Genomic DNA, 68,948 nt, shown 5'->3' with positions numbered 1-68,948 from the left:
TAGAACGTGGCACCTGCTTGAACACCTGTAACATTTACTTCTATCATCTAGCCATTCCTTTGTTGTTGTTGATGGATTAAAAAAGCACTCAAATGGTGTATTTTCCAATATGTATTACATTTTTTAAAAGGTTAATGTATATTAATAAAGGCAAATGGCATCTTAGAAGAAGCATTCCGTATTCTTTCCCATACAGGAAATAATACCTGTTCTGTACTGTCCATAATACATATTGGGATCATCCAACACTGAAGAGTGAACACTTTTTCTTTGGAATTATTTTATTCTTATGCAAATATATGCTGAAGAAATTAATCACTTATATTTTAATACATAACTGATTTAAATGTGATACAGCCTGACTTCTTAGCATGTATAATGTCTTACAATTCTCAGCAGAAGAATAAGATTTGGATCCAGTAGCACCTTAAAGACCAACTAGATTTCCAGGATTAACTTTAATGAATTTACAGTGAAATCCCGAGTTACTCCAGTCTAAACCCATTGATTTCAATGGGCTTAGACTGGCATAACACTGCTTAGAATTTCACTGTTAGAAGGGTATAACTCAGTTTAGGATTGCATGTTCAGTGTCTCTGAGGCCTGATCCCCCAACTTTCCATGCAGTAAAGTCTTTTCCAGCCTTCCCGGTGTGTGCATATACAAAAGTGGGTCCCAAAGAATGGGGTTGCATCAATTTACTGTGCTCATTTACAGACATTTCAACAGTCGAAGCTCAATTTGAAAGACAGCAGAGGATTTCAGTATTCCTACTTTTAAAATAATGTGGACAGATTAAAATGGATGAAGTTTGTTTTGCATTTTACAAAGCAAGTTCGAGGAAAATAAGCTTCATTCCACACACCAAGTATTAGAACATCTGTTCATAGTGCAACTTGTAACTTTTGGTCTCTCTTTCATGTACTATTTGGGACTGGTTCTTAAGTTCAAGTGATTTTTCTGTCTTGCATGGTTCCCTTGTTTGTTTTTAAAGATGAACCATGACAATTCTAAAGTTGACTACAATCGTAATGCCCACTTCAATCAAGGGCACTTGCCTCACACACAAAAAGGAGTAGGATCGTGCTTGCTTGGCAACATCTAATACCCAGATGTTTCAATTACATACATATGATTAGTTTAGCCACAATCTCTTTTGGGATCACCTCCTGTGCTGCCCCTCCTGCCTTAATTAAAAACTGCTTCACCTCCGGTAGCGTTTAGGATTGGCTGCTACAGAGAGATGTTTATAGCATCCATAAATTTGCAGTCGCTTACAGAGGTTGCATTTCGTCCGTCGATAAGAAATCAATAGGAATCACCTCTTCCTAGTACTTGGCTCTGGTGCAGACACTGCAATCTCTTCCAGCGCTTAGAAGCTCTCAAACATAAATCACTTGAGAATTTTATCATTTGGCTTCCCTGTTGAGAAATGAACAGTACGATCCTATGCAAAGTTACACCCTTCCAAGCCGATTGACTTCATTTGATTTAGAAGAGTGTGGCTGTGTTAGGATTTCACTGCCAGCCATCCTAATGCTGTTGAATATCGTTCGTTGATGCCTTGCATGAGACAGTTTGTCGATCACACTGTTTCTTAGTTCCAAAATCCTAGTTTTACTGCATCATTCACTGATTGTCTTATGGTGTCTGATAGCACTGTTTTATATTCTGTAAACTGCCTTGAGTCTCTGCAAGAAAGATGGGCTATAAGTACCAAGAACACGATTCAAGAAGCAAGATGCTAGGGGAAACTGACAAGGGAACTTGGGTCTGGTCCACACATGCACATTCATCTCTTACTAAGTGCCAGTGTGATAAAAACCCTACATTCAGTATGGCTGAAGAGTGCCACCTAGAGCATCTGAGATCAAGGCCCCTGGGGTTTATGAGAATAACTCTTAACCATTCCACATTTGGCCATCCTGCCCCAACTTAATCCCTTTTGAACAAAGGATGAACCAGTTTGGACGAGACTCCATTTTTATTATGGAAGTTCAGAAACATTAATAGGGTGGGATGATCATTTTGGGAATCCTCTAATTGGTAAAGGTAGCCTCTAGTATCAGCGATGGAAGCTTTTTGGGGGGATTGGTTAAATCTGCTACTCCATTTTACTGAGGAGGCTGGCTTAGGTGAAAACCTAAAGCCCATTAAGCATCTGGGATCTCTGGACCTTTCCTTGTCTCCATTTTGGAACAGTGTGAAATTGGGAGACCCTAAGAACCATGGGAAGGGGTTAAAGACTCCACCATGGTCTTGGTACTGCAAAGAATTCTGTACATGCTATGAGGAACCTGCAGCAACCTAGGTAAAGTAAATTTGAGTTAGATCAACTTTACTTTTAAAGACTGCGTGCCCTTCCCTGTATTTGTGTTTTGTCCCAGGCAATGGCAAACCACCTCTTGTTAGTCTTTTGCCTTGAAAACCACAGCGGGAGGTGTCACCATAAATCAACTTTGACTTGATGGCACTTTCCGCCACCACAAAAGTGCCACAACAGTTGCCACTGCTTTTGTTGCAACAGTCTAACAAATTCCAGAAGGGGAGCCATGTTAAGTCTCTTGCAGCCAAAACAATGAAACATTTTGAGGAGCCTTAAAGCTTAATCCATTTATTGTGACACAAACTTTCAGAATCTACTTTGTGAGATGAACATGGGACTATTCCTTTGGAATCTGAAACCATGGATGTACAACATGGTTTTTGCTAGTGGGTGACAGTCTCTAGTGGTACCATTTCAGTACAGAACAAGGTTTACCAAGGGAGGCAGCACACAGGAGCAGAGATAGAGACCTGAGATCCTCTTTACCTGTCCAGGTACTTGAGGGGGGGGGAAGGATGAATACTCAACATCCACACCATAGCAAGGAGTGAAGGAAGACCCACCAGACACCAAGCCTTGGTTTCCACATGCCTGCGGCTGCATTGTATATATTCAGCTGAAATGGTGAAGCCCTGACACGGCAATCATTTTTCCTTCTGAATAGTGAGTTTATAAACAGGCCTTGATAGCTCTCTGCTAAATGGGTGAAATTGCAGTTCCTGTCCCTCTTGGTATTGTTTTGAAATGGGGCAAGTGAGCAATGCTGCTTCCAAAGGTTTGAGCTGCGATATGACTTTATCACCTCAACAGTTTGCCCAAATCCATTCACTCTTGCATCTGTTTGGAGATCAGAACTAAATTGCAGCAAACACAAAAGGGCAACATAAATGAGATTGTATTTAAAAAACAAACCAAGATGCCACCACTGGTCAGTCAGCCAAGAGTGGGAGAATGGGTTATGGTAGGCAAAGGCATTTTGGGCCTAAGATTCAATATGGCTTTTTCTATAATAAACTTTCTATAAAGGCATTTTTGGCTTCCTTAGTACAATACATTTCTTTGGGACATTTCTCTGACTCGCTTTCATATGTGCCAGACCGTTCGGGTGCTACCGCATTTGCTATAAGATAGTTTTTCAGGGTGTCCACACTGTTACTTTGTTATTTTGCTAGGACTGAGCTGGAAGGGCAGCTTCTCAGCGGATCCGTCTAGATGTTCTCAGGAGTTACCTGAGTGGTGGCGATTACCACGGTGCTTTCCAGGGAAACCTTGGTCTAAGGTTGTTCCTAGTAAGGAAAACCACTTCCCTTCTTTTCCTAACCATAACAATTTGGCTGGCAGCTGTGTGGGATTCGAATTTGAAGATCTTTCTCCTGTTGCTTTTTTGTGGAGAAATTCCAAGTGAGAAACATGAAGCCAATTTTGAAAGTTTTTGGGGAAGCAGAGCAAACAAGCACACACAGAGAAAATTTTCCTTTGTTTTGTTGGCTTTAGTTAGGAAATAGGAAATGTTGGCAGGACAGGACCTAGACCTCTCACCATTCCAAAGGGGAGATCCAAATCTCCTGGCCACTTCTGCTACGCTGAATGATTCGACAGTGGTCCAAATGGGGAGCGTGCATCTTACTTCCAGTTGAGAAGAAATACTCTGCTTACAAATGTTGAGAGAGGAAAAAACACGAGACGCTGCGACTCCCATTGGAATTTGCTCAGGCAAACGCAGCCTTGCCAAACACGGGAGGGGACCCATCAACAGAACCCGGCATTTCCCCAAGTATATAAAGGACAGTGGGAAAGAGGCCTTCTTTCCTTCCTTTGAACATGCCTGTCGGGACTTTAATATTCTTAAGGAAGGACACGAGGTACACACGCTCTCAGATTACAGGAGGATTGGAAGAAGTCTATAGAGACATGGTCAAGGTGGAATATGGGGATTATGACCTTTTTTCAAGAGTGAGGATGTGCTTTGCGTTTGACTGCTGAACAGAGCTGGAAAAACTTCAGGGCTTTAAAGGGCACTTCAGAGACACTCCCAGATGGGAGGCTTTTAACTCGCTGGTGGCAAGGAGAGGGAATTATGTTTTAGCCAGAAACTGTTTGAGCTTATAGGAGTAGAAGAATTCCTTTACTCCTGCCCTCTAGACCTGTATGAAGAAGTGGCCAAACAAAAACCCAAGACTGTTGCCCAAACAGCAGACTTTGCAGATCAGGTGATGTATTTGCAAGAGACCCACAGGAGAAAGTTTATTAGAGAAGACAACCATTTTAAAGGCCATGGGGGGGGCACTCCAACAGTTTGAAAAGCTGCCCTGCCATGTGGATTACAAAGCCCGAGAGAGCTTAACCCTGCAGCTTCAGCTAGCAAGCCCCGCTCACAGACAGGTGAGATGACTTGTTTTAATTGTGGGGAGAAGGAACATTATAAACCGGACTGCCCTAAGAAGCTGAAAGGGAGTCAGCCCCAACCTTCCAGGGTGCATCTAGTGGGAAATTTCACCCGAGAGAATGTCAATCCTCTTTCTCTTGCAAAATAAACTGAAAAGAGCACACACACCCTATGCCGTCATTCTTTTGCCAAAACATCATTATTAGACAACAGCGGCCTACTTTACTCCCAAAAACATGAAAACAGTTCACAGAAGATTCAGTCCCACTTCCAACATCCTCTTGTCCCCTAAAGTTTTACTCTGAATTATAGTGCTTCAGTGTTTAAGGACCCCCGTGGCTTCTGGCTTTGGGTTTCTCCAGTCTAGGAAATAAGAGCCCAGTGTCAGGTCCAAGCTTCCTCCCTTCAAAGGGACATTCTTCGTCATGATAGCGAGAAAGAAATGTCAAGTTCTTTAAAGATCTCTCTGCGGGACCAACCCCTAGCCTGGAGAGCAGTTTATCAGCAGTGGCGGGGATCACCGGTTGCAGGAGGAGCCCGTAAACCCGAAGACACTCCAAGGCGATATGGAGGATGGTGTCCTGCCACTGCCGCTGTGCGGGGTCCTCACGACTCAGTTTCCAGGGCTTATGCCTCTGGATAAAGCCGTTGGTCTGCCTCGCGCAGTCAACAATGGATTCCAAAGCCTTGTAGATCTGAAAGCGTTCAAAGTAGCGGCTCACTTGCAAAGGAAGCTCTTTCACAGAAGACACTAGTCTGTAGTCCTCTGCGGAAGCCTTCCTGAGCCCGCTGACATTTTGAGTGCCTGCATCTCTAGGGAAACATGCCTCTGAGAAAGGTGGGTAGGTCCCACTGGGATTCAGGCTGGGGGCTGTGCAGCGATTGAGGAGCCCGCCCAAGACACCTGCCAGCTCTGAGTTGAGCAGCTTGATGACCTTCTCATCATAGTAGTCACAGTCATGCTCGGGGACACCCTGTTTCAGCAGGAAATACCGAAAGCCATCTACCGTGTATCGTTGGAAACAGGCTTTGGGGTCTATTACATTGCCCAGGCTCTTTGACATCTTCTGTCCTTGTACTGTCCAATGGGAATGGACAAAGATCTGCTCTGGAGGGTCCAACCCTGCTGCTATCAAAAGGGCAGGCCAGTAGATGGCGTGGAACTTGAGGATGTCTTTGCCCACAATGTGGCAGGCCGCAGGCCACCAGTTACGGTGGTCGTCAGGATAACCCACAACAGTGAGGTAGTTGACCAGGGCATCCACCCAGACATAGATGGTTTGTATCGAGTCTCCGGGGACAGGGATGCCCCACTGCAGCCGGTTTCTGTCTCGCGAGACGGAAAGGTCTGGCAGGTCCTGTTTTAGCCACTGGACCACCAACTGGTAGAATGGCTCAGGGGTTATAGTAAGCCTACTTTCTTGGAGCCATCTTAGCAAAGGCTCCTGGAACTCAGACAGTCGGAACATGTAGTTTTCTTCTTTGGTCCAGTGTACCTGAAACAACAGAGAAACAGGTTACAGTCTCTCTGGCTTGGCTGTCTGTTCCTTTATTGGTTCAATTGAATTATCACACCAAGCCATGGTTAACACTAACCACGGTTTAGAATTCAAAACCAGGGTTTGAGCTTCTAAATATACAACACGCAAACTATGATTTAGTTGTGCTTTCCACCTGTTCAGCACACCTGTTTCTGCAAGGCAACATCCTCTTGGAGGTAGAACTACAGCCACAATAATGGCCTGTCAGTTTAGACTTCCCATCAAACCCTGGTTTAGGAACCTATTTCAAAGTCTGGTTCCTAATTCTGGGTTTGCTAACTTATCACAAACCATAGTTTGTTAGTTCAGACATGACATCAAACTATAAGTAAATGTCCATAGCCATGATCTGATGTGGGCTGAACTAAACCACTCTTTCACAGGGTTGCAAAGGTGTCGATTTTTTTTTGAGGGATGAACTTTTTTTTAAAATAATAATAATAATAATAATAAAGTATGCCATTATTATCCCCACAACAAAACACCCTGTGAGGTGGGTGGGGCTGAGAGAGCTCCAGAGAGCTTAGCCCACGGTCACCCAGCTGGCTTCAAGTGGAGGAGTGAGGAATCAAACCCGGTTCTCCAGATTAGAGTCCCACGCTCTTAACCACTACACCAAACTCTCCCTTAAGAAGTGGGATTCAAATGTTGAATAATTAAATGGTGGCTGCCAGAGAGAAGATTCTGCACCAAACCCAGGAAAATACTGCCTTAAACAAAGGGGTTCAAAACAGAATATTCCCAGCAGATCTTAAAAGTTGTAGAAGGAACTCGTAGGTTTTTTTCTTGATACCTGGTGGCCGCTTTCCAGTGAAACCATGTGCCTGCAGCCTTGGGAGTCTGGGCGCTCAGTGACCTGAGAAGCAGCCAAAAAACATTCCTCAGCGGTGCAGTACCACCCTTCGTAATTGGCCAAATAAAGCCAGCCCCGGTCCTGGAGGGTGGCCCAGAAATGCTCCACTGCCCGTCTGTGCCGTGGCTCTGTGGTGCGGATGAAGTCAGTATAAGAGACGCCTGACTGGGTAAAGAGCTCCTGGAATTCCACCGACACACGATCGCAGAAGTGCTGAGGCAATGTTCCTGCAGCTGCTGCCGTTGTCTGGATTTTCAGCCCATGTTCATCTGTTCCTGGGCAGAGAAACAGGAGTGTGACCAACAGAAAATTCAATCCTGCCCTCAACACATCAAGGGCCTGGGGACCGGCAGGAATTCCATCGATAGCATTAGTAAGCTTTCCTCCAGGCATCAGCAGAAAAATCTGGCTGTACCTGTAATCAGCAATATGGAAATCAAGGGTAAACACCCACAGGATACAAAAATTCAATTCATATATATTTGTATATTTCCATTCATATGATTCCAAAGTATCAAAAGTACAAGGTGCTCATAACTACTTATACAAAATGTCTATACAAGATGCCTATACAACAATTCTATACAAAAATCTTAGTATAAATATATTTAGGGTAATATCATTTCATAGCAAACAGTCTATAAACCTATTCCGGGAGACAATGGACTCCACACTATCTTAAAGTCTTAGATCCAATCTTTCATTCCTCGTTTCCATATCTTGGAGTGTGAACTTCTTAATTTTTATTTCATTCCGATACGGTGGAGGTATAGCTGCCAGAGAATATGCACTGGCGGGGCTGCTCTCCCCCCTGGGATAGCGTGATGAAACGTGCTCCCATAGAATGCTCAATCTGAGGCCGGCTGCGAGCAGATTTCGCGCCTGCTTCTTCAGGAGCTTCTATTTAATACCACCAAATGCAGGTTTTAAGAGAAATGAATCATTCATACATTCCGGTACAGGCGGCGATGTTCTTTACACGAGCCTCTGGCAGCTAAACCTCCACCGTATCGGAATGAAATAAAAATTAAGAAGTTCACACTCCAAGATATGGAAACGAGGAATGAAAGATTGGCTCTAAGACTTTAAGATAGTGTGGAGTCCATTGTCTCCCGGAATAGGTTTATAGACTGTTTGCTATGAAATGATATTATCCTAAATGTATTTATACTAAGCAAGATTTTTGTATAGAATTGTTGTATAGGCATTTTGTATAGACATTTTGTATAAGTAGTTATGAGCACCTTGCACTTTTGATACTTTGGAATCATATGAATAGAAATATCTTACAAATATATATGAATTGAATTTTTGTATCCTGTGGGAGTTTACCCTTGATTTCCATACTCCTCCAGGCATCAGCAGTGCGCATACAGCTTGCCCATCAATAAGAAACTGGGCTATGGGTAGTGGGGCAGAGAGAGATCAGCAAGGATGTTGTTTCGGCTTTTTTAAATTCACACTATTATAGATGATCTTGCCAAAAAAAAGGATTACAAACGTTCACGGAGGAAAATGCTATCAATGGCTAAGAACAATGATAGCCAACTTCATACCAACTTTATGAGGAAGGTTAGGCTAAGAGTCTATGACTGGCCCAAACTCTCCCAGACAGCTTCAGGACAGTTTGGAGATTCTGAAAAGAGGAAACATGGATGGAAAAGTTAAAGAAAGTGCCACTCTGCTCTCCCCAAATCATCTGAAATCTATTAACTGCCTTGCCTAGAAGTATGCACCATACGCTTGCTGCACATCCCCCCACAAACTCTAGAAATATTCCCTATAGGCCTGGGGGGGGGGCACCTGTTGACCAGCTCCCTGCCAGCAATCCTTTGAGCTCCACCAACTTTCCCAGTATCAGGTAAGCACACTTGGTTCTATGTTGCGAAAACTCCCGGGCCCATCATCAGTTCAGGGAGCAGCCCCATCAGTCCATTGCAACAGCAAAACCAACGAGAAGACTAGCAAACCTTATTCCAGCCTGCATTGATTTATTCCATGTACAGTGCAATCCAAAGCACGGTTACACCAGTCCAAGCCCATTGGGCTTAGAATGGAGCAACCCTGCCTTGGATTCGACTGTTAGTCGTTAAAGTGTAGCTGGATTTCGCTTTGAAAACGAGTTTGGGACGCCTTTACTTCTGGCCCTTTAGCCGCTGCTGCCACCCAAGGGTTGCCAACTCCAGGTGAGGAAATTCCTGGAGATTTTGAGAGTGAGCCTGGAGAGCCTGAGGTTTGGGGAGGGGGGATCAGCATGGTATAATGCCATGAAGTGCACCCACTCCCCAAGCAGCTGTAATTCCGGGAAATCTCCCAGGCCCACCTAGAGGATGGCAAGCCTACGCCCTCCCACCTCACTGACCGGTGGCAAAGCGCCCTCCCCGCTCCTGTAGCTCCCGGTGCCGGTGTAGCGCATCCGCCAGCAGCGCCGAGTAAAGGTGCCCGATGTGGGGAGGGCCGTTGGCGTAAAAGATGGGGGTGGAGAGAAGCTGGCGGCCGGGGAAGGAGCCGCCCCGGCTGCCCTCCGGGGCGCGAGAACTCCGCCACCGCGCCGACGGCAGGACAGAGCAGCGCCGCGCGGCGAGGCGCAAAAGCAGCCGCATGGCGCAGACGAGTCGCGCCCGCCGGGAGAAAGAGCGGCCCCGCCTAAGAGCACGGAGAGCGGGCGTCCTAGAGCGCCGCCGCGCGAGAATGCGCCCGCGCGCGGGTGACGCCTGCGCGGAGCCGGCGGACCCTCCCCCTTTCCTGTGGCGAGGGAACGGGAGCGGAGCGGGAGGCGGTCGGCGCTGGCAGCCCCTCACGGCCGTCATGTTCCGGTGCCGCGCAGCTGCTCGGCTGGTGCGGGCGCTCGGCCCAAGGTCGCGGGGTCGGGCGGGCGCAGGTGAGCGGGAGTCTCGGGAGGGGTGGCCTCGAGGGGGAGGAGGAGGGGGAGCTCCCTGGCAGGGCTGCCCTTCAGACTCATCGCTCTTCCCGGCTGCTGAAATGTGGGCAATGGGCGGTGCGTGGCGGATTGAAACAAATAAATCTCAGGTTTTTTTCTAAGTAGGCAAAAAGTGTTCCCCGTCGGCCGCTTTTGATTTTTAGTGATTGCGAAACTTTTCAATCTGTTGCAAACTGGCACAAGCATGATCTTCCGCTGGTCTGCAGCCTCGAGAGCAGAATTAGGTATTCCCCAAGGTCGAGGTTTCAAAGGATAAAGAACGCATAATGCCCTTGTTTGCCTGGAAGTATGGTGTAAGCCATTGTAAATAACATATGTAAAGATTACTTTTCACATAGTTTCAAGTAGGTAGCCGTTTGCGTCTGCAGTACAATAATAGGATTTGAGTCCAGTGGCACCTTAGAGACCAACAAGATTTTCCGGGTATAAACTTCCAAGAATCACAGATCCCTTCTTCAGATACAGCAGCACCTTAAAGACCAACTGGATTTCCAAGTACCCGGATCTTGCTGTTCTATTGCAGACCAACACGGCTCCCCACCTGAAACTATCTTCAGATAATTGTACAAATACAGAGTAAATAACTTGCTCAACATTCTCCCGAATCAACTGGATTGGAAGCAAGTCCAATTTCATTTCAGCTTACTATATCAATATCAAGTGCCCTTACATTCATAAGAATTCTTTATAGTGCCTTGCCTTCTTGAAAAGGGGAGGCAGTGTTGTTTAGTGATTAAAATCTCAGACTAGGGAGACCTGGCTTCAAATCCACAAAGCTCACAGGGTGACCTTGGGCCAGTTGCTCTTTCTCAGCCTAACCTGCATAACACAATAAAATATGACAAAGGTTAAAGATGCTGTGAGGATAAAATAGGAAGAACCGTGTACATTCGCCTGAGTTCCTTGGAGGAAGAGTAGGAGAAAAATCTGATGGATAGAAGTGAAGGAAGTTTGAACATTCCAGCCACAAAGTAAAGCTGTTCTTTCTGACAGTGCCAGAATAGCTATTTTTAAAAAGCCAGTTTGCCCATGCCATATAAAAACTCATCTCTGGTCTTGTCAATAGCATTTTTTAAAAAGACAATTTGGATTGACACTGTTATTAGGATAACAGTAGCAGGACATTAACCTCAGATTAAAAAGACTAGTGAGAAACAAGTTCAGCATTATTGGACTGGGAGAGGTCAAAGCACAGTATAAAAAAATCAGCAACCCCCAAAATATTAGCCTACTGAATCAGCAAATGGAGACCAACATTTGGGATGTTCATACATTAAACTAATTGGGCAGCGCAGAAACAGGGCTGTAGAATTTGTAAAATGATCTGATTTCTAAATTAAAATGCAATATGGTTGCTTTTTCTTAGTAATGATTAAGAAGTATGCCGAGACTGTCAGTTTTATTAAATTAAGGCTTCCCTGATTTTACTTGGAAGTGTCCTAGTGATTTTAATGCAACTACTTGGTGTCCTTAGGACTGGAGGGTTAGTTCCAACTTGTGCCCTTCTCTTTGGTTTTCCACGTCAAGGTTGGAAAATGCAGTTGTAGCCACAAAGGAACAAGTGATGGAAATGCTGGGATATGTCTGGTTTGGCTCTCTGCATCGTTCTCTGTTAGTCACCCAGTCTTAAGCTGAGTTGTGAATTCAAATCCACTGATTTCTATGGGTGTAGTAGATGTGCCTAACTCTGCATAGGACAGAACTGCAAGAATGTTGTGGAGAAACTGCAGGTTACATTTGGGCCGAGGGATTTGCTTATCTGTCACTATGCCATTGAGGATGTTGAAGCATAGCTAAAGAACAAGTTAACCGAACTACATGGCTGATGGATGGTGGTGAACAAAATTTTTTCCATTGATGGAAATGTACCATTTGTAGACATGAATGGGATGTCATATTACAAGGTGTCTAGATCAAACACCAGCAACATCAGCAGAACTAAAGCTCAAGCTTTTTGCTCTGATTTTAAACAGTTAACATTGTCGGCCCGTGCATTGCCAAAGAAGCACATTTCTCTTGTGGCAAAGTTATCAGCTGACTCTGGGCAGCTGAGGCTGACTGCTATGCGTGTTGTCCTGTGAACCTTAAAGCTCCATTTAAATCTGCTTTCATACTTCAGATTTTTATTGGCGTGGAGACACCTAAGTGAGTCAAAAATATATGAAAATGTAACGTGTGAACTAGAGTTTATTCATCTGTTTCTGAGAAGAAGCATGAATTCCAGGTCTGTGCACTTGAAGTTCAGTCCTAAGTGTCAGCTTTTCTCAAGGATACTTTAGTTTTTGCGTGACATTTTCAAATACTTTTCTCCAAGTGAAAGGAGCGGTGTTGTGCTGGCCTAGTCTTTACCTAAGATCAGGAATATGGCAGTCTTGTGTTGAAACTACAAGGTGTAGAGTGTTGGATTGGGTTCAGGAATACCTGGTTCCAATTCCCCGTTCATACACAAAGCTCACTAGGTGCCCTTGGGCCAAATCTCTGTCTCTCAGCTTAATGTTCTTCTCAGCATAGTTAGCTCTGAGAGTTAAACAGGAGGAAAAAGCCCCATAAGTGCTGCTTGGAACTCCTTGGAGAGAGGGTGAGATTTTTTTAAAAAGTGCTTAAAAACTGGGCTCAGCTGTGATGGCATTTCTAATGCCAATTAGAAATGGAGAGTAAAAAAAAATTTTGCGCTGACTTTCATGCGTCTCAGTAACAGTTTTTATGCCAGTGTGTTACGGGGCTCTCAGACAAGTAGCTCGTTCCACTGTCTTGATGATACACTGGTGCCTTTTAAGATCGTTATTGACAATTTTCCCTCCCTAACAAATTGTGTTTTTAGGCAACTTGTTTCAGCGATGGAAAATTCCCTTAGAAGTGCAGCTGAGCAGACAGATGGCTAGCTCTGGTGTTCCTGGGGGCAAAAGCAATAGTGCTGTCCTTGCCCTCCTGGTGGGCTTAACAACTTTAGGAGGAGGGGCCTATGTAAGTAGAAAGGTTTGATGGGGAATGAAAGAGCAATATGTCTCCTGCTACATGGTGGCTCTTCTTTAGCCTATGCTTCTCTTGCTTTCCATCTCTGCTTTTTCTCCCTCCTCCTCTGCGGAATCTTACAGGAATTTTAATGCCCTAAGGGAGCAAACCTAAGAGTGGCTCAAAGATAACTTCTCCTCTCCTTGTTTATGGTTGCTATGTCATCAGAGGGGTGCTTGGTGCGCATACAGAAATTATCCAGCGCTTGGCCTCTTGCCTTAAGTCTGCATGCAAACTGGCTCAGAGTTGTAGCTAATGGTGGTGATTTTTCTTCTGTAGTGTGACACTTGTACATTAAACTGAACATGGATGGACACACAGATGTCATGGATGCCAAATCATGGGCTTAGCTTGAGTTGCCAGTTGATGTCCCTCCAAGATCCAGACGCTAACCCTCCTAGCAGCAGCTGAGACCATCTCTTTCTTCTCCTGTGACTCTGATACACATCTAGTTGTTCTTGGAGAACTGTCATATGCAGATTCTTTAGGTGCAAGAGTTCCCCTTCCATCTTACAGTCGTCTAAAAAGAGGGGCAGCCTACTTTAAAATCACTTCCAAACTAGCAGGACCCATCCAGAGGGTGGAGGAATAAACCTCTTGAGTTTTTACCTGACCTGGCTCTGCAGGAAGCTTTGGTTTACTTCATACCATTGAATCTTAAGTTCTAGGCTCATTTGGCTGCCTTGGTTGAAGCTGCTACATTTCAGAAAGCTTGCCGTGTGCAGAAGCAGACTTAAAAAAACAAAAACAAAAAAGCATCCTTTGCTCAGTGCCTCTTTTCCCTACCAAGCTCAGATTCTGCATTGGTTTCACCAACTGGCCAACTTTTGGAAAGCTTTATTACAATGTTTTTGTTCTACATTATGAAAAAGGAATCTTCAAGACTGCCCCCTAAATTCATAAAATCCACAACATGATTAAAGACATAGTAAAATAATGAAAATAAGTAATAAACACCTCCCCCAAGCCCCAGGAAAAAATGATTCTGAAGGTCTCAGGTTGCAGTCCTAAGGACTCTTTCCAGGGAATAAGCTCAGTTTACTAAAATGGGCATTACTTCTGATTAGATGTGCTTAAGGTTGTTCGTGGAGTAACCTTGTGTGAGTTGCATGTGTGTGGGATGACTGCCTGGGACTGTGGCACTGAAAGTAAGGAAAGTAAGAATCATACCAGTGGGTCCATCAGCCCCAAGCTGGTACTAACTCCCTTGACCAGCAACAGTTGTCTTAGATAACAACTGTGGCCTACCTGAGATTCTTTACCTAGGAAAGCTTTAACTTGAATTTGGGCTTTATACACGCGAAGCACAGTCTGCAATAAAACCAGATTTTAAAAGCGGAAATAGTGAAGATAGGCTAAATGACAGAAAATCTTGTTAAAGGACTTTCTGAACAGAAGGGGCGGGGAACCTTCAGGCATTGTTTTATTGAGATCTCAAGGGATTGAGTTGCATACTGCAGGGCTTGTCATTACTAAGATACAATCACTTACCAAATTAAGTTGGTGTGGGATTCCTAAATGAGGTAGCCACATACCGCACAGGTGGAGATTGCAGGAAAAAGTCTCAATTGTCTTGACTGGCTGAGAAGGACACTTGGAATCGTTTGTGCCTTTTGTGCAACACAAGCTGGTTTCGTCATTGTATTAAGTAAAATTATTAGAACTCCAAGCAAAATAGACAATGGAAAATAGGGGGAAAGTAGAGTTGTTGGATTGCCTACCTAACCATTGCCTATCTGACAAATTTGATGAAATATAAACAATTCCATCTCAAAAGCAAGTGTTCTCTGTCCACCTAAGGTTGCCTATTCCCTAGCTACACGGGGGGAAGCGGTCTCAGCTTCTGAGCAAGGCTTTCTTTCTGAACAGAGAACACTAAATCTGGAGTGAAGGAATAAAAGAGGCCTCCTTTGGTATAAATGAACAAAGCTTCGTCATGTGGTTGAGTCTGGTGGAAGGGCTAGAGCGTTGCACAAGATTAGGAAGACCCGGGTTCAAATACCCGCTCAGCCATGAAGCTTGCTGATCTTGAGCCAGTTGCTCGTTTCTGTGCCTAGCCTACCTCACAGGGCTGTCGCAAGGATAAATTGGAGGAGAATAATGGATGCTGCCCTGAGCTCCTTGGAGGAAGGGTGGGGTAGAAATGTGACTGATGTTGGCATCTTCTGTCCTACAGCCGTGCCAGTTTTGACAAAGAAGGTAACTGTCAAAGCTAGAAACTTTGCTCACCCCAAGACCTGTATAGTCTGGTGTCCTCATTTTAATACCTGGTGCTGTTCTTTTTTTTCTTTCTTTCTTGTGTCTTCTCTTCTCCCCTTGCCTATCTCCGTCTGCAGTTTTGCAGTGTCTGCATCTCAGACCCCCTTCTAGATGGCTAACGTCTCCAGGGGCTCCCAGCAAGGACGGCAGCAGCCTAGTGTACTACTTAATAGTGGGAGGAGCAGTCACAGGGGCAGGCACATATGTAAGAGGCTTACTGTTGTGCTTGATTGTGGGCTGGGAGGGATATGAGCATGGCATAACTGAAGCTTGCGTTTTTGTATGTGTGCTGAGTGAATTAAAATCAGAGGATCCAGTCCTGTGGCAATCTGTCCCTTAATTGATTTTGAAAGGGATGCTGTAAAATCCTGTAGTATTTTCCCCCTCTGTTGATCAGTTCCCAGATATCTTCATGCTTTGGGCTACTAATGGCCACCCCCCCCCCTGATAGCCCATGTAAATTGCAAATGGCATTTTCTTCTCTTCTGTAATACCATGCAGCATATGAAGCTGCCTTGTACTGACTCAAGCTGTCAGTCCATCTTGTCCATGGTTGACTGGCAGCAGCTTTCCAAGATCTCAAGAAGCTGTTTTCCATCCCTGCCTCCTGATGTCCTTTTTCACCATAGGTGCAAGAGACTGAACCTGTGACATGGTAAATTCAGAGTTCTCCCAATGAGAAATGCCCCCTCCTTCCCAGGAGTGTTTAATAGCCACTCCCTTGTTCACATGGGTTTATTGGGACTTTGGAGCCTAAAAGTGAAAACCATGACGAGGAAGGCAACCTTTCCCTTGCTAAGCAAACCTATTCCCTCTTTCCTTAAAGCTTTTCTAGTAACCCAGGAACAGAATTCCAGGCAGTATCCCTATCATTCTAGCTATTATAGACTCTGCAAAATCCTCATGGACAGTGTGATCTAAGCGCATGCTCCTGGTAGTGTTGGATCCTTTGCACAAGTCTTTGGCCTCTGCTTTCCTGACAATCCAGTTTTTCATGTGTGCCTGCTGGTGTTATCTAATTCTCTGTCTCTGGTATTGCTTTGTGTCATCTTAAGGTTAGATTGCTTGCACGCTTTCACTTCTAGCATTCAATACAAGTTGCTGTTCTATTTCCCCTTCCGCTACCCCAGTCCGCCCCTCCCCAGTATACTTGAGATCTTGCTTCTAGCCAAGAGGTAGGCTTTCATCCACTGTAGCATAGAGTTGGGGTTACTGTTCTGAGTTCCTCTGTGTCCCCTCTTGAGAATATCCCTGAATTTACTTTTATTTTAGGAGGAAAGAGTCCAAAACCAAACGAAGCCCACGTACAATTTTGACTTATCCATAAAGCTAGAGTTTGTAAAACCAGGATGTTTTCTCTTGGCGGCAAGTAGTTTTACTGGAAGCCATTTTGAGGATGGGATGGAGGATGCCTGGCCTGAACCCTACTACTGTACCTCAGAGTACTGGCAAATCCCAAAGCCAAATCCGTCATCTCTTCTCCCACATATATCCATCTCATCTCTCTTTTGAGATTTTATTTACCAAATGGAGGCTGTCAAGGAATCAGAAGCGAGAGGAAATAACTGGAAAATCCCCCACCCACTAAATCTTTTCCCTTCAAGATTCTTTAAACTCTCAGGAGCTTTAGTAGGCTGATTTTCTTTCTTCGGCTCTCAGCTGCTGTCAATATTACATTCGTTCTGACATATTTAGTCCTTATCAGACTGAGTTATTTATATTTTTTCTTTTGATTTACAAGACCTATTGTTTCTTGCAAAACTGGGAAGGCCCTTGAGTATGTAGGCTGGCTGTGGGTGGCCTGGTTTTGCTGTTTTTATGATTGGCCCAGAGGCCAGCTGGTTTACTATTAGAATTTAGTGATTTAAAATGTTTCTCTGCAGCTTTTTCCTGCATGCTAACTGTTGTCAGTCTATGAAATCATTCAGTAAACCAGTCTTTAAACGAAAATTAATAATGTTCTAATGAAATAGAAAAAATAAATCTAATACCCTTCAGGGAACCAGATCTGTCAGCAGTTGCTGATTGTTAGATTCGAGTATTTAGTAGTTGCCAAAAGCCTCGGTTTGTAGCAATGTTCCTTTGGAAGGACAGACACTTCCTTCTTTGACTGTCTGCCAAACAGGACCTTTGTGTTCCTCCTTTCAATTCATGCCCAGCATCCTTGCACAGATATATGACCTCATGTAGAGTCTTCCCTGCCAAGCTGGGCAAACTCTGCTTCGTTCCATGGAAATGAAGCATCTTTCCTGAAGTCAGCAAGGAAGACAAAAACCTATTAGCTCACCTCAAGCATGCGATAAACTTGGAAGCTGAGTGTGCCCAGCAAGTGGATGTCATTCATCACCTGTTTGACTCTGTAGGTCTACAGGACACTGAAAGAAGACCGAGAGCGGTACAATGAGCGGGTTGCAGGAATGGGCCTCGGCCACCAGCAGGATACGAAACCTCCAGCAGGTAGGTGTTCAACAGGAGCTGGGGTGTCCCTTGCGAACTTTAGAATGCTGGCTGTCATGTGGGGGTGGGGCCTTCAGGCTATCTGCTTAAAGAAAGATGTCAGTGGAAGGTAAACTAACAAGGGGAGCCCATGAATAAAAGGAGATTTCCCAGCATGTAAGAACAGAAGGCAGGAAGGGGTGCAGTTTTCCTGTCACAGGAAAGCTTAAATGTGCCTGTATCACTGTTTGCAGCATCTCTGTATAATTAGCACGTTGGTCTAATCTGTGTTACGTGAAATGCCTTCTGTTTACCTGCACTTGGGCATCTTGCCAAATTGCATCTTCTCTCTTTTCAAAAGCAGACGCTGCCTCCCAGAGCACAGCAGGTGAGCGAGCGCTTAAAGATGAGCAGAAGCAGGTCTCCGGAGCAGTTAAGCGTTAGTATCCTTTCGGCAAGGTGTGCTGGAAACAAGTTTGTGCATCTGCCAGAAACCAACATCGTGATGGAGGCCAATCAGTTATTCTCCATTTTTGGGTTATAAGAAAGCAAGAGGCGTGCTTGGGGTCTCCTAGGAAAACCCTGCATTTCTGCCCCCTCGGAATGGTTAGCTAGTTACCTAGGAATTGTTTTGATCTTGCTGTGAATCTTATTTCAGTTTCAAATTAGCTTTACATAAGCTGTGAAAAAGTATTCTTCTGGCTCTCTTTGCTTTATGCCAGGAAGCAAACATTTGATGGGCGGGAGGGGGACCAATAAAGCCCACTTAATATGGTTAAAATGTCATGTGTGTGGCAGATTATATAAGATAGAATTCGATAGGTATGCAGGCTTTGTAGAGATGGCCCCCTAAAAAAAGTTAATTACAATTTTAAAACTGCCTGATTTGACCGATACTATATCCATTTGTTATGCTACTTACTCATTTTATAAAGCACTGCAAACAGAAAACTTTCTGCCCCCCAAAAAGCTGAACAGTAGGAACTTCTACCCCGCACCACAGCCAGCCAGGAAATGAGTGCAGATCCAGGACAGCGACCAAAAGGCTTGAGTAGGCATCACCATTACCTTTTTACAGTGCAATCCTGTGTACAGTTACTCCTGTCTAAGTCCCTTGAAGTCAGCGAACTTAATCTGGAGTAACTCTACACAGGATTGCACTGTCCACCTGGCATTTTTAGGCTGCTGTCCTAAGAATATAGCTGACTTATGGCAACCCCTAGTGGGGTTTTCATGGCAAGAGACCAACAGAGGTGATTTGCCATTGCCTATCTCCGCAACCCTGATCTTTCAATTACTAACCGAGGCTGACCCTGCTTAGCTTCTGAGATCTGACAAGATCAGGCTTACCTGGGCTATCCAGGCTAGGGCTTTCTGAGAGTAAGCTCCACTAAATAAAATGGAACTTATCTTCAACTAGATCTGTTTAGGATTGTGGTGGGTTTTTTTTTGGACTGGCCACCATTCTTCCCTAAGGGTTCTCTGCATGCAGCGGGGAGCTTGTGTGCATCTCAGGCTTTGTTCATGGGGAATAATAATTCCTAGGAGTGGAGCAGGAGCTCTTCCCACATTGGCAAACTACTCCCTGACAGTAATGGTCGTTCTTAAGGTGCAGCATTCACAGGCAGGCTGTCCTTCTTTCCTTCCGCTGTGAAGATTTTCATGTGCTCCCCGACTGAGTAGTGGCTTAGACACAGTGGCATTGTGTGCATGAGAAGAGAAACCTTCTTAGTTGTTGTGGCAGATGGTCCTTCCCGTAGATGTATTGCTGACTCTGTAAGGTGCCATCTCCAAATGCCAGCAGGAATGGGGTGTGTGCGTGTGCAGAGGAAAGTCTTTTTTGGGGGGGGGGAATAGTGCTGCAAACAGGCAGTCTCTTCATTCAAACCTTGTGTGTGCCACCGAAGGCCTTGGGCAAGTCCTGCTGCATCTCAAGCCTCCAGCTGCAGTGTGATAATGCTGATCTCGCAGGGCTGTTGTGATCAGAGGAATGTACCTGAAGCCCTTTGGGTACTTGTGCTATATAAATACGTAGTGCTGTTCTTGCTTCCCCATACAGAGAAATTAAAACTCTGTTGTTCTTTTTCCCTGCACGTGTTTGGGAGAACTCGGGGGTGCCTTTGGGCAGGCAGCCTTTACTTTCTCTCATTTTGCCTGTCTCTTGCAGCCGCAGAAGCAGAGACCGGCACTCGCTCAGAATGTCCATCCCATGCCCCTTACCTGCTCATTGGTGGAGGCACTGCTGCCTTTGCTGCCGCCAGATCCATCCGGGCTCGGGATCCTGGTGCCAGGGTAAGTGAGCGAGCGCAGTACAGAAACTTTGCTGTAGAGCAATTCCCGTGTAAGCCCTAGCCGATGCTTGAGTTTTGATTGAGACTCTGAATTGGGTATTTACCCTGCTTGAAAGGTGCTGATTGTGTCTGAAGACCCTGAGCTTCCGTACATGCGGCCCCCGCTTTCCAAAGAGCTGTGGTTTTCTGAAGACCCGGAGGTCACGAAAACTCTGCGGTTCAAACAGTGGAACGGGAAAGAGCGGAGGTTAGTTGGTTTCCAGTTCCTCCTTTCTGCCCAAATGGGAATTGATTGGGAGGGTGTTGGGGGTTTATGAGTCAGGCAGGAGCTGCTGCCCTTCCTACAGGTGGTCGGTATTTGTATTTTAAATTAATTTTAAAACTTCTCTCCCGCTTGAAGGATCAAAATTAAAGGGTTCTGAAGGCAGCTTTACAAATCAGAAGTGAGCACAGCACAACTGAGTTCAGCTACCAACCAGCTAAAGCACAGTTAATTAAACCTAATCAGTAACAGCCACCCATCTTAAGCAGCAAGCATTTTGTCCATAGGAGAAACATTTTTACCAGCTTTCAAAAGGTCATCATGAGTAGATTCCACCAAGAAGGTGCCACCAGAAAGAAGGCCCCTATTCCTGCCAGCTATCTGCCAAGTTTCATACAGAGGAGAGGTGGGGCACTTGGAGCTCAGCAGCCTACAGTGGTAGAGAGACCTGCCTCACAGGGCTGTTTTGAGGATGAAAGGGCGGAGACCAGTGTAAACAGCATTGGGGGGGAAGGTGGGGTATAAATGAAGTAAATAAAATGTGGGAAGAAGCTGACAGTGGTGTCTTTGTTATCTCCCCCCGCACCCAGTATATACTTCCAGCCAGCTTCTTTCTACGTCCCTGCTTGTGATCTGCCTTACATAGAGAATGGTGGTGTGGCTGTCCTCTCTGGAAGGAAGGTAAGTGTGTCGGTGATTATAATAGTTGAAATACTACCCTTTAATATCAGTAGTCCAAGCCTAGGAGTCGAGGCATTGGGGTGGGGAATCACGGTTGTTGGCATTCTCTGTGGTGGCCCCCACCTTATGGAATGGGCTGCCTCAAGAGGTCAGGGAAGCTCCTCCTCTCCTGGCTTTCTGCAAACTGTACAAAACTGAATTACTCAAGGCAGGGCTTTTTTCCCTGGGAAAAGAGGTGGTGGGACTCAGTGGGTTGCCCTCAGAGAAAACGGTCACATGGCTGGTGGCCCCGCCCCCTGATCTCCAGACAGAGGGGAGTGTAGATCGCCCTCCGCGCCGCTTCAGTGCCGCTTCAGCGGTGTGGAGGGCAATCTAAACTCCCCTCTGTCTGGAGATCAGGGGATGGGGCCACCAGCCATGTGACCGTTTTCAAGCGGTTCCGGAACTCCGTTCCACCGTGTTCCTGCTGAAAAAAAGCCCTGACTCAAGGGCTTTTTACATAGGTAATAGGACCGTGCTGTAAAGGAATGGTTTAGAGATGCGCGTAACCCGCCTTGAGTCTTAGTGAGAAAGACTATAAATAATAAAAAATAAAAATAAAAAGAGATGGCGAGGATAAATGATGGAATGGCAGTAAGCTGTATTTTATAAATTAGCATTAGTCAAGGGGTTTCCTGCTTTTTGGTTCATGGCTGAGAAGGCAGAAATATTTATACTGGCACATATGGGCCAATGTGGTATAGTGGTTAGAATGTGGGACTATGATCTGGTTCAAAACCGCACTCTACCATGGATACTTGCTGGGAGACCTTGGGCTAGACATGCTTTCTCAGCCTAACCTACCCCACAGGATTGTTGTGAAGATAAAATGGAGGAGGAGAATTATGTAAGCCACCTTGGGTACGGATTGAGTAGGGCTGCCAGCCTCCAGGTGGTAGCTGAAGTTCTCCTGGAATTACAACTGATTTCCAGGTGACAGATACCAGTTCCCCTGAAAAAAATGGCTGCTTTGGAAGTTGCACTCTATGGAATTATACCCACTGCGGGTCCTTCCTCAAACTCCATCCTCTCCAGGCTCTGCCCCTGAAATCTCCAGGAATTTCCCAACCCAGACCTGGCAATCCTAGGATTGAGGGAAAAGATGAGGAATAAATGAAGTGCCCTGACCTGGGTAGCCAGGTGAGCCTGATCTCGTCAGATCTCAGAAGCTAAGCAGGGTCGGCCTTGGTCAGTCATTGGATGGGAGACCTCCAACAAAGACCAAGGCTGCAGAGGCAAGCAATGGCAAAACACCTCTGTTAGTCTCTGGCTTTGAAAATCCCAGCAGGGGGTCTCTATAAGTCAGATGTGAGTTGAGGGTACTCTCCGCCATAGATGAAGTAAATAAATATGTTCCATAGCAGAGGTGCTGGTACTCATAACGAGCTACGGGTACTCTGCAAAGTGATGCCAGTACTTCATACTGGTGCCGGCTGCCTGAAAAATAGTCATGTTCCCTAGGTACTAACTCCCAAGAAGTCTTCTATAAAATATTATATAGGTAATATTGCCCCCCAATATGATTACAGAAAATGTAAGGAAATTTTTTGATGTCTGATGAAAAAGGCAAGTATTACTTTTTCATTTTTTGTGATCTGTGTGTGCTCGTTCATTGTAAAAAATGGATATTCCTGACTTTTTGTTAATGCACAAGTCAGCCAAAAGTAGTATAAAAACAAAACCATAAAATCATTTCAATCAAAATAAAAAAATTAAAATAGTGAAATCACTGATCAAATTTAATTCCAAGAAGCAACAGCTGACTATATTAGAATCCTAAAATAGCAGTATAAAATATCAAGCAATAAAACCATCATAATATATAAAATTGTGGAAAGCCATACCACCATAAAATGTCAAACAGTAAACCATCAAAGTATAAGCAATATATAATGATAGCAGTAGAGCGTAAAAAGCAAAAGGTTGCATAAACTTTGTTCGCCTTGTGCCAGTGTTCAGTTGTATTTGAAAAATATGGTAATAGCTGCTCAGAATAATGGTGCATATGACATTGTAGTCCTGTTAGGCAATCTTTAAAAAGCAGTGTTAAAATACAACATAGTTATATGGGCAATTGCCTGGTTGCTTGTGTGTCTTTTATTAGCAAAGTTATCTGAATCAGGTAACACAACACGAAGTCTGGACGCATAAACTGTGTGATATTCTTTACAGAGTGAGGGCTGTGAGTATTTGTCTGAGGAGAGACAATAAACTATTGGGAAACTGCCCCTGTCCTCTGATCCTTGCCATCCAGGAAAGCAACGGGCTTCTGCCATCCAATTCCCTAATCCTTTTCTTTATCCCCCCCTCCCTTTTATTTATTTATTAATTTTATTTATTTATTTCAAATTTGTATTCCGCCCTCCCTGCGAGCGGGCTCAGGGCAGATAACAACATATTAAAAATACAATTAAAAATTCATGTTCATTAAAAACAACACATTTAAAACAGGATGGTGGACAGCCTTCACAGGGAGGGTTAAGATTTATATACCTCTTTTTTCCAGGACAGCGGAGACCCAGCCTCAGCCATATGCCTGGCGGAACAACTCTGTCTTGCAGGCCCGGCGAAAAGATAGTCGGTCCTTAAAGATCAACAACATTTATTCCTACAGGAACTTACATGAACCAGAGTTCACTTCTTCAGATGCATATTAGAGGGAAATAATATTGCTTATACATGTGTGCACAATGACTAATGAAAGCTCCTGCTGTAATTAACGTTGTTATTCTTTAAGGTGCCATTGGACTTCTGTTTTAGTTTCCTCTCCTGTGTAGTCACTGGTCTGGTAGCTCTTCAGATGGCAGAGAGCGCAGGAGGGCAAAGTAAAAGAAATGCAATGGTAATCAGTCAGAGGAGAAGGATTTAGAAAGAAATAGGCGTGGCTCTGCTTCAGATAATAGATTTTCGTTGGGAAGAGCAGCGGAGAAAGTGGCACACCGACTTAGCCGCAGAAGCCCTGCGCTGGCTGCCTTGGTGTCTTGAGAAATGTTACTGCTTCAAAGGGCACATGCTGATAGCTCTTTGATGCTGTTCCAAACTGGAAGCAGTAATCTGGAGTAAGGGTTGCTGTAATGATTTCAAGTAAATGTGTGCATGTGTCTTTAAATGCTTGGTGTGATATAGGTGAACAGTGGGGTTGAAAGAGGGATGAGTGAGTGATATGATTGGTTGATGACTGAGAGGGTGGGTGGAGTGAAGGCAGTTTGAGACTGAGAGTGGAGAAAGAACATTCAGTCAGGGAAAGAGAGGCCAGCTGTGTGCTGCCTGAGCAGGTTTAAGTATTATTGAGAGAAATACAACCTGTGTGGAAACCTGAACTGAGTATGTTTGTAAAAGAACATTGTCAGGGAACACCAGGCAAACTGTGTGTGAAGCCTTAGAAAAGATCTGTGTGAATGGGTTTAAGTGAAGTAACTTTAAGAATTGAGGACTACTCTTATGAAACTGATAAGCTTCTTGGAAAAATAAAAGTTTACTTTGTTTTTGTTATATCCCAGAGTATCTGTCATTGCTATATCCCATTCCTATCCTGAGGGCCACATAGAACCACGAAGGAGCCTGACGCTTGGGCACGTTACTAAAGGGAAAATTTAAATAAAAATAAAAATATAATATTCCTAGTGGCAGCAATCTACCCAGAGGGTGTAAGGGAAAGATTAAAGGCAAAATCTACCTAAGAGAAAGAAAGGGGTCGTAACAGTTGCCTTCATGCCAAGGCTGCAGAGGACATCTCTGAATAAGACCCTCCACGAGAGACATGAGCCTGTGATTTTCCTTTCAGGTGGTCCACATGGATGTCCGAGGCAATGTAGCGAAGCTGGATGATGGCACACAGATCTCCTATGACAAGTGCTTGATTGCCACAGGTGAGGGTGCAAGACTTTGTCTTTTGCCAGGAGATCGAGGAGGAAGCTGGAGTGACTTGGGGTCTTCTGAATGCGATCTTGGAATCTAAATTCTGAATTCTAGGCGGTTCTCCGAGGAATCTTCCTGTGATCGAGAGGGCAGGCAAAGAGGTGCTGCAGAGGCTCACGCTGTTCCGGAAGGTAATCCTGAACCGGGTGGGTGGGGAACCTCCTTGTGATGGTTTACCCACCAAATAAGATAATCTGTTGCTCTGGATAGCTGCACAGTCACTGAAGTAAGGCCAATTATCTCGGCTGATGAAAGCTTTTCATGAGCCTTGTATTGCAACCAATACAAAAGGAGACATGGTCCCTGGTTCCTTTTCCTACTCCCTGGCAGCTTTCTTTTAATATGAAGCACAATCAGAGTGCATGATGCTTTAGAGGTCCCTGATCCCGAAGAGCCTGCAGTCTAAAACGGGTGCTCAGAAAGAGTTGTGAGCTCAAGCTCTTCTGCAAGTGCATCACTCCTGCTACTGACCAAGACAAAGGAAACAGGACGCCTCTGCACTTCTCCTTGCAGATCGATGACTTCCGCTCACTGGAGAAAATTTCCAGAGAAGTTAAATCGATCACCATTATCGGCGGCGGCTTCCTGGGTAGCGAGCTGGCTTGTGCTTTGGGACGAAAGGGTGAGTGTGACTGTCTGGTTGATGGTGGGAGGCCTAGGCTTAAACAGCTGCTCAGCCGTAAGGGGAACGGGTAAGCCAGTTCTGCTGTTCCCCTAACCCACAGCGGAGAGTAGCCGTTACTGATGAAGAAAGCCAGAATCATAAAGTATTCTGAATGTAGAACAAGAAATAAGGTTATCTTCACTTGTATTGACGGGGACAATCATCCCGACAGTGTGTTTTTCTGCACTTTAAAAGCCTGCAATAATTTTGTGACCTGTAAATCACGTTCATGAAAGATGGATTTTCTGCTACTTTTGGTTGTGGGAAAGGGGGCGAGGCACTGCACAGACTGTTGAAAAACGTGGCTGCTTGGAAAGCTTATTCTGTTCCTTGCTTTGAAATTTCACCAGGCTTCACACAGTCGTGCCCCTCACTGCAGAAACTTGCTTTTGAAACAAGCAAAAGTGAAGATTCTCATCATGCTCAGTTCTGAACCTTGTACTAAATTCCACACTTGCGTGGCATCATTGTACAATACACAGAGCTCTGTCAACAGTCCGGCTTTGTCATTTCTGACTAGCAGCTGATCTTGGCCAATGTTCCCTCCCAGCACTGTGTGGTATAACTGAAGACTTCAGACCCATATAATACGTGCTCAGTCTCTAGAATGAAGCCCCTCCCCACTACAGATGGCAAACGCTTTCTTGCTCTTATGAGCCTTTACTCTAATGCATAGAAGACGAGCAACAACACCCCTACATCTCTTTAGCTTTTTCTGACTCAGCTTTAAGCATGGACTTATGTAAACTGGAAATGTTGCTGGCAAATTGGCAATAAGTGCAATTTTATATTATACAACTTGGTTGATCTTAACGGGGACTTGCCAGATTGATACTGTTTGGCTGGTGTCAGAAGACCTTCACTGGCTTTCACTTCATTTCTGGGCACAGCTAAAAATGGGTGCTTTGTGTGTTTTGACTCGCGTAGCCCTTTAGTGGCCTGGGGACCAAGTTATCTGAAGGATCAGCAACTCTTGATGAACCTGTCCCTGCACCAAGATGCAGCTGAGACCCTGCTCTGGGCGCATTAGGGGTGACTACTGGGGGCAGGACCTTCTCTTTCATGGCACCCTGGATATGCAACAGTCTGCCTGCTGTTGTGAAAATTGCCCTGCTGTCCTTTTAAGTACTGAATGGAAGCTGTCCTAAGTTTTAGCAGGGTATCATTATGAAGCTATTAGCAGTTTTAATGTGATATTTAATTCTTGCTGATGCTTGGTCTTTTATAATGCGTTGTGTTTTAATTGCGTACATAAGCAGTCTTGTAGACTCTTGATAAAAGGTGATGTAGACATCTTGACAATCTTTAAAACACAGCACTCATGAGCAATTGCTTGTTTTGTATAGATCAGGGAAAAGAAGCTACGGGGGAGACCTTTGGTCTCCATTTCTCCTGCCCCTGGGTCTATCATTGGAATTCCTGCTTTCCCCCCTCCTGCTTCTGAAACTTTTCCAGGTTCTGCTTATCTATTTTGTAAGCTTCTCTGTGCAGTATTAGAGTTAGAATTGTGTGGGTTAAGTCAGCCATCTCAGTCTGATGAATTCGGCACATCTAGAAAAGCCGTTTGGGAAGCCTGGACTTCACAGGCCTGGCTAAGCTCTCTTTCTTGGATACTGTTGCATACGTGTGTCCTGGGGAAACTGAGCAGAAAGTGGCAAAATGAATGGGAAGTTTGTTGAGCATGATTAAAAACTCTCTCAGGCCTATAGAGGGCCCTGCTTCCTATTATTGCATGCCTCCGTTTGCTTGGCCTTGGCTGTGGCTGGCCTAATCTCTTGCCTTGGCCTGGCCAATAGTATAAGCTCTCCGGTTTCCTTTGCAGCGCAGTCAAAAGGCCTGGAGGTGATCCAAATGTTCCCGGAGAATGGCAACATGGGAAAAGTCCTTCCTGAGTACCTGAGCAACTGGACCACAAGCAAAGTGCGCCGAGGTAAGGCCCCTTTCTGCCCTCTGCTGCTCAGACTCTCGGCTTCAGGCATCTCTTTGCACGTCAGCCTGAGATCCTGGCTGAAGCACAGCTGAGGCTGCCTCATATCCTCGACAGAATGTCTTCATCAAGGGGCATCTTAGAGGCATCTCTCTGTTTTGCGGCTGTTGTGAGATAGGAAGCATGTCTGTGATTTGGTCCCTGTGTGTGTCTGGGAAGGACCCTGCTGATCCTTGAAAATTCAGCATCTTTCTTTCTGACTTACAGCATATCGAAGGTTTATTTGAAATTGGACTGCATCATTTAGTCAGATAATCTGTCAAACTGGTCAATTTAAGAAGCTGATCCTCATGAACCGGGAAGCAGACGTCTTAAATTTTTTAAAAAAAATATGAGTACTTAAAAACCACAGGTGGAAGGCACCATCTTAGAAGAGGTATTCTTCCCTCTGCCACACAAGAAGGAATGCCTCTTCTACGACGGTGCCTGCTGGAACTTGTGCACTAACAGCATTTCAGAAGCACAGGATAAAAGCACCACCATTCATGGAAATTGTGGAACATCTAAAAACTTTTGTCTCCTTTTTCTTCAGAAATCCTCATCTTGTCCATGTACAAATTGAAGCAGATTTAATAGACTAAAAAAACTTCTTTAATTGGGCAACAGCATTTAATTTACTTCATTTATACCCCACCTTTCTCCCCAGTGGGGCCCAGAGCAGCTCACATCATTTTCCTCTCCTTCATTTTATCTTCACAACAACCCTGTGAGGTAGGTTAGGCCAACCGGCTAACTTCTCACGCTTCCTTCGGAGTAGTTCCAGCTGCTGTGTGCTCAGTCCAAAGGCACCGTCAGCATCACACCTTCCTTCACTCGCGACTGTGACTCAAGTAGCCTGTCTGTCTCTCCGTTAGTTGAGATGCTTCTCCCTGTGGCTCCGCATTGCAACCTCTCACCTAACTGGCGGATGAAGGCAGATGCAGCCAATACTTCATTTTTACAGTCCTCTCTGACTAGCCTGCCAAACTTTTTCCTGTTAACATCACTGCCAAATCTCATTCCCTGCCTCTCCAGTGGCTGTTTGGCATCCTGGTTGTAACCACATTTTTTTCCCAGGGCTACATCTGTGCACGCTGTTAGGAAGCATAGTAGACCGTCTGGTCCCTGCAAACTCCTCAGAACAGGAAGTGTGTGTGTGTGAACCGATGATGGGCAGTGCACTCACCTGCACTACAGTTCAGTAATGAGTGTGTTGCCCTGTGGCTTTGCTTGGGGAGCAAGACTGGATGTGGCCTGGCCTAATCTCTTGCATCTTGGTTTTCTCTCTGGCATCTGTTTCATGAATGGTGCTGCTTTTATCCTGTGCTTTTGAAATGCTGTCAGTAAAATGGATCTGTGATTGTGATGCCGGCTCCCACTTGGAGTGCAATCTTTGAGTCTTCTGCCTGGCTGTGCCATTTGGGAGCAAAGCAGTTCGTGACCCACTGGCCCCGTCTATGGGGAAACTTTGTGTGTTGGCCTCTTTAACGCTGTTCCTCAGGCTGCAGCTGTCATCTGTGTTTTATTTTCAGAGGGGGTGAACGTGATGCCCAATGCAGTTGTGAAGTCAGTGTCTGTCTCTGGGAACCGGCTGCTTATAAAATTGAAAGACGGAAGGAAAGTGAGTATGGTGCAGCCATAAAGATGGGTCCACTTCTCTTTTGCCCTATGTGAACCAGAAGGAAGGAAGGAGTAAATCCATTTGTGTGTGCGTGTCTTATCTCTTGCTCAGGTGGAGACAGATCACATTGTGGCAGCTGTGGGTCTGGAGCCCAGCATGGAGTTGGCAAAGTCAGCTGGCTTGGAGGTGGACTCTGACTTTGGGGGCTTCAGGGTTAATGCAGAGCTGCAGGCCCGCTCCAATATCTGGGTGGTAAGTAGTGATGGAGGAAAGGTGGGACAGATAGACATGGGTGGCATTCTTCTCTCTTTGCGTAAATGGGATAGGCAGGTGGTGAAGAAATTGAGGGCAGCAACGTTCAGATTAGAAGCCTTGGGTGTGAGATTGGGTTTGTCCTCGCGTTTGGAATCCAATGTGAGGACAAACCCAATTCTTTTAAAGGAATTTGAAAGAATCTAGGATCCCATTTGTTAGTAGGTTTCTATACTCATGATGAACCCACAGGTAGCTACTGCTAAGAAACTAGAACAAGAGTGAGACTGGATTTCTAGTTGTCATGGGTGAGGTGGGGCAGCGTTGTTCCACCCTGGTTTTGGTCCCTCTTCATGCCCGTTTCACCTCTTTGCTCCTGGGCCCATTACGTGCTGTTGCTCAAACATTCTGAGGAGATTCCACTTTGCTTTCCTCGGTTGAGGATCGAAAGTGCTGAGACTTGAAGCTGCAGTCAGCTTCCCAGAGAACTGAGCAGCCTTTCCTCTGGAGTATTTTGTTCGTTAATTTGGTTCTTGCTGTGGCTCTTTTTAAGGCGGGGGATGCTGCCTGCTTCTATGACATCAAGCTGGGAAGGCGACGTGTAGAGCACCACGATCATGCCGTTGTGAGTGGAAGGTTGGCGGGAGAAAACATGACCGGTGCGGCAAAGCCGTATTGGCACCAGTCCATGTTCTGGTAAGGTGATTTGTTTGTTCTACCTTCCCTCGGCAGCCTAACTTAGCATATGTTATATCAGCGCCCTGCAGCAGCCACCCCAAAAAGCACAAAGCACGGAGGAGCCCAGTTGTTGCTCTTCACAGCAAGCCCCATTCCAGAATACCAAGTCAGGCACCTTTCATCAGCTCCTGCCTCCGCCGTTAGAGAGTTAGCCACTGCAGTCAGGGTTGCATCTATTCCAGAGCACTGGTGTTCGACATGGGATCGGTCATCTATCCCAAATAGCTGGGCTTTTATTTCATTCGTGAGCGGGGCTTCTGGATCCTAGACTAAAGACATCCTCTGGATTGATGTAACTGACTGCATAAACTTACATATGAATGAAATAAAGGCTCTGAGCCAGCTTTCTTTGTGGGTGGTGCCAGTGTGTGCCGCAGCAGGTAACATCATAGGAGACACATCCCTTTTTCTGTGAGAATGGGGAATGGCTGTTCCAGGATGCTGCCTGCCATCCGTGGTGTTTTAAGAGTCCTTAGAAGGAAAATTTGTAGGCTTTCTTATCAAAACATAGCCTATGTTAAATTACTCCTTAAGCTGAAATTGCAGTATTAGGACACAGTGTCTTGGGACGGAGTTATCTGCCTTTGTCTGTATTAGAAAAGAAAAACAAACTCCCCTGGATTTCTGAGCTAATTCTCCCTATTCTATTTGGCTGGTTCTTAGGAGCGACCTTGGCCCTGACGTGGGCTATGAGGCGATTGGGCTCGTAGACAGCAGCTTGCCCACTGTGGGAGTATTTGCTAAAGCAACAGCAAAGGACACCCCAAAATCTGCAACGGAGCAGTCAGGTGAGGCTGCAATCCACAGTTATCAAAGGGCTGTTGGTGAACATACTTAGTGATTTTGAGGAGCCCAGGCTGCAGAAGATGCACGTCTCATTTCACGTGAACAGGTTTTGACTTCTTAGCCAGTGCTGAAGATAATCAACATATGTGCGAGGGTGAGAGATGTCCACAGGCTCCATGAGGCTCTCATGTGCGTGTGTATGTGTGTTGCAAACCAGAACATAGTTTAAGGAAGCGTATTTATAGTTGCTATAAATTGTGGACATCAGCAAATGAGAATCGGAAACCAAGGGTCAAAGAGGGTTTGGAAAGAGTGGTTTGTAGTAGTGGTGACTTGGCAAGCCATAGCCGCAGCTGGTATCTTGCTTCTGGGAAGCTGCTTTACAATGGAGAAGGAAAGAACAGTGAGAGAATGGGAAATGACGTAAGACTAGTAAGCAGCAAGAAACCATGATTTGCTGGTTGGGTTTCCCAACTTTCGAACATGCTAGTTAAGTGTTCAGGTAGTGGTAGGTGCAAACAATGTTTGTCGCAGTGTCCAAACTGAGCTTGTGTGTGCTTACCCTAGGAACTGGAATCCGGTCTGAAAGCGAAACCGAGACGGAAGCCTCAGAACTCAAGGTCTCGGCAGCTTCCCCTTCCACTTTACAGGTGCCACAACAGGGCGAGGATTACGGCAAAGGAGTTGTTTTCTACCTCAGGGATAAAGTAGTGGTGGGAATTGTGCTATGGAACATCTTCAACAGGATGCCAATTGCTCGAAAGGTCTGTGTTTGTGTGTCTGTGTTGCAGGGGGGATGGGGGTTGTTGGTAGAATGGGTCTTGATGCCGGCAGGAGCAGTAAGTTTGTAAAACAGTGCTTTGGGAAGGCAACAGCTTGGTGGGCTTATGTTCCCCGTGGCTGCTGGTGGAGATTGGAAGCTTTAGGGGAGAGACGCTCAAGGCTAAAGATGCTTGCTGTTTTTCTCTCTCTTGCAGATCATTAAAGATGGGGAAGAACATGCTGACCTCAATGAAGTTGCAAAGCTCTTTAACATCCACGAGGACTGAATAGGGGCAGCCCGTGCCCTCCGGCTAAGATGTGGCTGGAAGCAGCAGAGGGAGGGGGTGGGCAACTGTTGCAGGCACTGTGAGCACTTCCAGTTGTGTGCCCCCCTGCCCCCGAATATGTGTGAATGTTTGTAATGGCCCAGAGCTGTGTTTGCATCATGAATAAAACCCAATTAACATTCTAAGTTAAATCAAAGCCTGTGAGACCTGGTTTGGGCCTTTCTGGATGCTGGCAGTGAAACAGTTAAGGGTAGGCAGCTGGGTGTTTAAAAGAAGGATGTTCCTGCCCCACTCCTCCACTTGCTGGCTTCAAAGCAAGCCACTCCCTTTTGCCCTCCAGCATCTGTCTTTGCAGTGATGAGAACCTACCTGGGCTTTGCATCCTGCTTATAAGGATTCCTTGTTCCTTATAAGGGAAGTTGTTCTCTTATAGAAAATGTGAATCCGTTCATTAAAAGCCACAGCTGATGTTTATGGCGAATCTGCTGTCAGCTGGCGGCATGAGATTCGCAAATACAGCCGTTGTTCTCAACCTATACGTGACCTCTCTGAAAAATGGACAAAGATGGGTGCCAGGAAGCACCAGTCTTGCTGAGTATCTGCCGTAGTCTTATTTGCCCCATCAGAAGGTTCCAACAATTCAGGATGTCTAAAAACAGGGGCTTGCTCCTCTGGCAGCCATGGTTTATGCTGCCACTTCTTCTTGCTCTGTTAAAAATCTGTTTCCCACTTAAGGGGGACCTTTTTCTAGGTGGGCGTGGGTCCATCAGGACTGAAAGGAAGCTGAGAATGGTACTCCATTCTCTCCACTGGGAAGTCACCCAACACTTGAAAACCTCCAGAGTTCTTGCTGTTTGGCTGCCTTTCTGTTAGAAATGGGGGGAGCTGCCCAGCTGTGGACCAGACTAGACTGCACTTTGAGGAGGGGTTTAACTCTGTTGCTTCCTGCCTGGGCAGGAACTGACATACACAAAGATGGCAAGGCACCTCCTCAGCCGCAAACTACTTGTTAGAAAGGAACACCCCTAAAAGTTGCCGGTGCAACTGGAAGGATTCTTATAAGTTAGCTAACACCTGGACCATTTTAAGGGTCTGCAGGTTAGCTGGCTTCTGCTATGCCCCTTCTCTGTCATGAATGACTCTGAACATACATAGATGAGGATAACTCCCCCCCCTCCCCAGCCCACCCACATCAAAGAGTCGTATATACTAAGCATTTGCTGTTGAAAGGGCAGGAGGATGATTTGGTTGTCTATTCCAGGGTCAAGTGCTCTGCTTGGAAGAAGTTTGAGGGTCTAAGCTCCCACAGCCCTGTCTGGCAGTGTGTGCAAAGAATCTCTGTTCTGGTGTCTTAAGGTTCTTCCCTTCCTTCCCACAGCAGGGCTCACTGCTGCTTGTTAGAGGTAACAACCACGCAGTACCAGTCAAGGCTAAACTCCCTTATAGGATTTACCTGTTTGTGGATCCAGAGGGCAGATCAGAACGCTCTCCGAGAGACAAGGATCTGCTCTATCAGTCTTTGGAGACAGAGCAAGAATGGGGTGAGTGGGAGATTGTCCAAGGCAGCAATTGACCCCCAAGTCCTCCCGGACTAGCCAAGTAAGCTTCAGTCAGCACTGCAGCACCCATGATGGGAAGGTTGCCTTCAGAGAAGGAAAGGCATGCTGAATCTGACATGCAACTAGTGTGACACTACTGATTTTTCATCAGCACACTTCTCAGTGAGGTTCTGTTGTGCTAATATGAGAGACTCACTAGACATAACATCAGAGATCTCCCAAGTTTGTTTAAAAACCCTTTGCCCTATGCTGTTCTGCTCCACAACAGGAAACTTTCACCTAAAGGGAATGAAACTCAAGATCAGGAAAACAGCACAGCAACAAGGGTTAGCTGCCACCACCTTCCTCCTCTGACTTGAGCTCCCCTGTGACTCTTTCAAAAGTTTAAAAGTAGGAGACAGCTTTGTGGGTTGCTTGCTGCCGCATCTAATTTGGGTTTCCCACTATGAGTCAGCAGTCTTCCCCCTGCCCCAGGCCGCTAGGTCAGCAGCTCTTCTCCCAGCTGAAGCCTGACTGGGTCAGAGGAGGCGGGTAAGGAGGACAGGGCATGGGACAAACAACTGCCCCATCATGATTAACCTTTAAGATTCCACCAGGCAGGTGCTGTCCTACTTGGCAGGACAGCTACTCTTGCCACCAGATGCCGTGGGTCTCTATAACCCCACAGCTAGTTGAAATGAGAGAGAGATGGCGGAGGCCGCCCACCCTCCACCCCTCCATCCAAATAATTCATTCTTCCCCCTAAGCAGGAGACAACCTTTGGCCCTCCTGTGGGCTCTTCCATGCGCAAGGCACCAGCAGCCAAAGACGAGACAGGAGACAGGAACCCTGATGCAGGTTTTTCTGTACATAAGTGTTTTGGACACCACAGCCTGTTGCTTAAGAATAAAACAAAAACCAGAAAAACAGCAGCCAGAACACATACCCCAAAGGCCTGAAAAGCCTTGGCGTAAAAGAGAAAGAGAGAGAATGCTGTCTGCTTTTTTCCAAGGTGGGAGCCAGGAGAGGCAGCCTCCTTGGAGGGAGTGGGTGGGAGAGGCAGGGCAGGCAATGCGCAACTCCGCAAGTGGGAAGGGGAAAGGAGGAAAAAAAAACACAACACAAATGAAGAAAAGTTAACACCCCACCTTCCCCACCCTGAAGCGCAGGGGACAGCCAGAAAACCGATTGTCCAGTCCTCGTTAGCACCTGTACAATAAAACTGTACCATCTACACCACCCCACCTCACCCCTCCTGCTGGTGGGTGCTCCCCCTCCTGACCCACTGGGGACTGCCGTCTTGCAACCTGAATGAACAAAGGGGAAGATGAAAGATGGGGCCGGGTTGTGGGGGGGGGGGACACCCAGATGCCTTTGGCTCTATACTCAATTCAGTCTCTGGTTGCCTCTCCAGTGTGGCAGGCTTAACTCCGGAGCCAAAACAGAAAGGCCAAGGAGGGAGGGAGGAACACCCCCAAAAGAGGTTGGGTGGCCCTAAAACTGAAAGGAGAATGAAGCTATTGGGAGGGAGGGGCTCCCAGCCTCCTCACCGCCCTTTACGGGGGAACTGGGGAGGAGGGAAGTGGTGGCCCGGTCCCCTCAGCACATCCCGACCAGGGGTGGGTGGCTGTAGGAAGCCCCCCCGCCAAGAATCACAGTGATGCAGACTGAGCAGGAACAAAGGAACACCACAAATTAAATACTAATTAAATAAATACTCTGGAAGAGCTTTGGGGCTGGGAGGGTGGGGAGAGATGCAGTTCCACAGAGAGGTTCTGAAGCCACCAAAGGCGGCAGCGCGTCCACAAGCGAGGAGTCCGGGGCAAGGGAAGAGGCAGCTTCCAACCCCCCCTGCAGGCGGGGGTGGTGAGCACCTGCTGCTGTTCACGGAGGGGCCCACGGTTGGCCGTGAGAAGGCTGCTTCTCGGTGGTCCGTATTTATTGCCTCGCAATGTAGTCCGACGGCGGGAAGGAGTGCCCAAGTCCCCGTCAGCTGCTCCAGGCCTCAAACGCTACCTCTGAGCCCAGCAGCCGAACCAGCTCCGGCTCGTAGCGTACCAACTCCACTGTCTCTATGGTGCCCGTAGCCGAGGGGGGCACCACATGCTCCTGGATTTCTTCTGCAGCCAACACTTGGCTCAATGCCACCTGGCGCTGGAACTCTGCCTTGGGCAGGGTGGTCACCTCGAAGTGTGGGAAGCGAGCTTGGAAGATGCGGGACGAGAGCTTGAGCCGCTTGAGCACGTCGGAGAAGAGGAACCAGTTGCAGGGGCTGGTGGCGAGAACAGGAGGCAAGGGTAGAATCAGGTGACGCTCTCTGGGCCCCGGCTGTCCCCCGACTCATCTCTCTCTCTCTCTCTCTCTCTCTCTCTCTCTCTCTCTCTCTCTCTCTCTCTCTCTCTCTCTCTCTCTCTCACACACACACACACACACACACACACACACACACACACACACACACAACACACTGAATTCCTAAAAGAAAGCATGCCAGGGCAGGGCATTCATCCCCTAACCTGAGTGGAAACCATTCGTCCTAAGCCAGAGGCCCGAAAACCTGGCTTCAGGAGGACTGCATAGAGAAAAAGGCATGCTGCGCGTACTCAGAAGCATTCCTCCTTCAGCTGGAAGTGTGTTGAAGGGCACAGCCCCAAGTCCAACCCCATTCCTCCTCGTTACCACTTGATGTGTGTCACATCCCGGCCTGGGACTGCACAAAGTGCAGAAGAGAGTATCCTGCAGAACACAAGTTTCCTGATCTTTCCTTTTTTAGCATCACGTTTTACACCCTCGTAGATGTGTGGTACACTTGAAAACACTGGGGCCAGTGTCTGCTTCAGCCTTAGAAGCTGCATGTGCAAAGTGTGTCCGAGGAGGACACAAGTTTGTCAGGCAGTAGCATTTCAGCGTTGATCTTTTTTTGTCCTCCTCCCCTCCTGCCTCCCCTGAGCGCGGCTACTGAAAGTAGAATAAATGATGCAAAGTGGATCAATATAGTCCTCGGTGTCATTTGTTTCGGTCATGGAGTTGGGATTTTTTTTTTGCATAAGTGGAGTTCTGGCTCTGGCTCTCCCCCACTCCCTGGCCTTTTGCAATAGCACCATATTTCCCTCAAAATGTAGAATTGCTTCCTCTCCCCTTCTTTTCTGAAATCACTTTTGTCCTGGTTTAGGGGCCTGTCCTAAGGCTGCAGTGGGTTGTCTGGATGCCCCGTCCCCTTCTCAAGCATCTGGCACAGTCCTATACAGGCCCTGCCTGAGACCAGCAAGGCAGCTGTTTCACTCCATAAGCAAATGCTGGTTTCCCCTCCCCACCTCAAAAAAATCCGCTCTCAAAGCTCTTTCTCGCTCTTTTGTCTCTAATTGGTTTGGCCTTCTGTCCCTGCTGGTAACTGCCAGGCCTGCCATCCAATTAAATCTGCCCTTCCCCGCCCACGGGCTCACTCTGCAGCTCTTTCTCTCAGGCCCGCTTCCCAAACCCTCCTCTGCCAACGGGGGACCGGGAACTCACCCCCGTGAGACGGACAACTGCAGGTTGTAGCAGGGGAGCAGCTGCTGGTCGGAGAACTCGAACATTAAGCGGTCTGACTCCTGCTCATCTTCCTCCTGATCCGAGCTCCCAGGAGGGTTGAGCAAAAGGTCACAGCCAATCTCGTCTTTCCCCTCTGAAATGAGAAATACAGGAAAAGGGGTGCATGGGAGGGGCAAAAGAAATTCATCACACACTCAAAGAGCTCGGTACCTAGCCTCGTTCCTTCAGCTCCCCTGTGTCTGACTCATTCCCCACCAATCCCCAAAGCTATACAACGAAGGGGATGCAGGAGAAGCCCAGTGCAGAGAAAGCTGGTGGCAGTGGCTAAAACTCTAAAATTCTGAACTCTAAAATTCTGAACCCGCAGGAGATGTGTGGCCCACATGCTTGCCTGAAGAATCTCTTCTTCAATTTGGGGCTGGGGGAGCAGCAGCAGCAAGTCTCTAGACCTCATGGATGGATGTTTGAGAGAGTGGGGGCAATGTGTCTTAGAAGCTTAGAGAAACAAGTAAACAAGATTTCCAGGGCTAAACAGTGTAAAAAAGAGAGAGAGAAAAAGAACCTGGAGAATATGCAAAATGTGAGAAATGAGGCACAGATTCTCAATTTACATAATGCAATTTGCATATGCAGATCACAGAACTTGGTTTTTCTTGGAGCAGCTGGGTTGTAGTATGTAGCTTCTTTCTCACAGGCACACATGGGCCTGGACACACGTTGCCTTTCTCAACCAAGTGTGGGTAAAGGTAAGCCTCCTAGAGCTTGTGGGGTTGCGATGATTCGAAGATTGCACTACAAATCAGAAAGCCCACAGTTCAAGCCTTGCCCGTGCCATGATCTCACCAGAGGACCTTAGGCCAACCTCACCCTCTTGGCATCGGTCCCCACTGCAACAGGAGGGATAATAATGCTACCCCATCAGACAGGGTTGTTGTAAAGGTGACAAGACAATGTTTGGGAAGAGGATACACTTGAAGGAGGTATACAAAATATTTATTATAGTTGGTCCCCTAATTATTAATCCTTTCAGTTCCTTTGGCACAAGAACAGTCGATGCTTCATTCCAGTGGAAAAAGACCTAAAGTCTGCAACAAACCAATCAGAGAGCCACCCATTCCCCACAAACCTTCCTCCTCTGCTACCACATTCCCTTCCTGACCCATAAAAATGCCCTTCCATTGCGGCAGCAAGGGTCTCATGGTAGGGTCCACGCCAAAACCGTTCATGGCTAGAAAACGGCGAGTGCCCCTTGCCCTTCCTTTCCCAGCTCCACAGCTCCTCACAGGGGTGGGCTCCACTTACCCAGCACGCTGCTGCTATAGAACTCCCAGGCTGTTCGTGGGTCCCCGTCAGCTCGACCCTGCAGGTCCAAGAGGTAATCTGCGAGAATGAAACGGAACAAATAAGCAGAGGGGTCACTGTGCTCTGAGGCACAGGGGAAAGATGCCTGGGGAGTCTGTGAAAAACACCAGAATGGCAAATGCACGTTAATAATAATAATAACAACATTCGATTTATATACCGCCCTTCAGGACAACTTAATGTCCACTCAGAGCAGTTTACAAAGTATGTCATTATTATCCCCGCAACAAAACGCCCTGTGAGGTGGGTGGGGCTGAGAGAGCTCGAGAGAGCTGTGTCAGACCCAAGGTCACCCAGCTGACTACAAGTGGAGGAATAGGGAATCAAACCCAGTTCTCCAGATTAGAGTCCCGCGCTCTTAACCACTACACCAAACTGGCTCATTGATTTTGCAGGCCAGATTTCATGGGGCAAGAACTGGCAACAATCATCATGCCCTGCTCATGGATCCCTTCCAGCAAAACCCTTCCAAACCCAATGTCTTTCTGGGTGAATCCCTCACAGGGGAATCCACTGAAAGCCTTTTGTGCTTTTGGGGCGGCCGCTTCCCTCAGAGGAAAACTGGCCCATGACATTGGCTCCTATCAATCCATCTGGTAGTGGGAAGGAGTGGGGGCCAGGCCGTGTCTCAACTGCAGAGCACAAGCTTTGCCTGCAAAAGGTTTGCCTCAGTCCTGGCATTTCCAACTAAAGGCTCTTAAGTAGCAAATGTTAGGAAACACCTGTTTCTGCCTGAAACACTAGAGAGTCCACTAGTGACCACTTACTATTGTTCAACACACAGACAGGGTGTTTACGAAGGAGGTGCCCACAAATAAGAGAGGTGCCAGACAGAGGGGAGGAGATTCAGTGGTAGAGAACATGCATTGCAGCACAGAAGGTCTCGCGTTCAGTGCCCAGCCTCACCAGTTAAAGAATCTCAGGCAGAAGACATCTCTGCCCGAGACCCTGGAATGTCGTTAAGTCAATGTTATCAATATTCTCTTGCAGGCCAATAGGGTGATTTCCCTGCAAAATCCACATGGTTTCCCCCCGTTTGGACGCATACTTCCCCACCATATCCAAGCCATCACCTTGCCTTCTACAAAGAACAATTACCACGAAGGAAGCTTTTCATCCCCTCACTGCTGGCCAGCTTCAAGGCCGTCTGCCCCGAGTAGGTGGCCAGGGTGGGGTCAGCACCATAAGAAAGCAGGAGCCACATGGTCTCCAGGTTGTCATTTGCAGCGGCGTCATGAACCGGCCTGTCAAGAGATGAGGGCGTTAAACAGATTTCACGGGATTTAAAAGATCAGGGCAGTCGCCAGAAACGCTATCATTTATTTATCAATACCCCTCTTTTCTCCCCCATGTGGTTTACAGCACTGTTCTCTCTAATGCCACCCTGTGAGGTGCATTATGTCGAGAGAGCACAACTGGTCCCAGGTCATCCAGTGAGCACCCACAGCAGAGCACAGGTTCAAGCCTGGGCCTCCCAGATCCTAGTCAGGCATACTAGCACCCTCTTGAAGAGCCCTAAAGGTACAATGCAGAACAGCCAGAACCTAAATTATCTATCTACAACAATATAATTATATTAAATACACCTTCTGTACTCATAGCCAGAGTGCTGGAAGACAGGAGCAGTTTTACTTGTTAAGATAGCAATTGGGCCGAATCCCACCCGCACAGTTTCCACTGTATTTCCCCAGGAGGTGCAGATGTGTGTTTAACACAATATGAAACTTCAGCGAAGGGGCCTGATGCGGACCAGTCTATGGCTCTCAAAAGCGCTGGAATGGACATGGACTGCCCACCCTCCCCATGGGACAACTCAGGACAAGATGATGAACCTCTGTATAGGGTCCCTTCCTCGACGTGGATCCAAAGTAGCACAAGCAGAGCTCAGCACGAAGAACGGAACCTGCCCGTTTCACCTTTCCCAGTGCACTTAATTGTGATCCTCCAAACGCTGCCTCGGGGGGGGGGGGGATGGCACTGCGTGGGGGACTGGTGAAAACCGACTCTTCTCCTTAGCCAGCAGAAGTCAAGGTTTAGATCCAAGTCGTTAATAACCCCCCAAAATCACACTGTATCATTCTCTTGCATTCACACAATTCTGAGCTCACAGAGCCCTCTCTGTTCTTCCTGCTCGCCAAACTTGCCGGTGCGCTGAACATTCTCAGATGTGGAAAACTGGCCACCGCTCCTCTGTTCTCGGTAACCGAGCAACCGCCATAAGATTAATAAATAATATCATGAGCTGCAGGAATTTTAAAGTGCCAGGCAGCAGGAGGAGACGGAGCTCAGCAGCAAAATGCATGCTTTTTCACATACGCTGATTCCCCAGTCAAACCCCAGAATCTCTGGATCAAGGGTCTCAGGTGAGCTAAGATGTATGCCCTGAGACCTTGGAAAAGAGCCACTGGTCAGAGCAGACTGTTCTGCGCTATATGGGCCATGTGACTCATTGCAATCATGTTATGAAGCTCTTTCTGGACTCTACCACTTGAAACCTCATGTTGGAATGCTACTAGACATGGGCACAAACAGCATTACAAATGGAAAAAACCCACGAACAGGCCACTCAGCTGCTCACGAACGGGCTGTTCATGATGCGCCATTCCAGCTGAACAGGCAGTCGGCGCAAGCCTCGTTTGTTGCGCTTGGCCGCCATTCGGGAAGCTAGACACTCAGGCGCCTTCAATCGCCTCAGCAACAGAGGGGGGAGTGCCCGATCTCTGTCTGCACTCCTTCTGTCGCCCCGGACACCCCAATCAAAGCCCAACTTAGCTTGATGGGCAGGTCTTCCTTCCAAGCATGGAGCTGCAAATCGGTTACAATTGCTAACGTTGGAGCAGACACCAGGGGGGGAGGGAGGGAGGAGGGGGGTGTTCTGTGGCTATGGGAACTCCAATCTCATCCCTGCAAACCCTGTTAGGCAGTTCTGACTGCCAACCACAGGCCTCCTGTGTTTCTCAATCAGTCCTCAGCTTATAAAATGGCACTGTGCTCCCAGTTCTGGTTTCACTTTCAGCAAGCAGTGGAGTGGGACAGAGCTGTTGATAGCCTTTTGGGAGAGAGAGAGGGAGAGTGAACTGGAGCTAGGCTTTTTTCTGTGTGTGGTGGGTGGGATAGGGAGCTATCCCCTCTGGTTCCAGGGCTGCTGCTAGGCCCTGGGGCCAAGCTCAGTGGGCACCTAGACTGAGGGCTCACCCTGATTATTAGTGCCTGATCTGGTCAGGTCTCTGGGAATGTTGGGCTAGGGCTCTACCCCCTCTCTCTGGGAATGTATAACTCCAAGATCCATACTGCAATCTTGACCAAACTTGGGTGGTGGCTGGAGAAGAGCCTGCTGCACATTCCCTGTGAATATGGGCTCTCTAAGTGCTAAGGGGGCCGCTCTGGTGCCGATGAACACCGAATACGTTCAGTAACGGGACATGTTAGGGTCCGGTCAGCTGCTCGTGTTCATCGTCTGGAACGAACATTGAACGGCCTGTTTGGGTTTTTTACCCAGTTTGTGCCCATGTCTAAATGCTAACCCCTTAGGGAAAAAAAATCCCTGCAGATTCTGTGGTCCATTCAGCCACAGGTGACTTTGTCCAGGATCCCGGTACTGAGTTTCCCCTCTAGGGTCTGGCTTGCCTGGTGCCATCTTGTGCACTGCAGTTCACATTTGCGCCATGCTCCAGCAAGATCTGCAGGATGTCTATCCAGCCTCGTGCGCAGGCCTCATGCAGGGCTGTGTAGCCTGCGTTGTCCTGGTGGTTGACATCGTTGTTCTCTTTCTGCAGGCAGTACATCACCACATCCTGCAGAAAAACACACAAAAGATAAAAGCCCTCTCAAGCTAGTAACAAAAGCAGCACTCATCTCCTTGTGCTTTCAGGCATCATTCAGATGTAACAAGTACATCATTCAGATGTACATCTGAATGATGTACATCATTCAGATGTAACAGTTTGCTCCCTACGAGAAGGAGCTTTGGCGATCCTCCCCACCTCTTATCATGTGCAGCTCGGATAGCTAAAAGCTTCCTAGTTCCAGATAAACCACAGTTTGCCATTATGATACATTGCCCCCTCGACCTCACATGTGTAGCATTCTATTGATCTGGAAGAGGAATGTTTGATTTGCATTCTGCTAATACTCAGAGGTTAACCTAGTACAGGTGTTCCCAGACAGGCAAAAAACTGTAGATCAAGTTTTTCTAGCTGGCTTTTCAGTCTGCCTGAAGGGGGAAGACAGTGATTGATATGCTAATGGAGAGTAACCAATAAGATAAGAGGTATTCTGATAAACATACCGCCCCCAAAGCTAAGTAGTGAATAATTCGCTTTTGAGAGTCAAACTCCCTTTGGCCCTAAAGCCTTCCTCAGTGGTTAATCGTACAATATTTATAATCAAACACACCCACACATTCAGAAACCAATATAGAAATGCTCCAGAAGCTTTATCTAAAACTCTTGTATTGTGAGGTACAATACAAATGTGGCCACTTTATTTCAACTGTAGAGTGATGAAACACACCCAAATACATTGGAAGCCAAGCCTCAGAATACAGTATCAAATGAAAAGCATAGTGTGAGTGCAGTCCTTGGTCTGCAGCAATATTTGTATTATAGCACACAATACGAGAGGTTTAGATAAAGCTTCGGGAGCATTTCTATATTGGTTTCTGAACATGTGGGTGTGTTTGATTATAAACTGTACACTCGAAAACTGAGGAAGACTGTAGGGCCAAAACGCATATGGTCTGTCTTTCTGTTGGTCATTGAAAGAAGTTTGATTCCCAAAAGCTTATGCCCTGGAAACGCTTTGTTGGCCTTCAAGGTGCTGTTGGATTCAAACTTTGCTCGTCTTCTGCAGACCAACATGGTCATCCACCTGAAACCATCCTAAACAGAGTCATACCTTTCTAAGCTCATTAATGTCAATGGCTTTAAAAGGATGCAACTCTGCCTAGGATAGCACTGTAAATAATGGCTTGAGTTTCATGCAATTCTTTGTAAGTTGGGTATTCTTCTGCCCCCAATCTAACCTGGCCAGTGAATGCCACGGAACAAGAATGGTGGCCAGAAAAAGGCAGGAGTCTCTAATCTGATGAAGAGATAAAAAGAGCTGGTTTAATTTCCAAAGGCTCCAAACCGGCATTATCTCTACAAACCTCTGGTAGAGGCAAGCGATAGTTGTTTTTCACTTCAGCTGGGGTGCTTAAAAAAAAGGCCAAAGAGATCAACTCCTCCTTAAGATCTAGTGACTTGGAACAGGGGCCAGCTGGATAAATTCTGCATCCCCGTGGCAAGACAGCACTGCCTGCAGGGCTATTCTGCCATAGCCATAACGTTAGAATTGGGCAAAATGACAAACCGTAGGTTGCTCCTTTGTACCCAGTTTGCAATCCTGGTTTTTAGGCAAGGGAACAAACCAGAGTTCAGTTTGGTTTGATTCAAACATCATGACAAACTGCACTTCCTTGGGAACGAGGACATCTTCAAATAGCCAGATGCATACAAGGAGAGGAGAGAAGGGGAGAGAGCATCTAATCTGAAGGACTCTGACTTGTGATGGATAAACCGAGGCTTATTTGATGCATCTGAACTGAGCCATGTTCTCCTGCTCCTTCCTCGTAAGTTACCTTGTAACCGAGCCGGGCTGCCCTCTGCAACAGCGTCTCCCCAGCATTCTTGTTCACTATCAGACGCCGAGCTTCAGGGGGCACCGGTGGGGCTGCAGGTGGTTCTGGGGCCTTCTCTGAGCTGTGCTGCCGTGACTTGCTGGATGGACATGGCTCTCGGGGTTTTTTTGGAGAGCGTGTCTTGGACTGATTCCATCGAGCCTTGGCCTGAAAAATTGGACAGAAGGAAATCCACCAGAGAAGGAAAACAAAAAAAAGGCCGCTCATTCTCTCTCTCTCTCTCTCTCTCTCTCTGATTTTCAAGAAAATCCAGCTGATTTCTGCAAGCCATACACAATACACAAATTAAGCACCATGTACGCATTTGCCTATTTTGTACACTTTGTTCTGCTCACTGTAAGAAACGGCTGTGGTGCACTGAAGCCCTGCCACCTTGTCAGTGATCCTCAGCACTTCCATCCCCATACCAGCATGCTGAGATCACAAAGTTTAAGCCCACGTGCCAACACACCTCTTGTCCTTTCTGGCGTTTAAAATTAAAATAGAAGTTCTGAAGTTGAAGAATCCCGCATTCAAGAGTTAATTCTGCCTTTGAATGTTGGGACCACAAATTAAGGGCTAAACTACACATGGTGCAGCGGGAAGTGTATGCTCGGGTGGTCCAATTTTTTTAAAATTTAAAGCAGTCATGCATGGGATGCAAGCTTCCAAATGCAATTGTAAACAGTAGCAGAGTAGGACAACGGGAGGGGGTTAAGCTCCCCTCCCCCACTTTCCTGATCTAACTTGCCGCCTCAGCTGGAGTTAGCCCTAAGAGGGCAAAAAATGGAATCACTTCAGGGTGAGAGGTGTTTGGAAAAATGGTACAGGAGAAGGTTCAACGCATCTGTAATGATTTTAAGTAAATGCGTGTGTGTGGTATAGATGAAGAGTGGGGGTGAAAGAGAGGGATGAGTGAGTGATATGATTGGTTGATAACTGAGAGTGGGGGCAGTGAATGCAGTTTTAGACTGAGAGTGGAGAAAGAACATTCAGTCAGGGCAAGAGAGGCAAGCTGTGTGCTGCCTTAGCATGTTTAAGCATTTCTGAGAAAAATATTGAGTCTGGTATTAGCAGGCAAGCTATGTGTAGCCTGACTATTTTAAAGCAGTTCTGAGAGAAACATTTAGTCAGGGGAAAGCAGGCAAGCTGTGTGCAGCCTGAGCTTGTGTATGTTGTCTGAGAGAAATATAACCTGTGCGGTAGCCTGAACTGTGTGTTTGTGAAAGAACATTCAGTCAGGGAAAAGCAGGCAAACTGTGTGTGCACCTGAGAAAAGGTCTTACTTGTAACTGAGAGAGAAATTAATATCAAAAGCAGGCAAGCTGTGTGTGAAGCCTGAGGGAAGATCTGTATGACTGGGTTTAAGTAATTTAAGAATTGAGAACTACTCTTTTGAAACCATCAAGTTTTAGAAATAATATGAAATTGATATGCTTCTTATAAAAATAAAAGTTTACTTTGTTTTTTTATATCCTAGAGTATCTGTCATTCCTATATCCCATTCCTTTCCCAGGGCCACATAGTACCACAAAAGGCCTGACCCTTGGGCACATTACTAAAAGGGGAAATTTGAGTTATTCTGGAATTTAATTCCTGGTGGCAGCAATCTACCAAGAGGGGCAAGAATAAAAGTCTTAAAGACCAAATCTACCCAAGAGAAAGAAAGGGTAGTAACAGCATCCTTTCCCACTATGTCACTGTTTCAATTAAAACTGGCTTTATTAATTTTTACCCCGGTTTTCTCCCCAACACCATTCTCCTCTCCATTTTATCCTTACGATAACCCTATGAGGTAGGTTAGGTTGAGAGGGTGTGACAGGCCCAAGGTCACCCAGCAAGCTTCCACGGTAGAGGGGACTTTAACCCAGTTTTCCCAGATCCTAGGAAAATACTGACCGATACATCCCGCCAGCCAGGGGCGGCGCAAGGGTCTGCCAGGCTCACGGCCAGCCGGCCGGGTGCCCCCACACGTGCACGAGCGCGCGCGTGTGTACCGGCCTGCATGATGACGTCACACGTGACATCATCACGGGAGCGCACGCACCGCCGCCGGCCCGATTGCTGCGGCGGGCGGCCTCCGAGCTCTCCCGCTCGGTTGCCTGCCCGCAGTGGCTGCGCCTGGCTGGGGGCTTGTGCTGGCGGCGGCAGCGGCGCGGGGTGGGAGGGATAGGAGGCTGGTGCTTTGTGGAGCGTGCTCCTGCCCGCCGCGCCTCCTCCGGCACCCTGCGCCTGCGGCCACCACCTACCTGGCCTTAATCGGCACGCCGGCCCTGTCGCCAGCTCTCACTTTTCACAAGTAAAAATAAACCTATTGAGAGATCTCTTGATGTATCTCCCACATAATATAGCTGGACTTCAAATGTTGCCCAGAGTACTTCTATCCATCCAATCAACCCCTTCTTATTGTACCTTTTCTTCAGACAAATGTTTGGTTTTGCATTTGCGTTTCCCGGACGGCTTCTCTAGCACTTCTTGTAAAGGAGGCGAGTCTGGGTGATCCAAGAGGAATCCATTGCGGAAGTCCAGATGCCCTTGAAGGGTTGGAGAAAGCCTGCTCCTCAGGCGCAGCTCTGAGCCTTTGCTTGGGGTGGACCCCTTGTGCTTCCGGTACCTGAAGTCTGACAGAAAAGCCAGAGGAAAGGAGGATTAGAGTGCAGAGGATTCTGGGAAATGAGCACTGATGCTTTCGAAGTGCCAGCCTAGCCCAAAACTTCAAACTCAAACAAGAACCAAATATGCAAGTCAACAAGGGAAGCAGAAAAAGAGGGACTTAAAAACAGTCTTCTGGACGGCCCCATATTATTTTTAATCTATTGTGTGATCATTTTCATCAAGGGCCTTCTACATTCATTACTCAAGTGTGCATACCCCCCCACATTACTTCATAGGGTAAACCAGCCTAAAATGGGGGGGGGGCGGGGGAACCTTCTGAAGCATTTTTTAAAAATGCATATTAAATGCTGCTTAATGCTTCTTCAACATAATAATGAATGAACAGAATAAAACTCACTAAACTTAAAAGTGAAGAACGGCCATCTAAGAAGAGATCACAAAAGCCAAAACGAAAAAGGTAGGTGAAAGCGAGGGAAAGCATGTCCAAAATCTCAGAGCTATAACTGGAAAGGTTCTGTTTTTAGTGGAAGACGATTGAATTGCAGCCATTGCTAGTATCTGAAACACTGAGGGCCTGATTTAATGGATGAAGATGGCAGGAGGAAGGTTGAAAAATAAGGAGATGAAGCCACCAAAGCCTGCCAGCTGCTGTCCCAGGAGTCACGTTTCTTGATAATACTTGCAGTAGGCAAAGTGACAGGCACAGAGCAATGGGTTGGGCTGGCCTGAACCACATGGGGTAAAGTTAACAGTACTAGAAAACAACCTCCTTTCATGCTATGGGCCCTTAGATGCTTCACAGGAAGCTGCCCTGCACTGAGGCAGGTCACCAGTTCATCTCTAGCTCATCCATATCTCCTGTCACTGAGGCCTGAGTAGAGAAAGGTATTCCCCACCTCTGGCAATTAGAGCTCCTTGAACTGGACTGAATGCGAGATCTTCTGCATGCAAAGTAGAGCCCCCTACCCCACCTTCCCATTCTGGAAAGCAGCCTCTTATCGCAGCTTCTCTTTGGAACACTCCGGAAAGCCTCCCGCAGAGGCAGTAAACCAGGCCTCAGTGTTGAGGGGCAGCGTCTGTCCTACAGCTGTGTCAATGGATTGCCACAGTCTTTCAGAAACACCTTTATATGTTTGCTCAGAGGAGACGATTTAGGAAGCCACAGCTTCTCACGACAGGAAAAGACAAACGGGCTGGAATTCTCCCCTGCATAGAATGGAGCCTTTCCCCAATTGCCTAGGTCCTCCGGTTGCCAACAGACTTGGAGAAAAATGTCCTGTCCCTTTAACAGAGGCTTCATGTGTGGAAAGGGGCAGTGGGAGCTTTTCAAGGCTTGGAGATAAACAACATCCCATTAAACCTTGGTTAAAATGGACAGGACCTTTCCCTTCAGGCCCACTGGCAGCACTACGTCAGTCCCTCTCTCACAGGAGTGCCCCAAGTTTAACCAGTCAGTTTCTCTGACAGAAGCCGGACACACACACACACACACCAGGGGATGCTACTGAGAGGCCCTCCCCAAGCACACTCAGGTTCTCGACAGACATTCACCAGGGCTCGAAAGAGAAGCTGCACTTTAACCCCACAGAGGAGAAAAGGGGAAGTGTTTGTTGCTCCCGCTTCCTAGCCTCCACAACATACCCACCCCACCCCGCTGGCCAGCTTCCTTCTCCTCTCCACACCCCTGATGTTTCCGGGCCTCAAAGGCTGCGGCTCGCAAAGTCCCTTTCCGCCCAGCGGCAACGCAGAACCTGCGCGGGAGCAGCCTGCCCCCTAGTGGCTGCTGCAGCCTGCAAAATCAGAAGGCCCCAGCTCGGCTCGCTCAGACTAATCCTCTCGCGTGCTGAGCAAGGCCCCAGCAAAGGCTGCTCTCAGAAGCTGGCTTTTGCTGCCGCCGACTGCAGGACGCCTTCGGCAAGCCTGCGAGAGGCCTTGCTGCAAAAAGGACAGGCCGCTCTTCTTTCCAACATCGTTTCAAATCTTTTGGGGGGCATGTAGTGGAGGAATACGTGACAGGAGAGAGGCTGTTGCTTGCTGCTTCCACACAAGTTAGGCAATGCCTTTAAATTACAGGAAGGACGCACACACAGATGAAGCCTTAGGATAAACGTCCTATAGTTGTCGTTACAGTTTTACAATAGAATAAATTGCCTTAGGAACCTTGCAGGAACAGGAGATTTTCAAAACGGAAGCTGGACGGGCATCTATCAGAGCCAGGCTCCCTCTGTTCCATGCAAGCACTACAAAAGCGAAGAAAATTGGGACTGGGCGTAGAATGCCATCTTAGTCTTTATTTTATATTTTCCCTAAAAACAAGCGTTTAACCATAATGGATCCGTTATATGCCTTATACCCCATAGGTAATTCCTGAAAAGAACTCAGAAACCTGGGGAAAGGAGTTGTGAAGGCAGAGCAGGATTCCTAATAGCTCCTTGCCTAGCCACCTGTCTGTCCTTCCCAGCTGGGTGTGTGTGTGTGTGTGTTCGTGTGTACTCTCTCTCTCTCTCTTTCAACTTAAGCATTTGGGCCTCCTTTTAGAACTTACCCCTCTCCTGCCAAAGCACCTCTTCTGTTGGTGAAAGCGCAGCCTCCTTGCACCAAACTGCAGGAATGAGGCAAGGTGTTGCATGCAAGGGGGCCTGCGGATGCTGATCCATCACTAATCCAACACCAGCTCTAGAAGGGGGCTACATCAGGGCATTTCAGATCCCCCCACCCAAAGCAGCCAGCAAGGGGAAGAGGCACAAAGGGGAGGGACAGCAACCTGGCAAGAAGCACCTCTATATCCCCAGTTTCTATCCAGCTTCTAAAGACAGCAGTTTGGGTGGCTGCAACTCTGCTTAGTGGGAAGAAAGGATCTCTGGCTTTGCATAATGAAGATCTTCCCTCTTCCTGCCCCCTTCCTGCCCTCTTCCTGCCCCCTTCCACAGGGGCCCTACAGAGGGAACCCTACAGATTCCCTCTTCCATCAACAGGCAGCCCTGCAAAGGTGTTCTGAGTGGTCCTCTAAGCCTCTGTTTTCTCCCCTTCTATCTTGACTGCTCCCATGTCTCTCTTGCTTGACATGGGGCCCAAGTCCAGCACTCAAGACTACCATGTGTCTATCCTGGATGTGGACTGACTCTGCCAAGTAACATCAGCATCGCTCTTAAAATCAATGGCAACAGGAAAGTCTATTCTGAGGGGTGCTGCCTTGGACACCCTTCCCGGGGTATTCTGACCCCCTACCTGCCCCCTGCCCTCTTGTTACCTTCTTTAGATTTCCGCCACTTGTGGCAACAGCTTGTGTGCTCGTCTTTGTCCCGCTCTATCAAGTACTCTCCTGTCTGGTACTTCAAGCTTTTCCGCCGACTTCTTTTCTTCCTCTTGACATGGCCACTTTCCTCCTCTGCTTCTTTGCGGTCCCACAGCTGCCTGGTGGCTTCCACTTGCCACGTGAGCTCCCGAGTCTTGCTCAGGTGAAGGTTGCCCCTCTCTGAACGAGACCTCTCTCTTTCGCGGTCTCTGCAACCGGAGTGCGGGGAAAGCCGGTGAGACTTCCTTAGCTTGCGATGCTTCAGGGACAGCAATTCCTCTTCCTCATCAATTTCCTCATCCTCTGACAGCAGCGGAACCATCTCCTGGCCAGCCCCTTCACAATCCCCTAGCATGCTAGCAGAAGAGCCCCCCATGCTTCCTACAGGAAGAAAGAAAGAAAGACCCTAATGCAGACTAACATTAAAGGCTACATCTAGGACCTTATTCTAGGTACCACCTCCTTTTTTTGTGGATTTGGGACTGTTTAAAAACTCAAAATCCACCCCACCACCACGTATACTTCATTAAACAACCAATAAAAGAGATAAATGCAAAAGCAACACATTTATTTTTTTCTCTTTTGCGCAACTTGAGGAAGAGATCTGTGTTACTCAGAAGCCTACATGCTCCTTCTAAAACAATGAAGTCCCGGTCTGTCTTGTCCCATGTTTCTTAGGATGTGGGACCAGTGCTGCTACCAAGATGCTCTCATACAGCAGGAGCACATACGCCTATCATCCCCAACTATCAGCCTGTCTGCAACTTCTTGTGAAGCAGCCAAGCCGCCCTCCGCAGATCTAAGCAGTCCCTCTGCTTAGCCACCCACCTGACTGGCTTCGGGTCCGGCTGCTCAACACCACAGGGATGAAGTCACGGAAATTGTTCTTTGCTTTCTTCTCAACAAAAGCTAGAGAAGAGGGGGAGAGAGAAAACAGATCTTTAAGAGGTAAGATTATCGTCACCTAGCCAGTTTCACGAGAAGCTGCACCAACAGCATGCGTGAGGAAGATCTCCTCACCTGCATGTCGCCCAAAACAGAAGCAGGCACAGCCTCAACTAAAGACCAAAGAGAACCAAGTGAGCAAGAGTTGTCCCAAGAGTTAGAAACAATGTGGTGGTGCAGGAACTAAGGCTCCATCATAGGGGCACTGTAACAAAGTGCAACTAGCAATGATCTAAATCTGATGAATAGGCTTGAAAATTATCTAATGATACTAAAACAGCATTATATTTGAATAAAAATGAGATGTTTGAGCCAACCACCCAAGTAAATTGGCCTTTAATAACCTGTTTTTATCCACTTTTCCTCCAAGGAGCTCAGGGAAGTGTGCCTCATTCTCCCCTTCCTTCATTTTATCCTCACCCCAAGAAAGTGTGACTGATTCAGGACCAAGTGGAGATTTGAACCCGGGTATCCCAGTCCTAGATAATCATCACCCCACCTATCTGTCTCTGTTGCTTGCTAGATTTTAATGATTTTGCACTCTGTGGCCAGAACACATCAGGTCTACTTCTTATGGAGAACCTGACTCAAATTTTCAAAATATATAGCTCTGCAAATAAAGAGGACTAGAGACTTGGTTTTCTTAATTAAAGCTGAAAATTCAAGATGATGCCTCAATTATTCCTGAAGGACCCAGGAATTCTCCTCCTAGTGATTGTAGCCCCGTCGTCGTAGTGTTACTCACTCTTGATAGCAAGGATCACATCCCCCCCCCCATTTTCAGCCACATTCTCGTGAGAGGCAGACAAAGCTGGACCGCCTCTCGCTAAAAGGAGCCTGCTGAGTTGTACCATAGATGCAGGCACTGGGCTCGGCATAAGATGCTTCTGTTACTGTAGGACATTTTTTGCAGAAGAAATTGCAGTAAGCCCAGATGTGGTTACTGTACCTTCTTCGCAGCTGTGCCCCTGATGCCCTGGGGATGGCTTCCGGCGCTTGCGCTTGGCTCGGAGGCTGCTGCGTTCCTTTGTAGAGCCCAAACGGCTCTCTCGCTTGATGTCCCGGAGATCGCCGTGATGCTTCCGCCACTGTGGATACGGAAGAGACACGTCATTCCAGGGTACGGGCTCACTTTGCCAGGCTGCAGCTCAAGCCTACAGTTCCATAAAGCAGCAGATGCTACCAACCTGGACACAAACGAGGGGCCAGTCCTAAGCCCCTCATTTGAAACATGACACATTAGAATGCATCTGAACCCCTGCAGCGTGCTTTAACCTCTCCACTGAGTAGCCGCAACAAGCTGGGGAGCAGAAGAAGAGCACTGGCCTCTGTAAAGGAAATATCCAAGTCCCAAGCCTTGCTCTGGAAATTATTCACGGCAGCTACGGACCTGGTATGTGGCTGCAGGCACGCTGCTCCTACCTATCAGTAACATGGGAATGGAGGAGAGCTCGCCAAACAGGAATGTCACACAGCTGGAACAAGCGGCAAGCTACAAATGTGCTCCATCGGCGGAACTCACTTGTGATGTCCCATCTCTCATTTTATAACACAAAACAACATGTAAAGTCATTCCCAAGAAAGGATTGAAGTATCCTGGAAAGGTGCGAATGGACAAAGGTAAGCAGAAGAGCCCGTGTTCTCCTGGCACCTGACTCCATCAACACTGCATCAAGTTACAAACCAAGGTGATTTCTTTCTTAAAAATCAGAAGCATCTGTTAAGAGAATTTTCTTTTTCCGCCCTCTTAAGTTTTGACAATTAACAAAAACAGATCCAAGGGAAAAGGTAGCTGAATTGAAAAATCAACCCCCATCAATGCTGTTAAAATAACTATCCATCAGAGAAGTGCTCGTTAGAAGTGAGAGTCTTAACACACTCTTGAGCGAGCTATGTAGCGTGCCACAAAGTTTCCCCGGTTCTACCATAAATGCGGAGAGAATTTATCAGTCCTCCTGCCTGTAGTTTCCAAAGCACGTCTGAGGAATTCTTTCAGCCTACCAGGAACTTCCAGAGTGAACACTGGTGAACCCTGGCTTGTAGCTTTCCCTATCGCCAACATCCCTTCTGGTATCTCTTGGCCCTGAACCTCAGCACCTGGCAAGCAACGAGTACCCAACTCTCACTCTGCAGCTCTCTGGCTATCCCTGCTCCTTGCGCTGTTTTCATAGCAGTGCCAGAGGCCACAACTGCGTTACTTACCTTGCGGGTGTGCATATTCTGGCTGCTCGACTTGCACGAAGCTACGGATTCCTCGCCGCTTCGGCACTTTTGCCTCTTGTGAGTTGGTCGGTCTGGCCCATCACGTGGCCGCTTGGGTTTGCAGGGGAAGCCCCCCTCCACTTTGATGTGGGCCACCGCCTTGAGCTTGGCCTTTGGAGAGTCTCTCGAGGCATGCAGGCATGCAGCAGAGGCAAAGGGCACATCGGGCTCCACCCACTCCTTCTTCACGCGGCTGAGGTCTACTTGGTGAAGGGGGTGAGAAGGAATCTCTGAGCTCGGCTGGTTCCGGGACGGGTCGCACTTCTGGGCCTTGCGCTGGCTCTCTGCAAGCGGTGTAGACTCAGAAGGTGTCCGCACCGTCGGCTGGCTGGCTAAGGGCAGGTCACGGGCCAGATAGGTGGTTAAGACTTGGTTTTTAGGTTTGTTGTCCCCGGGGCGCTTGAGGCCTACTGAGGGAGCTTCTGGCTGGGGGATACTCTCGGCTATGGACTCAGTCTCTAGTCTGTCACAGCTGTGGTTCGGAGCAAGGACATTCGAGCCCTTGGAGTCTGGAGGACTGGTCTGAAGTGCTGGCGAGACGCACAAGGGGTTAGCCATGCTGGGCAAGGCTGTTTTACAGCTCTTGCCCTGCGAGGGTGCTTCGGAGGCCTTCTGGGCTGCTGCGCCGGACTCTGCTGGCTGCACAGTGGGGAACGCAGCCAACTCGCCTGCAGCAGCTGGCTTGGAGGGACCAACCTGATTGGGAGGGATCTGCCCAGCTGTCGAGATGCCGATAGAAAGCAGAGGAGTTTGGTGATAGGGTGACCACCCCATGGGCAGAAGTTGAGGACTAGCAGGCTTCCCGTTGACTGAACATCGAGGGTAAACATTGCCCTGACCAGGATTCCAAAGGGACAGCTCCTTGGACGAGCGCAACGGGGGCCCAGGGACACCTCTGCCGTGAAGGTGCTGTCGCAGGGGCTCTACCTGCCCGTCTGCACTGGCAGGGCCACCCTTTTTCCCAGAAGGCAGTCCGGTGTTTCTGGGCTCACCCTGGTCGATGATAGAAATGGGCTCCTGCTTGGGGAGGTGGCGGGAGTCCCTGCTGAAGCCAACGTTGGAGTCTTTGCCCAATAGCACAGAAGCAGGCACTGGGTTGGCCACCCCCACGTAGGTGCCTGGAATGGTACTGATGAGGGCAGTGGAGTTCTTCACCCAGGAGCCCTGCTCCCCATTGCGCAAGAACTCTGGGAAGATGACGAAGGGCGAAGCAGAGCCCGGCGTGCCCACAGCCTGAGCCACCCTCTGCGACTTGGAAAGCACCGTGGTGAGCAGCGCCTTGCCGCTGGTGTGCACCGGGGTCAGCACAGGCATGGGGGGTGTCTTGCGCTGGTTTGGCGGAGGCAGCTTCTGGCGGTTGGACTTGGAGGAAAGGTCAAGAGGCATCTCGCTGCATTCCGGAGAGGAGACCATCTCACGTTCCAGCTGCGGAGGTGATTTCAAGGGGGAGATGGAAGCCAGGACGCCCTGCGCGAGCTGCTCTGGAGCTGGGGGGGCCCTGGCAAGCATGCTGGGACCTGACAAGGGGGCAGTGCTCCCACATGATGTAACCAAGGCAGGAGTGCTTGTCGAAAGGTCTGAACTGTCAGAGGGAGGGGAAGGGCCAGGGGCCGTGGAGGTGTTGCTCTCTCCCGATGGGGGAGGGCAGCTCAGCTGGCTTGCGTCCACAGATGCCGCTTTGGAATCCGTAGCCAAAGGCCTGGCCACAGAGAAGGCATACGAGTAAGAATGCAGCTCGGAGGGGGCGAGAAGACCTGGCAGACAGTGGTCTTGACGGAAGGGGGGTAATACAGGCAGGGTTAGTGTGGACGAGACTCCGAGCGGACTCGGAAGAGCAGCCACACAGCTGGGGGGCGGGAGGTAAACCAAGGGCTGGCTGGGGGCTAGGACTGCTCCTGGCTGGAAGGAGAGGGCCATTTTTTGCATAGCGGTGGCCTGAGATGTAGGGAAACAGACACTTTTCAAAGCGAAGGTGGCTGGGGTAGAGGCTAGAGTGGTGCAGCTGGCAGCAGTGGTCACGGCCGCTCCAGCCGGCAGGGCAGTGCTCTTTTCCTTGCCTGCATGCTCGCTCTCCAGAGCTCTGGGGCAGGCAGGGAGGATGTCGGCCTCCTTCTTAGCAGAGGGCCAAACACATTCAGGGCTGCTGCTCTCTGGTTTGGTGGGTTCTGCCACCCCGGCCTCCCCTTGGCTGGCATCACTGCCCTTCCCGGACTTTCCAGCACCGTCTGGCTCGTGGGGCTGCTCCTCAAGCTTGGGCCCAAGCTTCTCCTCCACGATGCCCTCTGCCTCAAACCCCGGGGCACTGCTGCCGCTACTCGAAATTGCTGTGAGCTCCACCTGCAACCACAGAGGGAAAGGCTGATGGTGATATTTAGAGAGGTTTGAGTGTCCGGCTAAGGTCTGGGAGACCTGGGTTCAAGTCCCCCCTCTGCCACGGAAACTCATTGGGGGAACTTGAGCCAATCACACACAGCCTAGTCTACCTCACAAGGTTATTGTTGTGAGGTTAAAAAGGAGGAGGTGAAGAATGATGCTGCAAGTTGTTTGGAATCCCCAGTGGAAAGAAAACAAGGGAATGCATTTATAAAGAAGTAAGGGCGCTTCCCCCCCAGTAATCCTAACAGCCTTCACATAAAGCAAGTCGACAGATCGCTTTCCCATACTGCAGACAGCGAGAAGCTGAGAAAGAGGTGGGATGGGGGCTTGCCTGAAGTTACCCAGTGAATTCATAGCAGGGGCAAGATCTGAACTACAGTCTTCCACAGCCCCATCTCTCCGCTGCTGTGCTATACCAGCTCAAGAGAGGAAAACAAAAATCAATAAACTCAGGTCCTGCTAAACAGAACTAAAGGTTCCTTTTTTCCACTGTAGGTGGATGTCAAGAATGTATCTTAGAAGCATGTAAGTAAAAACTAAGACAACAGTTCTCCTCTGTTGTTTTGCCCCAGCACCTAGCATTCAGGGGTGCACTGCCTCTGAACATGGAAGTTCTACCAGCTATCATGGTCAATAGCTGTTGACAGGCCTATCTTCAAAGCCTTTTTAAATGCTATCTGCACTAGTGACCATCATAGTATCTTGAAGACCAGTTAATTTACACACTGATTTGGGCTAACATTCCTTAATAGCAAGGCAGCTAGAAAATTTGGCATCCTGGCCCTCCATACCTCCCTGCCCAGCAACAATTAAGGCCCATTTCCTATACCTGTTCTGCCTGCCAAGCCCCACCGTATGCTCCCTCACCTTGGAAAAGCTGCTGCCAACGCAGAACTCCGGGGACCCCAGATGCTGGGAGCTGCTGGTGTTAGATTCTTCATCAGAAAGTGGCGCTCTCCTGTTGCGGTAAAAGAGAAAACCAGTGAAACCCGGTCATACGACTCCGATGCATGTAAGATCCAGAACAGGAATTGCCAGTCCAACAGAACTCTTCTCTGTCATGTATCATGGCTGTCAGATATCTAGAACTAGCAGACATAAAGCCTTTATCGGGTTGATACAGCCCACAGGTGGCATGTTGCCTGCACGGCTTTAAAGGACATGTAGCCTGATTGCCTTATTTCTGCTCCGCAACCTAAAGGAGGCATATCAGACCCTCCTCTAGGACTTTTTACTTCCCACCTGCATCTGCTGCACCAACTCCCAGATTCACACAGAGACTCCCTTTAGGAAAGGAGCACAGCTTCTGAAATTGTACCCCCAAGAACACTGAGCACAAGTCACACCATCAGAACTTGGCAGGTAAATTCAGAGAAGGGGATGCTCTGGGACGGCTGTGGTTCAGTGACAAAACACAGAAATCACATGCAGAACATCCCAAGTTCAAAGCTTAGCATCTTCAGTAAAAGCATCTCAGGTAGCAGCAGGTATTGGGAAAGACCCATTTCTGCCACAGAACTGCCATCACATACAGCAAACAGTCCTGAGATTCATGGGTCTGTTTCAGCAGAACGCAGCCTCTTGTAGCCATGTGAACCACATCTGGGGAGGGAGGGATGTCTCTCAAATTCAAAGATCTGGTAAAACGTTCAGCGCTCAAATTGGAAATAGTGAATTTTTCAGATTTCAAATCCTAGGAGCACCTGAGGCTACAAGCATAACCAAAGCTAAGCAGCTGTGGGCCCCATTGGCCCCTGGGATGGAAGGCCTCCAGGAACTCTATGGAAGAGCGCAAACAATACAAGTTTAACAAACAATTTTAAAAAATCAAGATGTGAACTGAAATGTACAGGACTCAGAGTTAAATTGGATTTTGAGAAATGTTTAAAAATTGCATCTCAGTTTCTGATGCGGCTTTTCATGCACTTTTAAGACAATGTCAAAACACTAACTTGCCAAACGTAATACCCTCTGCCACATCTTCACCCCACAGTCTCTGACAGCATCTGTCAAAAATGATGACTTTAAAAAAATGATTTGACTTGGAAAATATCAATTTAAACTTTGGCTCGCTTGATGATTTCCTCTCAAAAATTCCTTCACATTCACAACCGTAGAAATAGTTTCAGACGGGTGGCCTTGTTGGTCTGCAGTCCAACAGTAACTAGATTTCCAAGGTAGGAGTTTTCAAGAGTTGAAGCTCCCTTCATCAGATACGAGTGGAGAAAAGATTACAGCATGTATTATAGCTAGCTTCCTGACACTGTAACTTACAATAACCCTCCTACCCTCTGCCTGGATTATAAAGACTCCTTCCTTTTTCCACTCCTCTTATCTGAGAAAGGGAGCATTCACTCTTGAAAGCTTATACCAAAGTCTAGTTGGTGTTTAAGGTGCTAATGGATCCAGTTCTTGCACAGTAGAAATAGACTCCCTCTCTTCCCCCACAAACTGAAAAATTCCCCTATCCTATAACCTCAGCTTTAGAAGGAATCCAAGTGGAATCTATCAAAGCCACTGTTTACACCCTTTCTCCTCAACGCACACAGCCTGGGGCCACACGCAGACACCTCACCTCTCTTCGTTGAGTCCGCACATGCGAATCCGCTCGGTGCCAGTCCAGTTATGCACCCCACTGTAAAGAGGTGCTGCAGAGATCATGACAGCCGCTCAGCAACAACCAGACTCGGTCCTGTTAGGGGCTCCGCCTGTCAAACCAATATAAAGCATTAGGGCAGCATATGCACAGCGTGGTTATTTTGATCACAGAAAGCTGCTTTATATCAAGTCAAATCAATAGTTCATCCAGCCCTGCGTTTTCTGACTGGCGGTCTCTCATGCAAGGGTGTTTTCCTAGCCCTTCTACTGGAGATCCTTTAACTGGGAATTCCAAGGACCCAACCTGGTGCCTTCTGCAAGCAAAGCAAACATACAGTCACTGAGCCAAATTTTCCTTTGCAGCTACCAAAAGGCATTTTAGACAAATCAAGTGCAAACGAGGAAGAATGGCGGCAGGGAGGAGTCACACCTACATCCACACCTAGGTAAGGCAGGATGCTACCATGCACACAGGGTGGGTGGAACAGAGCTCTGTCTGAGAGGGAATGTCAAGAGAGAGAGTCAAAGGTCTGGCGCTCCCAAGTTGGGCCTTTTGGCAATCCCAAGCTGTAAAGACTGCATCTGGAGGAAAAGCTTCTAGCTGAACGCTCTTTTAAAAAAGGAACTGTTTCTCCCCTCAGATGTGTCATCTAAATAGGAAAGGGTTCCAAAGACCATTTTGCAAGCCAAGTCACCCGTTTGGGGCTGCTTTGGGGAAAGACAAAGGGCAAACCAGAGCGGAAGGTACTCCGACTGCCACAAAGTGTAGTTAACACAGATACAACCCTGAAAAACAATCTGAAGCAAAAAAAGAGAGAAGACACATCCAAGCCGAGCGTGAGCAGTAGCACCCCCAACCTTGCACGTCGCATCACAAATGCAAGACTTTCAAGGTAATACGTTCAAGATCCCAAAGGGCTTGGAGGTGGGGAGGGAAGAACAGAGTCATGCAAAGAGGACCAGTTCGTTACAAAAACTAGTACCAGCCGGCCTCATAGAGGGAGGCTTGGGGGATCGAGGAAGAAATAAACACAACAGCAGAGCCCTGTGCTAAATGGAGGGGCCATCGGAAAAGAAGCAGTACACAGATGGGGCAGAATCCCTGTGGACCGAAACGAAAGATGCCAGAAGCAGAGGCCGAGGCTGCACAAGCCTCGCCTTTGCCGAGTGAGCAAGGAAGACAGGGTCAGTGGAAGAGGCAAGAAGGCCCCAAGAAGGATGCAGCCACAGAAACGGACATTGTTAAATGCATTCTTTTTTCCCAGGGAGGATGTGGGACGTTAGCCAGACAGAAGCATTCCCAGGGAACAGAGGGAGAAAAAAAAGGAGAGAGGCAAGAGATCCCTGCCAATCAGGAGAACGGAACCCAGGGATTCAAAGAGGAGGAAGAGAGAGAGAAAAACACACACCCCAGATTGGGGCAGTACAAGAACAAGTTCCCCAGGAAACTACGGGGAGTTTCCTTCTGGACAGGCGGTAAAGGGGGAGGTGCCAAGAGCAGAGAGAATTCCACAAAGGAATCTGCCCAAGCCCAAGCCCACCCCGACAGGCAGCTGTCTTTGCCACCGGCTAGGCGCTGTGAGAGGCAGCCAGGAGTGCAGGAAACGGCCCCGGAGACGAGGCAGGTAGCTCCACCACCCTGAAGCTGGAAACCAGCCACGTCTCTCGCACGGCCCACAATAGTTCCTGTCAGCCATGTGGCTTGGCAAGCCTGTCCAGAAGCACTACAGGAAGGTCTCCAGCGCGTCTGATCCCTGAAATAAGAGACATGTGGATGTGCCTCGAGACGGAGAGGATGAGCACATTAGAGGAATGGGAGTGGGGGAGCAAGCCTGCGGAGCGAGAGTCGACACCCTTGTTTTCTAGAAGAGGCAAACCTGGCAAATATGAGGGAGGAGCCACTCGAGACTTCTCCTGGCAGTCCAAAGGAAAAGCACACGGGTCCTCCTGTTATTCCCTGCACCTCAAGCCTCCCGTCACATAGCGGCGCAAGGCAAAGTCCTATTACAATGCCTTGGAATGCCCAACGATTCCAAGGCAACTTCCTTGGGCGCAAGGGGCCACAGGGGGTTGCCCCCTAAAACAACAAATGCGCTGACCTCAGTGTCCCCCAGAGTCCATCAACTCCTCAGCAATGGAGTTCATCGCTTGGGAGCTGCATGCCGAACCAGGAAGGAGGAGCGAAAGCAATCACCCCACACCCTCATCTTTCCCTCTCCTCTTCAGAAGAAGCCAGTTGCAATCCTTTGAGGTGATCTTCATCAGTCTTAACTGGACCGAACTCCGTCTTGCCACAATCTCCGCTGAACCCTGCAGCATCGGCATCCGCTCTCCCATGCCGTCTCTCAAGACAGTCGCTCAAGAAGTGATCCACTCTCCACCGGCAGGATGGTCATTTGGAACCTGCATTCTGTTCTGAACACTGAGGTTCAAGGAGGGATGTTGGCAAAACGGATGGGAAACGGCTTATCCAGAGGATCAGCTCAAACCATGCACAGGTATATTGTCGAAGGCTTTCACGGCCGGAGAACGATGGTTGTCGTCGATTTTCCGGGCTGTATAGCCATGGTCTTGCCATTGTAGTTCCTGACGTTTCTCCAGCAGCTGTGGCTGGCATCTTCAGAGGTGTAGCACCGAAAGACAGAGATCTCTCAGTGTCACAGCTGCTGGCGAAACGTCAGGAACTACAATGCCAAGACCACGGCTATACAGCCCGGAAGATCCACAACAACTATGCACAGGTACTCCCACTTCAACATTTGCAAGCTACGCAGCCATATTCAGGCTAATGGGGGTGGGGTGGGGCTTTGCTGTAAAGAGGGAGAATCTCCCCCCCACACACACACACTTTATAAACACTGGATTGTGTGCATAAGATCGAGTACTCAACCTGTGAACATGGGGCTGTAGCAACAACTGAAAGTCTGGAGAAACACCTTGTCTGCGTCACCTCTGCAGACAGTCCATCTAAGGCAAAAGCATAGAGATTCATAGCGATGGGCGCGCTGAACTTGACACAGGGCTTCCCCATAAACAGTTCCCTTCTTGCAAGTTCAGCAGTGACTTGAGTCAGGTCGCAGCACCCTGGGCTGCATGCGTTCGGCCTTACAAGTGATGTCATGGGCACTGCCCAATAGGTGACCTTTAACACTTGCACAACCACATTCCAGACAGCACTCCATCGCTGCCACCACTACCACCCCTCCACTAGCCCGGCAAAGAATTACAATTTCTCAACACACGGTTATTGGAGAAAATATAATAACCTCCTCCAAACAAGAGCACTTCGTGGACGGAAGACCCCTAGGTCCTGTGCAACAAGAGAGCTATGTAAATGAAAAGGCCTGGAGAATTCTAACACTGGATGGAATTCAGCAAGTCATCTAAAGCTGACAGGCAGTATGGTGCAGCAGATAGAGCAGGACTGGGAAAATCTGGGTGTGAGTTGCGGGCTCAGCAATGAATTGCATTGGGTAGATCAGAACCAATCACATCCTCACAGCCTAGCCTAATTTGCAGGACTTTTATACAAACAAAATGGGACAATCCTCAGGCGTGCTGCCCTGAAGTTCTTGGGAAAGAAGGATGGAATACAAACATGATCTGAGGGGGAGGTGCAGTTTGGAAATCCTCCCCACCCACCCAAAATCTTTCCTTCCAGGATTCTATAAATCCTCTGATGCTTCAGCAGGCCAATTTCCCCTCTGCCCCCCGCCCCCATATGACTCTTAACAATTCCCATCATTCTATAAGTCTGGATCATATTCGATTCTCATGAAGCTCTTTGCAGGGAGGGTCTTTTAATTTGGTTAATTTCTAATTTCATATTTTTCTGCACACCAGTGAGGGCCTGCAGTACATAGAGACCCCAACCTTGTATGTGGCTGGCTTAGTTCAGCAGCTGTCATCAACTGCACAGGGGCCTGCCACTTTATTATTAAGTATAGCAGGAAAGAATCCTCTACCTTTAGACTGGATAACTTAAGTATGAGCAGAGTAAGAAGACCCCTGAACTGCATTCCCACTGCATGACCTCTCTTAGTATCATATTTTGTCTATATCCAAATAACAAAATTGGGAATCTAATGCTTAAGAATCTAAACCAAACGCAGAAAGTTAAAAGCACCTCTCCCTAGTTAGAGATTTTAAATATTTTCCAATCTTAACACATTACTTCTTGCCGTGTCCTCAATGGATGGGACACCTGACCGATAAACTTCAGTGAACCTTTCTTCCTTCCTTCCTAGACATCATGAAGGGGGTTCTCTGGTAATGGGTCTAGACAGACTCTGAAGGGTGCAAGCAGGTGGAGGGAACTACAAACACATGGAGCTAGCACAGAAGAGAAGAGGGGGAGCTCTCTAGATTAAAAAGTCTGGAGTTAGTCCTAGGCAGGAGAAAGGGAAGAATAAAAAGACTGGGCTCTTTTGCAGGGAAGGCTTCTCCCAAAAGATTGGGATCTCAGAGATAAGGAAGGAACAAAGTGGATGCAGTCCATGCTAGGAAAGACATGAGAAAGAGCGAAAGTGCCATCTGAGACCGTTATTTAAGTGTCTCTGCATTCAGAAAAACGGGGTTTGGTCTGAGCCTTCCAGAAAGGGCAGGACATAGAAATTCCAGCTGTAAACTGTCCATCACGTGCTGGGGTGACTGCACCCTTTGATGCAATTTAGCAAACCAGTTAATCTCATTGTTTCCCCAGCTCCTCCTCCAGCACCCCTTCAACTTTCAAACAACATCGTCTCTAAAGCTTTAGCTTCCCAGCCACAGCGCGCAGCGACTGGAGATCACCAGCTGTCCCTTTTGGACTACGTATATTCTCCTGTGCCACGGGCAAAGGGATTTTGCAGAGAGAGACAGAGCATATGACGTTACAGCTTCGCTACTGAATCCGAGGGTACAAGATGCCTCACCAGGGTTGCGATCCTGCCTTACAAGTTCATCCAAAGACTAGATATGTTGACTCAGCGAGCCAAGCCCCAAAGGGATGCCTGCTAGCCCAAAAGGTATTCAGAAGGACTATCGAGATTGGCATTAGCAGAACATTGCTGCTAAAACTCCTTCGCATTTATTTAGCACTTTAAAGCACGACACAGATTATTTCAGTAATTCTTACAAACAACTCTGTAAGGTAGGTCAGAACTTCACACGGCTGCTGGCAAGGGAGGCAGACCAAGAGATGGCACCTTACTTGAGGCTACCTAGTAGAGGCATGACAGAAGCAGAATCTGAACTCTGGACTTCTCGGTTTACAGTTCGGTTTACAGTTCGGTTACACAGGCCCTTCAGAAATGAGACCATTGTGGTACAAAAGCTGACAATTAGACAAAGATTCTGTTTGCTCAAGATCAGGCCAAAATAAAAGGTTTCAAATTCTAACCCCAATAACGTTCTTTTTAAAATCCAGTCATGATCACAGATTCTAAATATATCAGTAAGATCAGTGGCTACTACTACCAAAAAAAAGAGTTGAAATTGACATCTCTGTTTCACAAAGCTATGACCGAAAGAAAAAGAACTGTCAACAGCTACAAGCCAGACAGACTAACAACTGTTTCTTATGGGCTCCCAAATTTTCAGGTCTACCACCAGGATGAAGAACAAAAGTTTCTTTTCATACCACCATCTTTTAACCCTGTCACTGATGGTTACTCTGTACGTAAAGAAATAGCCTCCAAACCACAGTGTGTACGGCAGCAGCATCTTCGAAACCACTGGCCAAATCCGCGCCCCTCTAAATGACAACATCCACCCACCACATAAGGATTAATATGGGCTGCAAATCCACCCACCAAAGAAGATCCCAAAACATCAGCAATAAGAACAGCCAAAATTATGCTACTGAGCAGTTATACTATTTTAGTTAATTGCATGTTCAAAGGTGGCAGGGTAGCCACACTGGCCCAAAGCAAACTAGAACAAAAGCCATGTAACAAAAAGGGTGAAAGCAACTTAATTTTTTTTTACCTGTACTGTCTCTCTTAGGGAGCTCGAAGCAGAAGGTATCACTTTGGCCACTTTCTTCCATACCAGCCTGTACCGGCTTACTTGCACCCCTTTGTGATATATATACCTTTTATGAATACCAACCAAAACAACACAAAATAGCATGGAATCTTTCTAATTCTCCAGAATTCTTTATCAGGCTGAGGCTGTCTTTTTTTAAAACAGTGAGGAAAGGAAAGATATTTCAAGCTCATCATCTTAAGGCCTTTTGTCTGCAATCTAAGAATGCCACACGGGCTTGATCAGAGCAAGGGCTCAGCACTGGAGAGTGCCTCTGAATACGTAGAGAACGCTGCTCTTTCACCACCGATCGAACCCAACACAACAAGCAGGATTTCTCCACCGGAGAAAGCAACCAACTCCAGTATCTCTTTCTGAAGATCACCACACACAGGCAATATACAGGCACCAAATTCAATCTATAAATAATAACAGCAACCCTTTCCATATGCGTTAAGCCACACAGGCCTCGGAGGAGAGGCCTCGGAGGGGAGGTCTCCTTCCAGACCCAACCCTCTGTCTCCACTGTCTAAGATGGCAAGTACCTCCATCATGAGCCCCCCTGTCTGTTCCTGCCAAGAAAATCTCTGCCTGCACACCTGGTTCCCCCCCCCCACTTTAAGCGTGCGCAACCAGGACAATGAACTCTAAGCATGTAAAGACAATACCCCCATCCCCATCGAAGCTGGGCTCTCTCGCAAACTTTGCAGCGTCTCTCCCCTCTTCCACCATTAAGCCTCCCCTCCTGGCAGTGGGCACAGCAAGGGTTCCCCGTTTGCTCACTGCAGCCTGGCAGGGAAGCCTCACCGTGGAAACCTGTCGCAGCTGCAGATTAGCATCACGTTTTGGAGATTAAAAAAAAGGAAAAAGACACACAGGCAGCCTACATGAAGCTGGGAAGCCCTCTGCCAGACCCCTTTGAGAAAGAGGGAGGGGGCCAGCTGCCTCCCTGCCCAAAGCCAGGATTGTCCAGGCGATGACGCGATGCCTGCCACACAACCCCTATCCCCATTTAAGCTTCATAAACGTCCCATCCCTCCACTCCCCCTCCTGCCACCGCCAGCCTCCGGTTTTCTTGGCAGGGTGAAACTACACGACAGTAAACATGCAAAGGCTCTCTCTTCTGGGCAGCTGCCATTTGTGGGGCCAACCTGGAGGCGGGGGTGAGGCAAAGCGGGGTGCTGGCTGGCTGGTGCTCTTCTGATAGCCTTCCACCTGGCCAGAGCAAAGCAGCACGGTTCACATGCCAAGCCCAAGCTGCCCTCTCTTCTTTTCCTCCCCCTCCCTTTCCCTAGAGCTCTGCAAGCCTTCCCAGCCCCTGAACCACCCACCCCCCAATTTGCTCTGCTATGCAACCCACCCAGATTTTAAAGGGCAGGCCCAGTTCACACAGCTTCCCAAGCGGATCTGCTCCTGGAGGCACCAGGGACGCGTGATGAACCAGGCACCCCAAGAGCAAAAGTTGTCTCAAGCCTTCCGGGAAAGGAAGCCACCCGCCCCCTCTCCTTCCTAGCCCTGCTCAGGGGCACCGGCTCCCCGCGCAGCTGTGGCATCGGGCGCCTGGGTTCTCCCTCCCTTCCGCCTCCGACCAGCGGCCCTTTTCCATCCTCCGCCCGTCTAACATTCGGTTCCTCCCCGAGCTGGCTGGCCGCTGCGACTGTGCTGCCTTCTCTCTCCTCCTCCCCAGCACGGCGATCCAGCCGCCCGTGCCCGTCCCCTCGGGGCCGTCACGGGCATCGCCCTTGTCTCTCCGGGGGAGGGAGGGGGAGAAGAGGCGGCGCGGCGGCAGCCAACCGCACCGACGCCGCCTCGAAGGAAGCGGACGGGACGGGCGCCGCGCGTGCCCCGTCCGCAGCCTTTTCACCGCGCCGTCGACTCGCGCCCACGCAGCCTGCCGAGTTAGGCGCGCGGGGAGGTATCCGAGGCGAGCGGCCGAGATCGGAAAGGACGGGGCCGTCGTCCAAAGTCGGGCTTCCCTAGTGCAAAGGACGCCGCCCGCCCCGCCGCAGGCCAGCCCGGCGCTCTTCCCCCGCCGAAGGCCGCAGCAAAGGGGACTCTCTCGGGGCCGCCCGTCCGCTCCGTCGATGGGAGGAAGGAAGGGCGCAAGGAGGAGTAGGGGAGGGAAACGGGAATCTCGCCCGTCAAGGGAGTTGTCGGGAGCGGGGAAAGCGAGAAAGTGTCTCCTCACCGCGCTGGGCTCAAGAGGCTTCCCTCCCCGTCGGGGATCCCCGCAGGCGAGAGCAGCGGCCCTGCTGTCACCCTCCCGCCCCGGACGGGACCTCCGCAAGGGGGACGAGGGCCGCGGTCCCAGGCCCGCTCCCTGTTTCCATGGAAACCCCGCTTGCACGCCGGCCCCCTCCCCCGATGGCGCCGGAGGGGAGCGGGCCCGGGAAGGGGGGGCAGGACACGCACCTGCTCCGGGGCGGGCCCCCGCCCGGGAAGAAGGACCGGCCGGGCGGCGGCGGCGGCGGGCCCGAGGGCGGCCCAGGCGGCGGGGTCGGAACGCCGGGCCGACCAGCGAGACTCGCCGAGCGGCGGCGGCGGCGGCGGCGGCGCTGGCAGCAGCAGCCCGAGTGTGAGGACGAGAGCGAGCCGCGGCCACCGCCGCCGACTGCTGCTGGCTTGCCGCCCCGGGGCCCGCCGGGAAGTGTAGTTCGGCCGCCCGCCGGCGCCCCACGCCCACCCCGGCCGGGCCGGGCCCCGGAACTACACCTCCCAGGCTGCACCGCGCCTAGCCCTGCCCGTGCAGGGAGGGGAGGGGGCGCCGAGCCAGCCGAGTCCGGAGGAGCGATCGGAGGGAGGGGGGATGAGAGGGGGAGGGGCTTTGCGCCCTGCCCGAGGAGGGGGAGGGGCTGGCGAGGGCGGGGGGCAAGGGCGGCGACCGGCCTCCACCCGAGGGGAGGGGAAGGACAGATAAGGAGGGGTGGGGAGGGAGGCGGCGGCAGCAGCGGCTGCCCCGAGGCTTTACCCCCCCCCCCTTGCCCACGGCTGCCTGTTCACACGCACCGCGCAGCCCTCGGGTGGGCACTGCTCGCCAAGCGACTCATGAGCCCTCCCCATCGATGAGGTCACGGGGATCGAGCCAGAAAAGGCTGCGGTGGGGGCGCACACGGAGCCTCCGGGATGTTATTTGGGAAAGGGGGGGGGGTCTCCTCCCGCTGATGAATTTGGCCCCTTCCCGAGAGATGCACGAAAGTGGGGCGCGGGAGAGCCGTGCGGGATCCCGGGCGCCGGGGAGGAAATTCCGGGGCGCACGGGGGAGCGCGTGGTTTGGGTCGGCGGAGAGGGCTCCGAGGTGCGCGCTGCTGCCGGGCCAGCCCGCGAAGGGCGAAGGCGAGCGCGCTGCTCCCGCCGGGCGGTGCGCCGACGACTCGGGAAAGGGAGAGGAGAAGGGACGCGGGGCGGCCGCGCCGGCGGTACCTGGCGCAGCCCGAACTGCGATGCGGGTCGGGTTCAGGTTCCGCACCTGCGGTGGCCGGCCGAGTGGGCGCCCCCTCGGGGCCGTGGCGCAGCGCGGCGTCCGAGCCTGCCTGCCTGCCTCTCGCTCCCTCCCTGGGCGGCGCAAGCCGAGATCAGCACCGGCGCGCCCCGGGGAGCGGTTGGCCTGCCTACCTCCTTCCGTCGCCTGCTCGGCTCTCGGGGATGCGGCCGGAGGGAGGCGCCCCAGCCCGGCCGGAGGCTCGGCTGCCGGGCTTGACCCCCCGCCCCTGGTCCGTCGCCCTCCACCTACCTCGCCGGCTGGGCTGGCCTCGGCGGCCGCGCTCCTCCCTTCTCCCGTCCGCCCGTCCGGGCTCGCCTGCCCCAGAAGTTGCTCGAGCTTCGAAGGCCGCGATCGCCGGCCAGGCCCGCCGCGAGTCCCCACCTCGCGGCGGCAGCAGCGCAAGCAAAGGGCCCCCACCACGCCGCGCTGCGCCGCCCTGCTCAGTCCGGCCCCCCTGTGGGCCGTCTCGGCGAGGAGCGAGCCCGGCTTCCCTTCCCCTGGGCCGTCTGCCTCGCCGCTGCCCAAGGCCCTCCCCTCTGCGCGGCCGGGACCCTCCTCTCCCACCCCCGGCCACTGGCAGGCTCTTGCCCCCTGCCCTAACCTGGCGCCATCCCGGCCCGCAGCGCGGCCCGTCTGCAACTGGCGGCGTTCAGCCCCCGGCCCCTCTGGCCTCTTTCTGCCAGGCAGGCACCTCTCCGGTCCGGCTGCGCAGACCACTCTCCGGGATTCTGCCCCAGCGGCCGGGTCCCTGCCACACCTCCAAATCCTTCGCCTTCAACCGGGTCTCCCCTTTATGGCTCCGATCCTCGGCTGCAGCCCGTCTTCCTCTGGGCTCCGGGACTCTGCCCCCCCTGCTCCCACCCATCCACACCTGGCAAGCAGGGTTTCCTCTTTCTGGCCCCACGCCCTTATTGAACTATCCAGGACTCTTCAAACGGCCTTGCTTGTCCTGAAGACCCCCCCCCCAAATGCATCTCGGATTCATTGGTTTGCAACAATGGTCCTAAATTCAAAAGGAACCTGTTCTATGACTGTATTGCATTTTTTAAAATATAGCTTTATTTTTGTTAGCTTAACAATCCCCTGCTCTCCTGGCAAAAACTTTGCATGCGGTTTGATAGAACTGTGGGAGCTAAAACTCTGAAACAGGACTGGCAGCCTTTAGGTGCAGTTCCTCTCAGACAGCAAAAAGGATTTGCTTCCCGCAGCCCTTCAGGCTGTAGTTCTGCCTTTCTCCCCACTCATCTTTTCTTTCTGT

At 48.8% G+C, this 68,948-nt stretch overlaps 3 protein-coding genes across 5 annotated transcripts; 1 reads left to right on the top strand and 2 right to left on the bottom strand.

Moving 5' to 3' along the window:
• Window positions 1-4,570: 4,570 nt before the first annotated feature.
• On the bottom strand, window positions 4,571-7,562 carry MARS2 (methionyl-tRNA synthetase 2, mitochondrial). The gene is made up of 2 exons (XM_054996121.1): window positions 7,047-7,562; window positions 4,571-6,208 (listed from the first exon to the last, which is right to left on the bottom strand). The coding sequence occupies exons 1-2, from the start codon at window positions 7,497-7,499 to the stop codon at window positions 5,036-5,038; spliced, it is 1,626 nt and encodes a 541-aa protein (XP_054852096.1). The 5' UTR covers window positions 7,500-7,562; the 3' UTR covers window positions 4,571-5,035.
• A 1,997-nt stretch (window positions 7,563-9,559) lies between these two features.
• AIFM1 (apoptosis inducing factor mitochondria associated 1) lies at window positions 9,560-32,206 on the top strand. Of its 3 annotated transcripts, none has more exons than XM_054996120.1 (17): window positions 9,560-9,987; window positions 15,396-15,523; window positions 17,682-17,775; window positions 18,116-18,142; window positions 19,922-20,046; window positions 20,162-20,292; window positions 20,898-20,988; window positions 24,812-24,896; window positions 25,000-25,076; window positions 25,459-25,567; window positions 27,432-27,539; window positions 29,108-29,196; window positions 29,308-29,448; window positions 30,002-30,144; window positions 30,850-30,974; window positions 31,540-31,736; window positions 31,950-32,206. In XM_054996120.1, exons 1-17 carry the CDS (start codon window positions 9,579-9,581, stop codon window positions 32,019-32,021), a joined length of 2,151 nt encoding a protein of 716 aa, XP_054852095.1. In that variant the 5' UTR covers window positions 9,560-9,578; the 3' UTR covers window positions 32,022-32,206. The 3 variants fall into 3 exon arrangements, with proteins under 3 accessions (XP_054852095.1, XP_054852094.1, XP_054852093.1); XM_054996119.1 differs by lacking the exon at window positions 15,396-15,523 and adding an exon at window positions 12,869-13,011 and having other exon boundaries at window positions 9,561-9,987; window positions 18,119-18,142; XM_054996118.1 differs by lacking the exon at window positions 15,396-15,523 and adding an exon at window positions 12,869-13,011 and having other exon boundaries at window positions 9,561-9,987.
• Window positions 32,207-34,413: 2,207 nt separating this feature from the next.
• On the bottom strand, window positions 34,414-67,995 carry BCORL1 (BCL6 corepressor like 1). The gene is made up of 14 exons (XM_054996987.1): window positions 67,940-67,995; window positions 58,181-58,313; window positions 56,473-56,563; window positions 53,170-55,566; window positions 51,917-52,055; window positions 50,851-50,931; window positions 49,978-50,403; window positions 46,524-46,732; window positions 44,073-44,279; window positions 42,080-42,246; window positions 39,551-39,696; window positions 38,393-38,470; window positions 37,070-37,223; window positions 34,414-35,831 (listed from the first exon to the last, which is right to left on the bottom strand). Exons 2-14 carry the CDS (start codon window positions 58,264-58,266, stop codon window positions 35,549-35,551), a joined length of 4,464 nt encoding a protein of 1,487 aa, XP_054852962.1. The 5' UTR covers window positions 58,267-58,313; window positions 67,940-67,995; the 3' UTR covers window positions 34,414-35,548.
• Between the last annotated feature and the right edge of the window lie 953 nt (window positions 67,996-68,948).

This window comes from Eublepharis macularius, chromosome 13, assembly GCF_028583425.1.
Source record: "Eublepharis macularius isolate TG4126 chromosome 13, MPM_Emac_v1.0, whole genome shotgun sequence".
NCBI classification, from domain to species: domain Eukaryota; kingdom Metazoa; phylum Chordata; class Lepidosauria; order Squamata; family Eublepharidae; genus Eublepharis; species Eublepharis macularius.
This window is presented reverse-complemented; position numbering and strand designations above follow the sequence as displayed.

What these genes read in the sequence shown, in the direction of transcription:
- AIFM1 (XM_054996118.1), top strand. Translation starts at nt 9,579, where the DNA reads ATGGGGGTGGAGAGAAGCTGGCGGCCGGGGAAGGAGCCGCCCCGGCTG. An exon ending in CAAGTGCTTGATTGCCACAG is followed by an intron (nt 24,897 to 24,999) that starts GTGAGGGTGCAA and finishes TCTGAATTCTAG; the next exon opens with GCGGTTCTCCGAGGAATCTT. An exon ending in CACAAGCAAAGTGCGCCGAG is followed by an intron (nt 27,540 to 29,107) that starts GTAAGGCCCCTT and finishes TTTTATTTTCAG; the next exon opens with AGGGGGTGAACGTGATGCCC.
- MARS2 (XM_054996121.1), bottom strand. Translation starts at nt 7,499, where the DNA reads ATGCCTGGAGGAAAGCTTACTAATGCTATCGATGGAATTCCTGCCGGT. An exon ending in CACTGGAAAGCGGCCACCAG is followed by an intron (nt 6,209 to 7,046) that starts GTATCAAGAAAA and finishes CTGTTGTTTCAG; the next exon opens with GTACACTGGACCAAAGAAGA.
- BCORL1 (XM_054996987.1), bottom strand. Translation starts at nt 58,266, where the DNA reads ATGATCTCTGCAGCACCTCTTTACAGTGGGGTGCATAACTGGACTGGC. An exon ending in GTGGCGGAAATCTAAAGAAG is followed by an intron (nt 46,733 to 49,977) that starts GTAACAAGAGGG and finishes CTTTTCTGTCAG; the next exon opens with ACTTCAGGTACCGGAAGCAC. An exon ending in CAGCCCGGCTCGGTTACAAG is followed by an intron (nt 42,247 to 44,072) that starts GTAACTTACGAG and finishes GTTTTTCTGCAG; the next exon opens with GATGTGGTGATGTACTGCCT.